Source organism: Phalacrocorax aristotelis, chromosome 1 (genome assembly GCF_949628215.1).
Source record: "Phalacrocorax aristotelis chromosome 1, bGulAri2.1, whole genome shotgun sequence".
NCBI lineage: Eukaryota > Metazoa > Chordata > Aves > Suliformes > Phalacrocoracidae > Phalacrocorax > Phalacrocorax aristotelis.
Window position 1 is genome coordinate 15,968,893 of NC_134276.1, and position 71,647 is coordinate 16,040,539.

The 71,647-nt window shown below is 41.0% G+C and overlaps 3 protein-coding genes and 1 pseudogene across 3 annotated transcripts; all 4 read right to left on the reverse strand.

Annotated features, from left to right (window-relative positions):
• Positions 1-5,476: 5,476 nt before the first annotated feature.
• Positions 5,477-13,397, reverse strand: LOC142052058 (matrix metalloproteinase-27-like). The gene is made up of 10 exons (XM_075081899.1): positions 13,221-13,397; positions 12,625-12,863; positions 11,868-12,016; positions 11,642-11,770; positions 9,460-9,621; positions 9,164-9,287; positions 8,306-8,436; positions 7,923-8,082; positions 6,076-6,179; positions 5,477-5,865 (listed from the first exon to the last, which is right to left on the reverse strand). The coding sequence occupies exons 1-10, from the start codon at positions 13,389-13,391 to the stop codon at positions 5,765-5,767; spliced, it is 1,470 nt and encodes a 489-aa protein (XP_074938000.1). The 5' UTR covers positions 13,392-13,397; the 3' UTR covers positions 5,477-5,764.
• A 7,350-nt stretch (positions 13,398-20,747) lies between these two features.
• LOC142052059 (interstitial collagenase-like) lies at positions 20,748-27,704 on the reverse strand. The gene is made up of 10 exons (XM_075081900.1): positions 27,560-27,704; positions 26,330-26,574; positions 25,909-26,057; positions 25,693-25,818; positions 24,818-24,979; positions 24,330-24,447; positions 23,526-23,659; positions 22,703-22,862; positions 21,251-21,351; positions 20,748-21,041 (listed from the first exon to the last, which is right to left on the reverse strand). The coding sequence occupies exons 1-10, from the start codon at positions 27,662-27,664 to the stop codon at positions 20,941-20,943; spliced, it is 1,401 nt and encodes a 466-aa protein (XP_074938001.1). The 5' UTR covers positions 27,665-27,704; the 3' UTR covers positions 20,748-20,940.
• An 11,265-nt stretch (positions 27,705-38,969) lies between these two features.
• LOC142052019 (stromelysin-1-like) lies at positions 38,970-44,299 on the reverse strand (annotated as a pseudogene).
• Positions 44,300-51,228: 6,929 nt separating this feature from the next.
• On the reverse strand, positions 51,229-58,149 carry LOC142052060 (interstitial collagenase-like). The gene is made up of 10 exons (XM_075081901.1): positions 57,987-58,149; positions 57,594-57,838; positions 56,970-57,118; positions 56,743-56,874; positions 55,728-55,889; positions 54,919-55,138; positions 53,692-53,825; positions 52,999-53,158; positions 51,769-51,872; positions 51,229-51,566 (listed from the first exon to the last, which is right to left on the reverse strand). The coding sequence occupies exons 1-10, from the start codon at positions 58,089-58,091 to the stop codon at positions 51,466-51,468; spliced, it is 1,512 nt and encodes a 503-aa protein (XP_074938002.1). The 5' UTR covers positions 58,092-58,149; the 3' UTR covers positions 51,229-51,465.
• Between the last annotated feature and the right edge of the window lie 13,498 nt (positions 58,150-71,647).

Genomic DNA, 71,647 nt, shown 5'->3' on the forward strand with positions numbered 1-71,647 from the left:
AAAATTATTTTAGCTTGACATGTGGGATCCTGTTTTCTGTATATCTGTGTGTCCATCTGGTCCTACAGTAACTGAAGGTATTGGCCAACTACAGCCAAGCCGAATGGAGACCCTGTAGTTCCTACAGGTTTTGCAGAAGATAGGAGCTGGCTAGAGGAGAAAAAAACCTATTAATGGGAAGGCAGATAATTCACCCCTTGGCTGGGCTGTGGGGCCAGCAACTGGTCAGCCTGCAGGTAGATCCACAGCATTACTCAGCTGGTAACCTAAATGTAGTATGGGGACACACATTATGAGGAGCTAAAGGCAGCATAAGAGAGTGCTGGGGAGGTGCTGCTGGGAGCTCTTCAGCACTGTAAGAGGATATGGTGAGGTGCAAGACATAATCCCATGTTAGCCAGGCCTCTGACAGAGATGGAGGGAAAGGACCACCACTAAGCCCTCACCACTTACTGGATTTCTGCTGTGACACCCCTATTCTGATTCCTATTCCTCCAAAGAAATGACAAGTGAAGAGGGAAAACTGAGTGACCCAGCTGTTATCACTAATCAAAAGTCAAGTCTTTTCATGCTGGGAGTTTTTCAGGCCTTCATCGCAAATAAAGTAAAAAGCATTACTCATTGCTTTATTTATTTTTACAGGTGACATGTGAACATGCACCCCATGCTTGTTTAACAGAACGCCAAAGTTGCCCATCAGGAAACTTCATTGACAGCATTTCGCTGTTAAAGATTAACTTTCCTTATGACAAGGGATTTATATAAATTGTGAAACAATGTTTCGCCTGAGAAAAGCAGGGACACAGAGTAGCTACAATGTTTGTTTACATACCTGAAGACAGAGGAACTTGCCCATGTATTACAAAGAACTGAATAATCTTCTTGATGACTCAATGATTACACTTATCTTGCAGTTAAAATTATAATTGTATTACACATTGTGCAGCCTGTGTGTGAAAGAGGACTCTTGCCTCTGAATATAAACACTTGGGTGTAACTTGGCACCTTCTGTGACTGTGCTGTTAAACTGTGCTTTCTATACAGTCATTAACTGAGTTGAATGCTGGAGAAGAGTTTAAGGATCCTGGAAGTACAGAAATAGGTAAGGAACCATATCCATCCTGCCTGCCTCCAGCATGTTCTGCTCTTGTCTCATGGGATATCATTGCCACTTCACAGGCAGTGACAGTCCAAGGAGGTGCCTTCAGACAATTTTATTACTGGCTTACGGAGATATAAAAAGCTGCTGGTATATTTTGCCCAAAAAGTGAATATCAGAGAGGGTAAAAGTAGGATGTCATTCTATTTTGAATTACATAAAAGCTGAAAGATAGCCAGCAAAGACAGTATAAAATTCACCAAACTTTAGCTGCCTGAAGGTTAGCTGCTCTAAGCTAGTAGCCTAGCCTTCCTCTGCAAAGACATGTTTTTTTCCAGGGGCTGAAGATACTTGTTTGCCCTGACACAGTCTTTGGATGAGATAAGTAACACTGTGGAGGACTCCTCCCTCGTCTTTCACTACTGAGATCTTCCCTAACATGTAGTGTAGATACATAGGTAGACAGAAAGCTAAAGTTAAGTCAGATGAATCACACACAAATGTCTACCATTTCACCCCACTTTAAGTTTAAATTTTTTTAGGGATCTAGGGTGTGATGGTGTTCACCATGATTAGTTTTGTAGATTGGTGAAACTGCATATCCGAGCCTCTTTTGATTTCCTGGTGGGAACCAAGCCAGTGGGGTTCTTACAGCAATAGCAGTAACATAGAATCATAGAATCATTAAGGTTGGAAAAGACCTCTAGGATCATCAAGTCCAGCCCAATACCCCCATGTCTCCTAAACTATACCCTGAAGTGCCAGGTCTACACATTTTTTTGAACACCTCCGGGCATGGTGACTCCACCACCTCTCTGGGCAGCCTGTTCCAATGCCTGACCACTCTTTCACTGAATAAATTTTTCCTAATATCCAATCCAAACCTCCCCTGATGCAGCTTGAAGCCGTTTCCTCTTGTTCTATTGTTAGTGACCTGGGAGAAGAGACCAACCCCCACCTCGCTACAACCTCCGTTCAGGCACTTGTAGAGAGCAATAAGGTCTCCCCTCAGCCTCCTCTTCTCCAGACTAAACAATCCCAGCTCCCTCAGCCACTCCTCATAAGACCTGCTCTCCAGACCCTTCACCAACTTTGTTGCCCTTCTCTGGACACGCTCCAGCACCTCAGTGTCCTTCTTGTAGGGAGGGGCCCAAAACTGAACACAGTACTCGAGATGTGGCCTCACCAGTGCTGAATACAGAGGCAACCTCCCTGCTCCTGCTGGCCACACTATTCCTGATACAAGCCAGGATGCTCTTGGCCTTCTTGGCCGCCTGAGCACACTGCTGGCTCATTTTCAGTTGCCTGTCAACCAACACTGTCAGGTCCTTCTCCACTGAGCAGCTCTCCAGCCACTCTTCCCCAAGCCTGTAGCGCTGCATGGGGTTGTTTTGACCCAAGTGCAGGACCCGGCGCTTGGCCTTGTTGAATCTCATAACGTTGGCTCCAGCCCAATGATCCAGCCTGTCCAGGTCCCTCTGTAGGGCCTTCCTGCCCTCCAGCAGATTGACAATTCCACCCAGCTTGGTGTCATCTGCAAACTTACTGAGGGTGCACTCAATCCCTTCATCCAGATCATTGATAAACATATTAAACAAGACTGGCCCCAAAACTGAGCCCTGGGGAACCCTGCTTGTGACCAGCCACCAACGGTATTCTTGCTGCTTACACTGAATCAGGTAGGTAAGGTTCAGGCTGGGTTCATTGCATTGTTGTACCTGATACTGTAAAAGCACATAGCAAAAAGAAAATTTTTACCTGAACATGCAGCAGGTGTGCAAAAAAGCCCAATATTTGAGAACTAGGGAGCAGGAAGACAAGCCAATTCTACTGAGACCATATTCTCAGATAAACCCAGCCATGCAAGCGGCAAGAGGAGGCATCTGGCAGTGTGTTCTGGGCCTGTTTCCAGAACTAAATGTAAAGGAAATACTTGGACAGGTTATAGCTGTGACTTTATAGATTTTGTCTGATTTCCTGAGGAGTTTGCTCCACGTGAGACAGCAGCATGTAATACGTCTCAGATACATGTGTACTTGAAGCATGTGCTTTGTGTTAGTGGAGCAACACTGGACCTGCTGTTTATGAACAGACAAGGCCTGGTGGGTGATGTGGTGGTCAGAGGCTGTATTGGGCTCAGTGACCATGACATGATAGAGTTTTCAATTCTTGGAGAAGTAAGGAAGGGGCGGGGTCAGCAAAACCGCTACCCTAACATTCAGAAAGGACAGACCTTGGATTGTTAAGGAGTCTGGTTAACAGAGTCCCTTGGGAGGCAGTCCTGAAGGGCAAAGGAGTCCAGGAAGGCTGGATGTTATTAAAGAAGGAAGTCTCAAAGGCGCAGGAGCAGGCTGTCCCCATGTGCCTGCCGTAAGTCGAGCAGGTGGGGGAGAAGACTGGCTTGGCTGAATAGGGAGCTTTGTCTGGAACTCAAGAGAAAAAGGAGAGCTTACCGCCTTTGGAAGAAGGGCAGGTGACTCAGGAGGACTACAAGGATGTTGTGAGGTTATGCAGGGGAAAGATTAGGAAGGCGAAGGCCCAGCTGGAACTTAAACTGGCTGCCACCGTTAAAGATAACAAAAAATGTTTTTACAAATACATCAGTGACAAAAGGAGGGCCAGGGAGAATCTCCCTCCTTTGTTGGATGTGGGATGTAACCTTGCCATGAAAGATGAGGAGAAGGCTGAGGTACTGAATGCTTTCTTTGCCTCAGTCTTAAATAGTCAGACTGGTCGTCCTCAGGGTTGTCAGGCCCCTGTGCTGGGAGATGGAGTTAGTATGCAGAATGAAGTCCCAGTTATTGAAGAGGTGGCAGTCACTGACATTGCTCCTTCACCTGGATGTTCACAAGTCCATGGGGCCAGATGGGATCCACCCGAGGATACTGAGGGAGCTGGCAGAGGAGCTCACCAAGCCACTCTCCATCATTTATCAGCAGTCCTGGTCAACTGGGGAGGTCCCAGATGTCTGGAAGCTAGCGAATGTGACGCCTCTCTACAAGAAGGGTCAGAAGGAGGATCCAGGGAACTACAGGCCTGTCAGCCTGACTTGGGTGCCAGGAAAGGTAATGGAGCAGATGCCATTATGCGGTACATGTGGGACAATGAGGGGACTGGGCTCAGCCAGCACGGGTTTATGAAAGGGAGGTCCTGCCTCACTAACCCGGTCTCCTTCTATGATAAGGTCACCTGCTTAGTGGATGAGGGGAAGGCTGTGCGCGTTGTCTACTTGGACTTTAGTAAGGCCTTTGACACTGTCTCCCACAGCATTCTCCTGGAGAAGCTGGCTGCTCACGGCTTGGACAAGTGCACTCTGTGCTGGGTTAAAAACTGGCTGGACGACCGAGCCCAGAGAGTGGTGGTGAAAAGAGTCAAATCCAGTTGGCAGCCGGTCACAAGTGCTGTTCCCCAGGGCTCAGTGCTGGGGCAGGTCCTGTTCAATATCTTCATTGATGATCTGGATGAGGGGATTGAGTGCACCCTCAGTAAGTTTGCAGAAGACACGAAGTTGGGTGGGAGTGTCAATCTGCTGGAGGGCAGGTCTTATGAGGAGTGGCTGAGGGAGCTGGGATTGTTTAGTCTGGAGAAGAGGAGGCTGAGGGGAGACCTTATTTCTCTCTACAACTACCTGAAAGGAGGTTGTAGCAAGGTGGGAGTTGGTCTCTTCTCCCTAGTAACAAGCGATAGGACGAGAGGAAATGGCCTCAAGCTGCACCAGGGGAAGTTTAGGTTGGACATTAGAAAAAACTTCTTCACCGAAAGGTTTGTCAAACATTGGAACAGGCTGCCCAGGGAAGTGATTGAGTCTCCATCCTTAGGGGTATTTAAAAGAAGGGCAGATGTGGTGCTTGAGGATATGTTTTAGTGGTGGACTTGGCAGTGATAGGTTAGCGGTTGTACTTGATGATCTTAAGGGTCTTTTGCAATCTTAACGATTCTATGATTCTATGATTCTATGAAAGGTTGTGCTCTGTGACATTGTAATTGAATTTATTTCTTGAGTAGGACAGGGCTGATTTGTGAAGGATGTCATTCATAGATTAATAAAAAATAGCCACTGATGAAATGCTACACTATATTGTTATGCTATAAAGATGGATCAAGGTGAGTTAATATATTTAGACACTGGGGCTGGAGGGTGATTTTGGTGGCAAAATACTGATATGATCTGAAAGGGGCAAGGCTCCAATAGTCAAAGAAGAGCAAGAGAGAGGACAGAAAAACAAGTGATTAATGAAAACCTGGCTCTTGAAGATGTTTGGAGAGAAAAGAAGCAAAATACAAACATTGTTATGTTGGAAGAATATTAGCACATTAGCCTGAAGTCTTTCACACCTCAGAAATACAGAACGCCTTCAAAAGATGAAGCAGAAAATAGTTGACATCAGCCTAAAACCATTTATTGACAAAATATTTGAAAACACATCAAGAGTTTAAAATAATAAATTATGGTGGACGCTTTGCACTTAATCAGGGAAAAAAATGCAGTTTTGTTCTAGCTTTTGGAGATACAATTAGAGCTGACATGCTGATTTATTAGAATAGGAGACATATGAAAACTAGACCTGTTGCCTCTTCTGTATAGGAGCGTATATATGAACAACCTTTGAGAAATCTAGAATGATTTTTACTCTCATTTGCTGGGTGTAAGAAAGTTTAATGATATTAACAGTTAAACCAGCTGTTACTCTTTATTTCACGGATAACTTTTTTAGCAGCAGGGTCGAACTCCCACTGCTTCGATCCATGGAAGAAGTAGAATAATCCTGGAAAAAAAAAAAGGTAAAGCATTGTGCTATGGATACAAGAAATAGCTTCATTCTGACCAAGCTAGGAACATCATCTTTGTACATACAGGAGAGTATCTCTTCGGTTCTCTTTTTTGCAGGATACAGCAATAATGACATTCATCATAATTTCAGAACATATGTTATTTACAGGTAAACCGATTTAACTTAAAAGCTCATTTCATTTACCTTTCTGTTGGAAAACAGCGTCAACCTTCTGGCTAATTCCTGGAAAGTCAGCAACTGTCTGTCTAGGATAACCCTTCTCCATGGACTGGCTGTTTTCATCAAACCTAAATCATATGGAGACATGTAATTTTACCAAGTTTAGGCATTGATTCTGTAAAGTATTATGCAGCTGCTGAAAGGTGTCCACCATTTTACTGGGGTTACAGAGAGTAAAGTTATCTACTCGCACAAATGTCTGCAGGATGCTGGCAATCATGTTTTCCATGAGGTGGCTCATGGAAATAGTGATAAAGGCAGGAACAGCTTCAAAGAAGCATCTGGAGTGAGACAAATTGAAGGAAGACCTTCATTTGAGAAACACGAGGAAGAGCACAGGAAGGCCTGAGTCTGTGGATGGATCCCGCAAAACAAGGGGTAACAGTGGCAGAGAGCAGTGACCCCTGTCACATGCAGAGTGCGACACTTGGCTTTGAGTTTCCTGCAACAGTAGCATGTCCTGCAGTGTGCCCAAAAGCACTCACAATACATACCTTCAAAAAAACAGAGACCAAGGAGAAGATTACCAAGAAAGGCACCATCAGTTTGTCAAGACATTTTTGACAGCAGGGATTGGATTTACCTCCTCTAACAATAGCAGAGTGACAGGCAGCGCATGAAAACTGGCTGTGTTGATTCCTGCTACAGTGACTGCACATATTTATTGCATGAACTTTAAACTCCTCTTGGGCTTTGATATGATATTGTACATAGTCCTCTACTAGCTGACAGATTTAGATGGAGGAAAGGAAGCTGACTTATTTCTAATACAGTCAAGTTGTTCCTAACTGAGCCAGGATAATGTTTATGAGATGGGGCTGAATTTGGGGGCTGAAATGAGGACCTAAATTGTTCTTCAAGATTTGAGGAACCCTCTCAGGAAAAAACGAAGCAAACAAAGAAGCCTTTGTTTTAGTTCTCCTTGGATACAAGATATACTTTTCACAGGGACATGAGACTGAGAGAATGAGTTACTAGGTAAGAAATCTGTGCTGTGGTTTTCTTGCATGCTTTTGTCTTGTGACCGAGGCAGTAAAATAGCAATGCAAGATACTGTAAATACTCTTTCCAAAACTATCAAAAACAAAGGGCAGGAAATGACATGCAGCTCAAGATCCAGCTGACACTGTATGTATGAGGTACCCCACCATTAATCCCAATAAAGTCTCTTTGACACACGCGTGCTCCCGGTTGCCAGCAGAGGGCCTTTGCAGCAGTTGTCCTTGCACACAGGAGGAATCCATCAGCTTCCCAGAGCTGACCTTTTGCTTCTGTTTGCCTGGTGTTTGGGTATCATGCCAGCTTGGGAACAGGATTTAGAAGAAACATGTTGCAAATCCAATGCTAACCAGCCAAAGAAAGGAAAAGGAACTATCACTTCTATCACTCTAAAAGAGATAAAATAATTCAGGGCTTTTCAGAAATCAGAGAAATCCTGCACAGCCATCCCAGCCAACCTTCTGCTGAAGTATCTTTCAGATCTTTACTTTCAGACATACTTTGGCTATTGTATTTGTAAAAATTCTCAACATGCTGGAATTCTTTCAGCTTCCAGGCATAATGCATCAAAATAGGTCCATATCTTGAATGCCCATTTCAGGACACCCTTAAGCTCTTAAAAGTCAAAGCTATATTCTTCTCCCCATCCAGGAGTCAAAGAAACATTTCTATGAAAAGTAGGATTACTATACTTACCTAGTTACATATAGTTATCTAAAGGCCTACTTTCTGTTTTATCACATGGAAAATTTTATTTGTATTCAGCTTATATTGGAGTCAATCATAAGAAAACGTTTGTCATTTTTTCTTACCTCCAGTACTTGTTACCCACGAAAAAGTCTGTCTTCCCTGTATTTTTATTACAAACAGCTGCATCAATTTTCTTGACACCTTTAGGGAAACCCAGTATGTTGATATTCTTTGGGTAACCAAGCAACACCTGATACCCACTGATAACCCAGTATTTATTGCCTGTTTAAAAAAAAAAAAATTAGTGTCACCAGTGATTTTCAGACACTAAAAGAAAACATACAGTCCCTTAATGTAGGTTATAGGAAAACCAGATGAAATGTCCCGAGGTTTTTTTTTATTTATTTGAAAAGTGAATTTTATGCATGTATAGCTACCTTTCCTTCCTTCCATCTTCCCACAGAACTAAAGTTAAGAAAAATGTAAAGAAAATCCCATACTTCACCTTTGAAAAATAGGATCTGATCTTTCATGTTCTCATACACAGCTTCAATACCAGGTGGCAGAGTTGGCCAGAAGGCAGAAATTAATTCACGTTCAGCTTCTGAATTATCAGGATAGACTCGCCATAAGTGCCTGATTTAAATATGAAACAGTTTTTGTAGTAAATAATAAACCACAGACATTTCTATATATGCATAACAACGTGAGCAATGTTGTCACTTACAAGTTCTTTCTTGTCAGTGCAGCTACCTGGGTTGATGTGTCGGAAAGGAAAACATTCCCCTCAGTGGGAAGTGAGGTGTTTTTTTTTTTAATTCTGGCTTCTTTCTCGAATTACCCTTCTCATTGGTACTGGTTGATTAATAGGATCAGCTACAAGCAGCTGAAAAGTTCAGGTTGTACCTGTACCATATAGTAAGAGAGTTATAGGGTACCAGATGAGCCTGACTGTAAGCTGTTCCCTGGCTGACTTGCCTGGATGGCTTTGGGCTTGCATAGGTGACTGGATGAGAGATTGACCCAACTATATGGTAGAACATACCATATATTACCACATATTGGTTGCAGCATTTAGTCACATCACTACTTGGTGTAACCATATTTATATTTGGGAAAAAAGCTTTATTGGGACTGAGATGTTTCTGGAAAAAAGAATGAAGCATGTTTTTTTCAGGGGATCCTGTAAAAATATTAATATAACTCATATCTGCTAAAAGTTTTACTTCCATGAACTGCAATCTATCCATTTATCTAATTATAAATCCTATAATCATAATCATGTGAACCACCAAAGTATTCAGTCTTTTCAAAAGCAAGAAAAAATAAACCTCACAGAGACAAATGCCATATCAATATTTACCTGCCCTTTAGAAAAATGACTTCTCGTTGGAGTGTAGTTATAGCATCAAAAGACATCTGGGAGCCACAGGTTTTAGGTGAGGTAGGGGTGGCTGGACTTTTATCTGGGGCATTTGATGGATATCCTAAGGGAGGTATTTTAGAAAGAATACATCAAATTTGAAGAAATATTAAGGTTTTCACATGTAAATGCATTTTTGATATTATGAGAATACAATTATTTTTACAGTGAAACTTTGTGAAAGAGATTATTTCTCTCCTGCTTGCTTCTTTTTTTAAGCCATGGATTTTACTCACCATATATGGACTGAATGCCACTTATATCATCTGGAGAGAGGGGAAATTCGCTGGGGCTGATGTAGGCGTAATTGGGGAACATCAAAGCCCTCTGGTCATTAGAATGGGAGAGACCCAGGGCATGGCCAAACTCATGAGCAGCAACAAGGAACAAATTGAACCCTTAAAAAATGGATAGAGATAAGAGCTTAGTCTAATGTTGGTCTGCAAATGGCTGATACGAGCACAGCAGGGCTATTGCTCGGTGACAGTTTTCATACAATATATTGACATTCACTAGGGTATGCATATACGTAAGCATATTTTTTATATAGGATAAGGTTGTGTTCTTCCCCCACTAGAAGGGAGTGACTTTTGGCCCTCCTTCCTGCTGTTCTTTCTGTTTGCTACTGAAAGTATGTGTGTGGCATGAGTAGATGTCTGGGGGTGAGTATGGGTGCAGCTCTGAGGAATGTCCTGGCAGGGTTTCCTGGCTGAGCTAAAACAGATTAAATAGTGAGTCAGATCAAACTAACAGCTCTCCAGGGCAAGGACAGGACAATGCACTCCATGCTCACTTGAGGTACCAAAGTGCCACTCTGTGTGTCACCATCCCTCCTACAGAAAGAAAGATGAGATCATGAATAGACATGGAAAAATATAACTTTAGCAGAATGATTTACCTTTTTATCATTAGGACTTTAAAGTGTGTCATTTATTTATAGGCTTGTCAAATAAAATACCTTTTAAAAATATGCTTGTGCATGCTTATTCCCAGTGAAATATATTAACACAGTAAATTTCATTCAACATGTATCCCTCCAATTAACATGCCTTTCTGAATTAGGGAAGAATGATCATCTGCCCTGCAGACCAAGAGCCAGCAATGTCAACAGACTTAGTGAAGATCACAAATCTGTGGCAGAGCAGAGGACTGCTCATCGATTGCCCAAGAAAGGCTGGATGTAGCCAAGATATCCATTTCTCAAAAAAACAAGCAAAGCCTCAATTTTTCCACATGTATTTCCAGTCCTCCCTCTCACGAGTCCTCCGAGCTCTCCAATGAGTTCTGCAATGCCTGGCTGTGCTGTTGAGGAACAGCAGCAAAACTGGGGTTGACCCCTTCAGGCCCAGTGTGGAGAAAACATTGCATTTTATCAGCACGATATGTCCACCCCTCATCCTTCATTTTTTCCCCAACACAATAAACCCACACCTCTCCTCCCTGTGCAGTGCTCTGACAGCACCTCCTTGTTTGTTAGCTCCTTGCTTTTCCTGCAGCATGACCTCAATTATCCTGTTGCAGTTATCCTCTGCAGGTTTCCATCTCAAAAACTGGATGAGAAGAGGGTCTAAAGTACAACAAGGTGCCTGTATACTGACGGATCTGTCAAAGGCAGTATGTGCTGTATGGCCAGCCTGGAGGTTGAGGGGAGGGGGCTGAGGGAAGCAGATGGATCCCAGCCAGACGGCTGAGCACTCGGCGTTCCCCTCTCTTCTGGCCTGGTGGCACACATCTATAGTCAGCTCTACACACTGTATCTCAGCCCATGGGTGAGCTACAGCACGGTCAGACTTCCAGTTGCTGACAGGCAGCTGAAATTGCTTGAAGAACACTTTCGTGTATAAGCCCGTCCTAGCTTGAATGCAGAGTAAAGCTATAACAGCCTATAGTTGGACCTATCTTGGTATTATTAGTGAAGACTCTTCATTATCACTGGTGGCTGTAAATGTTTTTTAGGTGGTGGGGATCTCCTCTGAGGGCTGCTGCAAGGCACAGTGCGTGGCAGTGCCTCTGCAGTGTGTGGTAGTGCCTCTGCAGTGTGTGGTAGTGCCAGGCTTTGTGCCAGTGTGTGCACCAGGAGAGGAAAAAGTCAGAAAACTTCTACCAAGGCTTGTGAAACTCTGATGGGCATGGCCCCTACCAACCCCAAGGTAAGAGTAGCCCATGTCTGTAGAATGTGTATCTGAAAAGAGTTGTCCTGCTGGTATCTTTACCAGTGTTAAATAAGAACTACAGCAGATCAGGGTGATTTTACGTCAGCATCATTTCAAGTATTCCAGTTGGAGAATGTCCTGTAATATCCTCAAACTGCTCTTATGGTTAATGGTGCATTTAATCTCATTCTATTCCTTCACTTAAATAAAATCAGAAAGGAATTTACCCATCTGCATAACACTTCAGAAACCCTTTTTTACCTACCAGCTGAGCCTGTGGTCCAGTGTTCATCCTCGTCAAAGTGCACATCACCACCAAAACCAATGCCAGGTGGAAAGGCATGAGCAAGGACACCAAGGGGGCCATCAAAATATCGAGGGCAATGTCCATGAGCTAAATAATATGATGTTGAAACAACATTGAGTTTATGTTATGACTATTGGAAAATCTTTAAATTAATCTTATCATTGGTTTGCAGTCAGCATATTACCTTTGGTGCCAAAAGCAATCATTATATCTGCTATTCCCTCATGAATACGAGTGAAAATCAGCGGGGTGACAGTGCTCCACACTTTAAATGCCTTCTGGATTGCTTTATCCACATCCTCTTTGCTCATATCTGGTGTGTAGTTCACAATTCTACAGTTATGAGGGTTCAAGTAATAATGCTTAGTATTTGCAGAAAGAACATCTAATATTATTAAGATGATGAACAGAGATGTATAAGAAGTAATTTAACCTGTAATCCAATAGCTCCCAAGATTCATCCAGGACTGAATGAGTTTGAGGAATGTGAAAACTGTCCAACATGCCTTTTTCATAATAATAATTGTGTACATGGTGTCAGTTTTTCTCAAAATGGCCCTTAGCCAGGAGTTCGGCTCTTGAGCATGAAGAAAGTAATCTCCTCAGGTTTCTGTGACTATTAAACTGTTGATTTTAGCAAATTTTGAAGATAATGGGGCTTGTACAGGGTACAATCGATGTTTCTGTTTGGCTCACAGAATATTTGTCAGAAGTGATACATGACAGGCAAAATACTGTGGTTGACTCAGAAAATGTAAAATACCCAGCGTGACTCTCAGAAATTTGTCTCAGGAATATGTATAGCTAACAGCTGGGGAAAGAGAAACATTTTCATATTCCCAACAGGAAACAATTGCTATAGAAGTTATATTTAAATACAACAAACGTGGATACCCAGAAAACCAAAATTTAAACTCAAAAAGTAACTATTGAAATACTACCTGTATGTCAGGTTAGTTTTTTTCCATCCTGGCAGAGTAACACCATAGAGACCCACATCAGGAACTCCACACCTGGGTTTCTTCATTACTTCCAATGTCTCAGTATCTGGTTTTCCAGTCACTTTCAAACCAAAAAATTGTTGCATTTTCTGAAGTTTTTCACCTGTGGATTCAGCATTTATTTTCCATCCAAGTTGAGTTGGATCTGGCTCAACAGCATAGAATTTATTTAAATAGTCCTAGTAAAAAGATAAAGCAAACACATTTACATTTTGATCTGTTTCTTAAACAAATACCTTAGGACTGATATTGTTTGAGTACTTTTCTGGCAAAGTCATCTGCCTGTGATTTTGGAGAACAACAAATGCTTTTCTGAGGATCGTAGCTAAACGGAAACAGACACCATTGTCCCTGACTCTTATTCACTTGACATTTCCAGTACAGATTTATTCTGCTTTAGTGAAGTAGATTATTACAACAGAGTTCTGTGTAATAACATCATCTCAGAAAGACAGCTGACTGCTGTGTTGCTGGAACACACAGATTATATCTAAAAAGAGGGCTCAATAGATCTCAGGTATGGACAATGGAGTTACCTGTACAAGCTTTGCATCTTCTTCTTTGTTGTCTTTCTCTGGGTGGACAGGAAGAGTGTTAGAAGCAGCTGCACACATTAAAAGCAAAAGTAAAAGATCCTTCATTATTACTCTCAACTCTGTCCTGGTAGGAGAGGAGTCTTTCTGTTCTCTGTGCATTCTCTCTCGCATCCCAGTTCGTATGGTTATGGGGTGCTTTGTAGAGTCAGCTGTAGACTGACTCAGAGTTTATCATGCTCTCATTACCTCCACACATCCTATAACACTGTGCTGGCCGGCACAAGAAAACTTAATTAAACCCATCCGACTTCACAGACATCTGAAGTCAGTTAGTTAGTATTTGAATATTCCTAAGCTTTTTGGCTATCATTTCAAAACTGGCACTCAGTTTTAATTATTTTACACTGAATTTTAGTGAATCTGAGCAATTTCACACCACAGGAAATGGTGGACAAATACAAAACCTTTTAAGTTATCCCAACACAGCTGTGTGAAATGAGGCTACCAAATATCCAGGGACTCTTAACCATTCTCAGCCTAGAAAATGGGAGTCATGCATCAGATATGAAACCCATACAAAAAAATTAAAACTTTGGTAAAAGTTACTGTAAGCAGAAAGTTTTCTTTTTAAATTGATCCATAAAGTGAGACTGGGTGTTTTGGAAAATGGATGAAAACCCCAAATCACTCCCCACCTCTTCCCTGCAACTCTTTGAAGAGGTGTGTTTCCTTCAAATTATACTGGTGAAATCCAAGATATACATGAACAAAAAAGATTTTACCCTATAAATCCAGCCTAAAGGCTGCAAATGATCTTTTATCTCTGTCTGCATTTACCGTATGTATGCATCTATCTATCTATCTGTCTATCTCTCTCTCTCTCTCTCTCTCTATCTCTCTCTCTCTATCATCTATTTGCCATTTCATCACAAAAGGTTTCTTCAGTTTAACCACATTAGCCACAGGGGATATGATTATTTCCTGTCTTAAGTAATTCAGAATGAAGGAAGTTTCAAGAGTCACACAAGCTGTGACAAATGATGGGATTCCACCCTATGCTGGCCAAGCACCTTCCTCTTCCACTGGCAGCTATGGGAGCTGAAGGTATTTGGCACCCCAGAGGAGCTCTGACAGCACACACTCAACATTTAGAAAACACTTGTAAGAAATACCCTGATGTTGGACTGTGGCTTTTTCAGGAAATCCTTGCTTCCATGTTTTTTGTTTTTTTTGCTGTCACTTGCAGCCAACTTTTCTCCAGCTGGAGATGTTAGTGATGAATTTTCTAGCCTGAATTTCACAATGTAGCCTTCTTAGTTAAACTTGTTTGTTAATGGCATTTCTCAGCTACCATAAAAACCAAACCAAAACAACAAACCCTTCCCCTAATTTGGTTCTATTAACATTGTATTGTAAGGTAAGAGACCCCTGAGGCCTAGATCCCATTCAGTTCTGTAACTGAGGTACCAGCTGTGACAATGAATTTTATGAGATGGAGAGCTCAACTGAACTGAGACTGGAAATTACATGTGTGTTCATCCAGAAGCACAGACTTCCTTTTTTGAGATGTCTCTTATGTTTATAAATGGATATATTTGTTTGTCTCAAAGGTTTTAAAGCTAGAAGGAATGACCATGGTGCTATCATCTGACTATATACATGGTGTAGGTCACAAAAGACAAACATCTGTCAGTGGCTTTTGCACCAAGCCTATTTTACAATGTCACTAGAACACATTTTTGGAAAACATGTTTTGGCTGATATGAATTTAATTTTGTAAAAAAATCAAGGCAGCATTATGAACAGATTTGGTATGAACTGGGAGAAGTGGTTTTTTTTTTCCACTGTGGTTGGCCATCAGATCCCCACAGCTGTCTGCTCTTTAGCAGTGGAAGGATAGACACAATGAGAGCAGATAAGTTAAGATTAGTTGCACGTGGCTTTATGCATTAAGCATTCTTCTGTAGAAAATGGAGGAATACATATCTCTGGAGAGTGATTCAACCAGCTATCTTAGAACAGAAACAACTGGCTTCTGTAGGTGCTCTCTGACTTTATTGAACGTAGAGAAGCTTAAACAACTAATTTAGACTACATTTCGAGTTTCAGCTAACAGCTCAAGCTACATTAGTGCTTGCTCAGAAGACATTTGAATGACAGATGATGCAGGCTGATGTCACTCAAAGCACTTTCAGTTTTGCAACTTGACCACCTGCACAACATAGCAGCCAATTCCCACTGACTGTAGGAAAAAGGCTTGCACAGGTTTTTTAGCAAGCAATGTTTCGCAAATACACTTATAGCTGCCTTTGAGCTCTAGCAAAAGAAGAAGTTGCATCAGCAGCTGCTGGTTATGGTTTCCTAATGCTTATCTTTGACACTGGTTAGAGTTGGTGGATGTTGATCTACCTTGTGACTTCTTTTCTCAACCTAGAATTGGTTTTATCCAGACTGCAGCAGTGAGACCCATGTTTTAATGCAGAAAAGTTGCTGCCTATCCTCATCACATCAGTAGTACCAAGTGATGCTATACAGAGCATCACAGGAATCATCAATGCTGCAGCATCATGGTGATCTTAACACAATACCAGCAGGGATGTGGGTGTCTGCATGTGAGTTTAAGCTTGCATTATATCAACATAAATCTAATCACAGAATCACAGGATCACAGAGTGGTAGGGGTTGGAAGGGACCTGTGGAGATCATCTTGTCCAAACCCCCCCTGCTTGAGCAGGCACACCCAGAGCAGGGGGCACCGGAACTCGTCCAGGTGGGGTTTGAATGTCTCCAGGGAAGGAGACTCCACAGCCTCCCTGGGCAGCCTGTGCCCCTGCTCTGGCACCCTCACAGGAAAGGAGTTTTTTTCTCCTATTGAGGTGGAACTTCCTGTGTTCCAACTTGTGCCCATTGCCCCTTGTCCTGTCCTTGGTCACTAATGAAAAGAGCCTGGTCCCATCATCCTGACACTCACCCTTTAGATATTTATAGGTATTTATGAAATTTCCCCCTCAGTCTTCTCTTCTCCAGGCTAAACAAACCCAAGTCTCTCGAGCCTTTCCTCATATGGGTGATGCTCCCATCCCCTGATCATCTTCACAGCTCTCTGCTGGACTTGCTCAAGCAGTTCCACATCCTTCTTGAACTGGGGGGCCCAAAACTGGACACAGTGCTCTAAATGTGGTCTCACTAGAGCAGAGTAGAGGGGGAGGATAACCTCACTTGATCTGATGGCCACACTCCTTTTAATACATCCCAGGGTACTGTTGGCCTTCTTGGCCACAAGGGCACAGTGCTGGCTCAGGGTCACCTTGCTGTCCACCAGCACTCCCAGAGTCCCTCTCAACTGAGCTGTTTTCCAGTAGTCCAGCCCCCAGCCTGTACTGGTGCCTGGGGTTGTTCGTCCCCTGGTTCAGGACCTTGCACTTGCTCTTGCTGCATTTCATGAGGTTCCCCTTGGCCCAGCTCTCCAGCCTGTCCAGGTCTCGCTGGATGGCAGCACAGCCTTGTGGTGTATCAGCCACTCCTCCCAGCTTGGGGTCATCAGCAAACTTGCTAAGCTTAGACTCAATCCCTTCACCCAGCACATTGATGAATATGTTGAAGAGGACTGGACCCAGCACAGACCCCTGGGGAACACCACTAGTGACAGGCCTCCATCCAGACTCTGCCCCATTGATCACAACCCTCTGAGTTCTGTTGTTGAGCCAGTTCTCTGTCCACCTCACCCTCCACTCATCCAACCCACAGTTCCTTAGCTTGCCTGTGAGGATGCTATGGGAGACAGTATCGAATGCTTTACTGAAGTCAAGATAGACAGCATCCACTGCTCTCCCTCTGTTGACCCAGCCAGTCATGCCATCGTAGAATGCTATCAGGTTGGTCAAGCATGATCTTCCCTTGGTGAATCCATGTTGATTGCTTCTGATAACCTTCTTGTCCTCTACATGCCTGGAGGTGACCTCCAGGATGAACTGCTCCATCACCTTTCTGGGGATGGAGGTGAGGCTGACTGGCCTATAGTTCCCCAGGTCCTCCTTCTTGCCCTTTTTGAAGATTGGAGTGACATTTGCTGTCCTCCAGTCCTCAGGCACCTCTCCTGTCCTCCACGACCTTTCAAAGATGATGGAGAGTGGCTCAGCAAGAACATCCGCATGCTCTCTCAGTACTCATGGGTGCATGCCATCGGGGCCCGTGGTCAAATGGTCAAATCAATATGGTCAAGTGGCATCTAGAGAACACTTAATCTGACCACATGTAGGAGGTAAACTTAGGATGATTTATGCAGCTCTCAGAAGCTCATGAAATGTTTTGGCCAACACCATTGACTATGATGAAAGCCTAAGCCTGAGATTACATGAAAACAGTTAAGCTGCCTAGACAGTGTTTTGTTGTGCTTTTGAGATAGCCTAGTGAACCTGAGACATTGACACAGGCCTGGTGGCTGTGACCCAGGACCTAGAAGGAACATGTGGCTTCTACACTGGTAGTTGAAGGCCAACTGGAAGCCTTCAGGCACTGAATGGCATTAGATACCTGTTCAGGCAGCTGAGTTGAGCCACTACTTTACAGGCTCAATCCTACCATAGAGTCATCAAAGCTGAATCATTTTTCAGCTTGCATGAAAAACATGAGACAATGGCAAATGATTCGAATAATTATTTAACCCTTGGCAAACCTTTAGCAAAGACTGTGGCCTGTAGGGGGAGGATTCAACCACCCGAACATTGGTGCCTAAAGACAGTGTAGGGTCTGTGGGGCTTTGTGAAGTGCTGGTCTCCCAGAAGTCCTGTTTCATACCTGCATGGGTGACTTGGATACCCTACAGCACCTCAGATGTACTAAATGCATGTTTAGGGATTTGGATTCCTGCCTGGGCAAATATGCCTCATTTAATAATGATGTGGGCCACAACTACACACAAAACCAGTAACCAGACACTAGGGAGTGGTACAGTGCTCTATGCTAGCACAGTAATTAGCAAATAGGACCATACACTTATTAAAAGGGAGTAAGAAAATGGCAGATGATTGTGTGAACTGAGCTGGAAACACCACCTAGATCCCAAATTATTGAAAGCAGTGCTTGCGCCTTCAGGCAGGTGAAAGCTGCTGGCAACAGATGTGCTCTCCTTCTAATGGTGTGGCTGGAATGGAGCAATTGCTATGCTTATGCAGGCAAAGGAAATATTCACTCACAAAAGCACAGTGAATATTTCTCATGAAGAAATCACTTCATTTTGAGCTCTGTGTCTTCCTGCTCAAGGGAAATCCACAGAACAAATTTCAGAAAATGTGGCTGTGTTGTGGTTCAGCCCCTGTCAGCAACTAAACACCACGCAGTCACCCGTTCACTCCTCCCACGCTGGTGTGATGGGGGAGAGAATTGGAAGAGCAAAAGCAAAAAAAAACCCCAAACTTGTGGGTTAAGATAAGAACAGTTTAATAAATAAAATATAGTAATAATGGTAATGATAATAACAATAATAAGGAAAAGGGAAAAAGGGAAAAAACAAAAACCACAAACGATACAACCGCTCACCACCTGCCGACTGACGCTGCCCATCCCCGAGCCACGATTGCTGCCTCCTTCCCCCGGCCAGCCCCTCCCAGTAACATACTGGGCATGACGTTACATGATATGGAATATCCCTTTGGTCAGTTTGGATCCGCTCTCTTAGCCATGCCCCCTCCCCTCTCAGCTTCTTGTGCATCCGGCAGAGCATGGGAAGCTAGAAAAGTCCTTGACTAGTACAAGCACTACTTAGCAACAACTAAAACATCAGTGTGTTACCAACATTATTTTCATACTAAATCCAAAGCACAGCACTGTGCCAGCTGCAGTGAAGAAAATTAACTCTATCCCAGCTGAAACCGTGATAGCCTGGCAACTAAAAATAGGAACTTACCAGTATACCAAAATGTATGGACTAAAAATAATGCCATTATAAACTTTATTCTCTCTTTAACTTCTTCATCTTCCATGGTTTGTAAATTACCCTTTATCTCTCTTTGTCCAAAACATAACCACCTTCTTACCCCTCGTCTCCCATTTAATGTTTTCTCTGCCCCATGAGTACCCGCTACTTTTTCCCTCTAGAGAGGGGCTAGTGTTCTGCTTTAAATCTGAGGAGCTGGTCTGGCATTGCTTGAGATCTTCTGCTCCTACTTCATATCTGAAGGGAACATGTGCTTCCAATTTTTATTTTTTAATATATAAGTGGTCTAATAAGAAATATTATCTTTCCCTGCATATCTTGTGTCATGTTTGTAGACCATGTCTCCTAAAAATAATTTTAGATTTATATACTTCTAAAATAATTTTTGTTTTAATTGTAATTGGTAGTTCAGTAGCACTGGCTTACACACAAAAACATGATTTAAATAGCATTGCTACTAAGGTTTCGAACTAAAGAACCGGTACCTAAAACACCTTGTGAGAAGAGGGTTCACATAAAGTAACTTCTTAATTAAAGCCATTGATTTACCCTAATTTAATTTTTATAATTTTATAATAATTTTTGGGCTTTATAAAGACTAGAATACATTCAAATTAAATTTCAGTTATACAGTTTCTTATCTTTGAATAGTATTTAGACTAATTTTTACTCCTGAATTTAATCACTGTAAGAACTACCAAGTCTGTTCCTTATTTACAAAGGAGACAGTTTAATAAGCTTCTAATACATACACCTAAGTAATGAAAAATTACATGGACATGTTTTTATAAGGTAACACATTCATTTCTCAGAATGCAATTCTGTTACAGTAACCTGAAACCTTCCTCTGAATTATGTTGAATAATACAGATGTTGTACCAGATAATACATTTTGTTATGATCATAAAGCTGCTAATGCTGTGAACTACAAAGGCTAAATAGAGAGTGGATAACCCTTTAAACACCATTTTAATTGCAGATATTTGAAAAAACTGCAATTAATCTGGAAGTCAAGCTGTCTTTTTCATGAACTTTTTGTATCAGAAATTTTTTTGGCCAAGAATTTTCATTTTTTAAGCAAATGTCTTCATCATTTAACCCACTGAAATTAGGAGGGATTTACTAACTACTGGAGTAGTAAGCACTTGAAAGAACCTTGAGTAAAGAGGTTTATTTGTCCATTATGTGATGTGGCTACCTATGACAGCAAGGGACTAGTTTCAGTGATCTAAGGGTCCTTTCTATTCTATATTTCCAGGCTTAAGCCCAGTTTCCAAACCCAAAAACATGAGGAAAAAAGTCCTGCGTACACCCTGGAGGAAAGACTAAGAGTGGAAGAGGGGGAAAGGTGAACAGAAATGTAGAAGTGTGATTTGTAGACTGGTGTTAATGAGACCCAACTAGCCAAATTACCCATACGATTTTCACCAGGGCTTTTAGAGGGTGATGGAATTCAGAGCCAGCTGGCTGCTGCTTCCTCTGGCTTTGGGAAAATGACCTGATGTTTCATGCCAGAATACATTTTTTAGTGTTTGGAAGAGAGGCTTGGCTCTTGAGTATTAGTGCAAATAAGACATCAAGGACACAATGATATGACAAACCTAATTTATTAGGAAACTGTAATGTAGCAGGTAAAATTGTAATAACTTATATAAATGTATTTGTTTTACAACAAGTAATTAAGAATATACTCCCACAGAACTTGGATAGAAATCCAATCTGACCTGCTAGTCATAAAATACTGAAAAATTCAGTACATAAAAACATATGGAAAAAACATTACAATTAGCAATTAAACCAGCTGATGCTCTTCATTTGTCCAACAATCCGTTTGGCACGAGGATCAAACTGGAACTGAGTTGTTTTATGGAAGAAGTAGATATAGCCTAGAAATAAAATTTAATCCAATTATATTTCAAAGGTGACTTCTTTTCAGTATTTTGGAAGAAAAACACCAACAAAAACAGTGCATGTATACTTGCTATTTTCCTTTCTATCTCATTAAGGTTAATAACAGTTTTTTGAAAACAAATGATTTTATCTACAGAAACACAAATATTCAAGTAAACCCAGATTAAAGGTGTGTTTTACTTACCATCTTTCTGGAAAGCAGCGTCAACTCTGCCAATTTTTCCAAAGTCGGAGACTATTTTCCTGGGATAACCATGATCCATCGATTTTTTGCTTTCATCATATCTTAAAACAAGAAACACCATTACAATTTGTGAGGAAGCAAGCAATATTTTGAAAGTCCAAAGCAAACTCATACACATAAGCAACTCTACTGTTACTAAGAAGTCTTATAAAGATTAGCTAAAGTCGGTTTTTGTTTTTTCCTATTATGTATTAAGGTTCTCACATTATGAGTGTCTTGAGAGTCAAAAATTCTGCCTTTGGTAAAGTTTGTAACAAGGGTCTCAAGAACCTTGGGAATGCAGTCCAGGAACTTAATAATATATTTCTGGACTGTCCAGAGCCTTGGCCATCACTTGCACATAAAATAAGTTTCTATTTTGAGGCACTGGATATCCAGTTCAGTACAAAAGCAAAACATAAAACTTGGAAGTAGAAGATGGTAACACAGTCCTGAAACATACTTGCATTGGTGTCAACTATGTACTTCTTAAACAAAATTACTCTTTGAAATTTGTCATGAGCTACACTTGAATTATAAATACCACCAACTGTCCAATTGGAGAATATTTATAGATTGTTCATAGAGAAATTAAATTGCAACACTTATTAGCAGTTAATTTTGTTTGAAATGTGAATGAAAAGTGAACACTATCACAACACTGAACAGAAAAGCAGCACTTTTGTGGAGAAAAGTGAATAATATATTAGAAAATCACACTTTCATTGGGCAGATTTTTCATTTGGTTGTAAGTAATTACATTCTGGAGAGTATGATCTGGAGAGCAGGTCTTATGAGAAGAGGTTGATGGAACTAGGGTTGTTTAGTCTGGAGAAGAGGAGGCTGAGGGGAGACCTTATTTCTCTCTACAACTACCTGAAAGGAGGTTGTAGCAAGGTGGGGGTTGGTCTCTTCTCCCAAGTTACTAGCAATAGAATGAGAAGAAACAGCTTCAGGCTGCATGAGGGGAGGTTTAGATTGGGTATTAGGAGAAATTTCTTTATTGAAAGTGTGGTCGGGCATTGGAACAGGCTGCCCAGAGAGGTGGTGGAGTCACCATGCCTGGAGGTGTTCAAAAAAATGTGTAGACCTGGCACTTCAGGCTATAGTTTAGGAGACATGGGGGTATTGCATGGATGGTTGGACTTGATGATCCTAGAGGTCTTTTCCAACCTTACGATTCTATGATTCTATGATTCCTGCTACAAGAATATAATGAATAGTAAAAAAATCCTATAGAAACTTTGACATTTCCAAGCAAATGCTTAAAATTTTTAAACTTCCAGAAAATCCTGTTTAAATTTCCAGAATATACATGGTTTAAACATAATTGTGCTTGAATTTTATAGTTATACATCAGTCCTCAGGGACAAGTGAAAATATGCCCTCTAGTAAGTGAACATTACATCTTACCTCCAGTATCTGTCAGCTATAAAGAAGTATGTTTTTCCTGTGGTTTCATCACTGTAAGCTGCATTAACTCTTTTAACAGTCTTCGGAAACCCCAAATGATAGATTGGTTTAGGATAGCCAGGTAAAATGTCAAATCCCCTGAGAACCCAATATTTATCCTCTGAAAAAATATAAACAAATTCCATTTGTTTTTGCAATAAACAGCATTTAATTGTGTTTTAGATGGGTACTAAACAACGTGTCTTAGATATCATTATAATTCCTGTCAGTTTATTACTTTAGAAAATTGTCTAATTCTTACACTGGGACTACATCATTAAGACAGTGGAAATGTCTTTTGTTTTTATGAATAAAACTCATAAAATCTCTTAAAATAAAAAAAATCGTAAGGTGTACAGATAGTAATTTCCCCAGACTTTTTTCAAATTAATATAAAGCATCAATCTGGGTAATAACTTGGGGAGAGCTGGAGGTTTATGAGTTAATCCACTGACATTGGATTGGGATATTGAGTTTGTTAAATTCCTGTCGTCTGCTATTTGAGTATAGAGCCATATAATATTTTGAAAATTAGACAATGTGCATTAAATTAAATTGTTAAGAAGGACATATGATTAATCAAAATATGTTGGTAATTTTAGATGCAATTAACATATTAATATATGGTAATATATCATGTACTGTAATATGTGCATAATGAAGTTATTTGAGACATTTAAAGAATATTTGACACCTTTAAAGAAGAGTGGTAGTGTGCTGACAGTTTGCAAAGAAGCAGGATGCAACTGGTCAGAAAAAAGTAGAGAATTTCAGATTCCGTTACCTTTAAAAAATAAAACTTCATCCCTCTCAACATTTTCATAAGCAGCTTGAATTCCTGATGATAACTTTGGCCAGAACGTTGAGATAAAATTGAGCTCTGTCTCTGTCCTCTCAGGATGTTTGCGCAGCATATACCTGGTTTAAACAAAATTTGTGTATTAAAATAGTTCAACTCCTATTATAAGTGAAAAATAATTATTATAGCTCCTGGAGTATAACGGGTGGAGATGGGTACCTGGGTGTGAATATTCCCCTTGACTGAGTGTAAAAGAAATCTAGAGTAATTGCACTCTTAACTTTAGAACCTCAGCCACATGCTAAAAATTAGGCAAGATGAACATAAGTCCTTCTATTTCTCTGTAGGACAAGCAGGCTGAGTTGGCTTCAGTAACCACCTAACAGACATCTTTCTACTTAACAATGCTTTCAGTTCTGTCCCTGCTCTTGTATTGAAGAGTAGCAGAAAAGTACAGTGTGGGACCCCTGGGCACATTGCTAAGGGATATAGGAATGCTTTTGCTTTGCTCTTGAATCAAGTTCAGAGACAACTTTGTTGCAACAGTGGCCACAGCAGCAGAATAGTTGGAAAACAACCTAGAAGCCTCCATCTCCTTCACTGCTCTTGTCAATTAGGGGTCTTGGGATTAATGATTTGAGAACTTCCACTTGTGTAAATACATGGTGGTTTTCTAGTGCTTCTTTTTGTAATACATTCCAAAAGGACAGTTTTCCCTCATGGATTACAATTTTTTTTTCAAACTACTGAATATTTTAAAGAGAGAATGTATGTGCTTATTGTTGTTACCTGTTCTTGAAGAATATTATTTCTCCACGAAAGGTAGTAATAGCATCAAATGTCAAATTTGGGTCACAAGCTTGTGGAGTTACGGGTCCTGTTGGCTGCACAGGAGCATTAGATTTTCCTATAGGAAGAACATTTTATCTTTTAGTATGAAGAAATATAAAGACAGTGTTCAGAAGGTCTCTGAGGACACCAAGAACCATCTTTACGGAGAATGAGAAGGCATATGGTTTTAAACTAAGGGTCTGTCACTAAACGCAGGCTATTAATGTTGGTAAAACCGTTTGTGGTCATCTTTTCCAAAATGAATTATTTTCAGAACTGGACTTCAGCTGAAGGTAGCTTCCAGGAATTTTCTCTCTTTTGTTATCAATTGTTCAGCAACAGTTAAACTTCTTATTTTGGTGGAATAAGCATATTTTAAGTATATTCTTATTACTGTTTACCAGCCTCCCAAGTAGAAATATTAAATAAAAATATTTTTTTCTTACCATAGATGGCTTGAATGCCATCAATATCGTCCTGAGGAAGACGGAATTCATTGGGGTCCGTGTAGGAGTAAGTTGGATACATTAGTGCTCCAGGATCATTTGAATGAGACAGACCCAGTGAGTGACCAAGTTCATGGGCCATAACAATGAATAAATTGTAGCCTGTAGGATAAAAATAATATGAAACAAGGTAAAATATGTTTCAGTATTCAGCACAATTGACTAAATGGGAAACACTTAAGCATCCTCCCAAAATACACTACCAGGTACAAGAGAGGCTGCAAGTAATGTTATCAACATTACAAACTCAAAAATATCATAATGGAAGAGCTGTATGAGTACTTGAAGAATGTCCAGACTTAACTCTGGTCTCATCGTCCTTTCTTTAGTGTCCATGTGTCTTAAACACAAATCCTGTTTCTCCTGCTATGACATAAACTGCTCAGATCAAGGAGCATGTGAACTATGAATGGTCCAACAGAAAAAAAAACCTTCAAAACAAAACACTGAGATGACAGTTTTGGTGGTACTCGAATACCCTAGTTAGCACCAAACTTTGAAGTGATAGATTAAGAAAGATAAAGGATTTGACTTGAGAAGTTTACCACCAGATCTTCCTGTATCCAAGTTTTAGGTTTCATCTGAACAAAAAAATGTATTTTTAAGTGCTGACATAGTCGCCATTATAAAGCACTATGACCTAAAAATCTTGATTCCTACAAATGGCAGAAAAAAGAGCAAAGCACTTTAAAAGGATGAGTTTTGCAACTTTTACTTTCTTTTTGCCTCTGTTCAGGCTCATGAACTAAGTATCACATGAACTAATATTGTACCAGGTAAAACTATATAAATGGATACAGTTACAAAGTCCTTACCCCTTCCACCTTTTGTCCAGGCTTCCTCTTCATCAAGATGCACATCTCCTCCAATACCTTCACCAGGCTGGAAGGCATGAGCTAGCTGCCCATTGGGACCATCAAAAGGAGAGTTGTCGCGGTGGTCTAAAATGAAGAGGGGAAAAGCCAGTTAGACTCATAAATTATTTCTATGATTGTAGCTGGCTATTTAATATGTAAATATATCAACGTTACCTCTATAAGCAAAAGAGATCATTATATCTGCTTCTTTGTCCTCAATCTTTTGGAATGTCAATTGTGTCACGTTGCTCCAGACACTGAGAGCTTTTCGGATTGCTTCATCTATATCAGCTTGTCTCATCTTCGGGGTGTAATTCAAAATCCTTCAAAGCAAACCCAAAACATTACAAATTGTTAAGAATAGAGCATTTTAGCTGAAAAATAATAACATGTGCAAAAGTCAGAAATCTTTGATGCATCTTTCATTAATGAAAATTAATAATGCCTTAATTTTAGGTACCACCTCCTGAAGTACCTGTCTTCTTCCAGAAATCAGTTCATCACTCTGGATGTTCGTATATGGCATAATGTTCAGACCCTCCCTAAATTTGGGATGCCAGATCTATACCTTTTTGAACCAGATTAAGAAAGTTACCTGTATGTCAGATTATTTCTTTTCCATTTTGGATTCCCTGGTGTTAACATGTATTGCCCTATATCAGGTATACCGCATCTGGGTTTTTTCATCATCTCCAAAGTGTCAAGATCAGGTTTCCCAGTCACTTGTAGTCCAAAGAATTCCTGCATTTCCTTGAGCTTTGCAACGAGGGGGTTTTCACTGTGTTTTCTTAAATGAGGCTGGTGATCCCTTTGAAGATTGTAGAAATTCTGTAGATAACTCTGAACCAGAGTTTAAAAAAAGGAGAGCATTGTGGCATATCAGTACTGTCTTCAGTCACACTGAAATTTTCTAAGTAATCTTGAACTATTCCCATACCCAAATGCCCTGTGTTTATCAGGAGCAAGAACAACTTATTTTCCCAGGAACTGGTGTGAAGAGTTAGATATAACTTTCAGTTTTCATATAGTTTTCTGAATTTTTTGTTTCACTCATAGAATATATGAAGACATGTCTTTAAATCTAATATTTACTATTAATGATTAATTCCACATTATTAATGATGCCCGATTAACAGCAAAACTTATGAGGAAGCTTATAACTGCTCTCTTTCAAGGAAATAGAGGTTGGCAGTGAGACTCCACACAGCCAGGACTTCCAATGAAGCAGGTGACTACTACTAGAGAGTCAGCACTTGGCAAATCATGGCCTTTATTTTTAGCTATGAAATATGATATTAGGTACTCCTACTAAATTTCAATAATTTTTCTCCAATAAATAATGTTTTATCTGTGTCAGTGTTGTATTTCTCATAGATGTCCCTTTTTTCAAAGTATTCCACAAAAGATCCATTCAGCAAAATGCTGAAATACATGCCTGCTTCAAGCCAGTTTCCTCCCCTATGTTACTGAGACCAGTCATATCACAAGTTTCAAAGCACACTCTGAAATGTAAATTGTTGATGAATTTGGCTCTTTCTGCACAGCCACAGAGCCTTGCTGCTAGAACTCGTGCGTTGGTAGTTTGTTATTACACTACTGACAACATCAAAAGTGAAGTTATGCAATATTCAGATGACTTTTGGGTAAATAAGTTCCACATGATTTTCACACATTTTCTAGATTGATAGGAAACATGTTCTCTTGAAACGTCTGCAAAATGGTACATCTTTAATTTCCAGCCTTATTCTGTGAAAAAAAATCACAATTACAGTTATCTCTCAGACTACCTTATGTCTCATTTAGAAATGCACTGAAAAATGTTTACCTCTACAAGCTGTAGGGTTTGTCCTTCATCTTCTGCTTCTGGAGCCACAGGAAAAGCAGAGGAGAAGGCTACAGATAGCAACAGGAGAAACGAAAGGGTCTTCATCCTCGTCTAAGGTTGTCTGCCTCGGTTTCACACTTGAGCTAGTGAACATGCTTCTCAGCTCTGTTTATATAGCTAATTTGTAAATCAGTGACATTCTGACTCATGTTGTATAACATCCTCTGATTAGTAAAAATGTTGCATAACAGTTTCATCATCAGGTAGTGATGCAATGTGTTTAACTATTGTTACGGTCCTTATTTTCCCTGCAACTTTTTGTTTTGGGCAATTTTGTAGCGTGTTTAAGGAATTGCTTTTCAGGTAAATTGTGGATTTACGTTCATGGGCTTTTTTGAATCCTGAATTGAGACTATGGCACAAGGTCTTGGCAAACTGGAGAAATTATAGGAAACATCATATAACAGCAACAAAAGAAAACGGATTATAATGAATAACATTATGCTATATACATGATACATATGTTATAATATGTAACAAAATATAGAATATTATGTCATAATATGTAATAATAAAACATAAAAGACAGTACAAAGAACCAATCTTATCAGGACTAATCAGCATTGTAACTCCAGGAAGGCTGTCATCAGCTGACTAAAAGTTGTATCTAAAACAACCTTGTGATGATAGCAAAACTGATTGCTAAAATGAGTCAACATTTTTTTGACTGATATTAACAAAAATCAATCATGTTACTGGAATGCATGAACTCGGTTCCCATACGGTTTACTTACCATATGGTAAATAAAATAATGTTTGTATACCTGCCAGCATGGAAGGTCTCAGCTGAAATAACATGTTTGCATCCAGGCAGAGAGATGACCTCTGGTCAGAAAGACTCCATGAAGCCCAACAGGAATATTTTTTTGAGTCTGGAAAAGGAAGGTTGAAGTAATCATTTTGTGACTCTGTGTCCATTGGTTCACAGAGGGAAGACTGAGGGGAGCCATGATAAATGCTGTTAAATATATGAAAGCTTTTTCCTAAAAGGGAAGCAGTGACTGTTCTCCAAGACTCTAAAATGGTCTTAAACAACAGTGGCTAAGTTTAGACCTGAAGTTTTGGATTTAGCTGCCTGAGCATGAGTGCTATTTGAGATACTCTAGGGAATCCCACCTGACCTTCAGCTACCCTAAAAGGATGTAGGTCTTCATAGCTCCTGTGTCATGCATGGTAGCCAGCACCGGGTGAGTGTCTCAAGTACATTCAAACGAGTAATGAGGTCAAATCAGATTTAAGTGTTTTGTTGTGTAGATATCCATAAGTTAGATGTCTAAGCTCCCATTTTGCATAATGGATTATAGAGAGTGATTCAACTGACCATATGACATGGAGTTTAATATGAGATTAACTGCTTTCTATACTTCATTGACTGTATTGGGTAGGTCACTGTCAACAATAACAGGAGTTTAAATACCCAGGACACATGTGGGAAACTACAGTGTAGACCTCTAAATTGAGGAGAACATTTCTAACCGCAAGGACAGCTAAGCACCAGAGTAGATGGCCTGAAGTGGCTGCATGTTTACTAACTCTGGAAGCTGCCAAGTACAGGCTGGACATCTTTCAGAATGGTTTTGGTGTTGCTGTCCTTGTTGGAGGTAAAGAGCCTCCTTGGAAACCTTAAAAGGGAAACAGTAAAAGTTAGTGTGAGAGGGAGAAACACAAATATGTACTGTTATAATTTTTTCCTTGTACATGAGCAAGTTTTGCTCCGAATGAGCTCAATACAGGATGAAAAATTTCATTGTGCTGGAAAGTACTTCACTTACTTTCCCAAACGTCAGGGAAAAATAATGTACTTAGTATATGATTCTACACTCACTGTAGTGTAGCACTCCCTAATTATGTCTAGGTTCAGCAGAGCAGAATCATTCCTGGGAAAAGCGAATTACTTTGTACCTTCCAATGTGAGTCACATTGCTTGTCTGGAGTGATAGACTAAAGCTAATACAGGACATTTCAAAAGCAGAAGCAACAGTCTGGTGCTGGTATTTGAAATGACTAGGACAACAGTTCTTCAAAGGATACAGCTTTTGTAGATGTAAAGAGATTCAGCCTCATGATTCATAGTCGAAAGAAACTCCATTGTTGATTATTCCTAATTCATCTTGATGTTTAGACCAGAACAAAAAGAACTCTGTGTGTCGGATACTTCTCTGAAGTCTGCTACAACTCACATGATCCTGGGATTTGTGAAATGCTGCTTAACTTATCTAGCTGTTTATAAACTAGTGTTATTTCCCTGTAAATTTCTCCTCTCGTGTTTCTATAGGCTGGTTTTTATAGTTCCTGACTCAATACCTCTGTTTCTTTCTTCTTATTTTTATTTCTAAGGAGTAGTTAACTCCTTGTTTCTTCTGTCCTTTTTTCTTTTATTTTCCAAAGGCATCATAGGCATGTTTAAACACATACAGGCAAAGAAGAGATGCAGATTAATCAGATGCATCCGGTGGCTGAGACGGGAATGTTAGGAAATCATGTGTTGCAGCTTGCACAGAGAAGGTCTGCTGCCTTGCACTTTTCTATAAACGGTCTATGGCCAAATTTTAATGTGACCAAGAAGATACTGAGTCAGGCAGAGGATAAGAGAGGACATCTGGTTGTTTTCCAGTAAACTTTAAAAAAGTTTAAATAAGTTACTTTCCAAGGCAGCCAGTGGCAGAACTAGAAAGTCCTGGACTCCAGCACTGGCTGTGGGAACTGTTTATGTATTTGAAGAGTCATCAAATGAAAAACCTTAAACAACTTCAGGAAGAGGAAGCAGAAGCAGTGGCTTCCCTCTGTCTTGGGAATTTCCACAGTGTTGGGCTACAAAGTCATGTCCAATTTCACCGTCTGCATTGGCTTCCTACTGCGTGTCCTTCAGCACATCTCCCTTGAATGAGGGGAGGAAAGGTTTCAGTCATCTGCTCTTCCCATGGTGTGGCAGCTAGCACATTGCCACCCTCTCCTTTCAAGAACTTACCTTCAGAAAAAAAACCTCAAAACCCAACATAAGGAGACATAAATATGCCAAAATGAAACTGAGACCCATCGAAATACATGAAAATTTTTACTGAGTGTCAACTGGTGTCTACACAGTGCCTCACTTTGCTTGCAGAACTGTTGTGTTGCACCTGCACCTGACCGCCACAGTCTGTCCTGGCCTCTCGCTAAATCCCATTTCTAGCCATTGTCCTGGGCCAGGACCTCTGTTCTGTGTGCAGGGGTGTGTGTTTGGGGTTTCAGTGATAGCCCCTAGGGTGGAACCAGGGGCTGGAGGTCCCTGTGTCTGTGGTGCTGTGAATGGAGACACTGGGTGCATGCATGTCAATTGGATGCATATGTCCTCCTGGGGGCCATCACAAGTCAATTGAAGCACGTGATTGGGAAAAGCCAACATGGCTTCACTAAAGGCAGATCATGCTTGACAGACCTGGTGGCTTCTATGACAAAGTGACTTGCCTGGTTGACATGGGGCGGGCAGTGGACATTGTCTACCTGGACTTCTCCAAGGCCTTTGATACGGTTCCCCGTAGTCTCCTCCCAGAGACATCAATGTGTTATGGCCTAGACAAGTGGTCTGTGCAGTGGGTGGGGAACTGGCTGACAGGCTGCACCCAAAGGATGGTGGTAAATAGCTCTTTCTCAAACTGGCAACCTGTCACTAGTGGAGTCCCCCAGGGATCGATATTGGGCCCAATGTTATTCAACATCTTCATAAGTGACCTGGACAATGGCATCAAGTGTAGCCTGATGAAGTTTGCTGATGACGCCAAGTTGAGTGGGGAAGTAGACACTCCAGAAGGGAGAGCTGCTCTGCAGGGAGATCTGGATAGGCTGGAAGAGTGGGCCAGCAAGAACCTTATGAAGTTCAACAAGGACAAGTGTAAGGTCTTGCACCTGGGAAAACATAACCCGGGAGTGCAGCACAGACTGGGATCCACCTGGCTGGAGAGCACCTCTGTGGAAAGGGACCTGGGGGTGCTGGTGGACAGGAAGCTCAACATGAGCAAACAGTGTGCTGCTGCAGCCAAGAAGGCCAACAGGATGCTGGGTTGCATCAAAAAGAGCATTACCAGCAGAGAGAAAGAAGTCATCATCCCACTCTACTTAGCGCTTGTCAGGCCACACCTGGAGTACTGTGTACAGTTCTGGTCCCCGCTCTACAAAAAGGATGTGGACAGGCTGGAAGGGGTCCAGAGAAGGGCCACCAAGATGATCAGAGGACTGGGAAGCCTGCCATATAAGAACAGGCTGGGAGAACTGGGTTTGTTCAGCCTTGAGAAAAGGAGGCTCAGAGGGGCTCTCATCACCACGTCCCAGTACTTAAGGGGTAGTTACAAAGAAGATAGAGACTCTCTATCTACAAGGAGTCACATGGAGAGGACAAGGGGGAATGGACACAAGTTGCTGTTGGGGAGATTCCGATTGGACACCAGAGGGAAATTTTTCACAGTGAGGACAGTCACCCATTGGAATAATCTCCCCAGGGAAGTGGTTGACTCGGCCACGTTGGACATCTTCAAGAGTTGTCTGGACAGGGTGCTGGGCCATCTTGTTTAGACTGTGCTCTTCCCAGAAAGGTTGGACTAGATGATCCCTGAGGTCCCTTCCAACCTAAGATTCTGTGATTCTGTGATTCTGTATGTGTGTGAGCACTAATGAAGATCCAACTAGACGAGCCAGTGAGTAGGGTCAGAGGCTGGAGCTGGGAGTCAAAGTGGCCATAAGCCAAGGCTGGATACTGGAGAGACCATGTTTCTGTGGGTTGGTTACTTGAGGGACAAGGGTCCCAAGTCAACAACTGGGGAGCCTGTGGGGGTCTGGGGTGGGCAGAGACTCCTATTTGTGTGTGTGTGCATAAGGCAGCAGGGATACCAGCACATCCCAGGGCAGATGCTGCATAGACAGGGTGTCTGAACCCACCTGCTGGGGGATCCATAGTGCCTCTCTGTGTGTGTACTTGTGTGCATGTGTTTGTTCGTGTCTGTGCATGTGCCTACTAGGAATACATGCTCAGCCTTGCTGCTGGCTGGACCTGGGGGCATGGAGCTGCAGCAGCTTCATGTCTATTAGGGTACCAGTTTTGGACATCTAACACATTGGCCCTGCCTGAAGTTTGCCTAAAATCTCCATGTAACCAATGGAGAGGGGTAAACTGCCCTTACCTACCCCCAAATGTCCTTCAGAGGCAGCTCTTGCCCCTGTACCTCACTCAGGTCACCCCAAATCACCTCGCCAGGTCTGGGACTCATCTGCTAAGTCACTGCTAAACCCAAATTGGGTGCCTAGGGCAGAGGGGGTTGATGCTGTTCTTAAGAAAGGGCCAGCATTTTCTAGGGTTTTTCTATTGTCCACCCAGGTAGTACAGGCTTGTGTCTCCCAGTATTAGCAATAATCCTGCTTCATTTGCACACTTCTTCCTCAGCAGAACTGCACCCTTTTTGTTCATGTTAAGGCAAGAGACCTTGAAGTGTCCCTTTTCTAGGTACTCTACTCACAGTTCCTTGTTCATTAAGTCTGCATAGGAATATAAGCACTGCCAGAGGTCTATCCAGAACATTTCCTCTTTCCAGCACTGACTGAAAAGGACATTTAGGCAGAAGCACAAGAGAAGACATTTCCACAGAAGACTTTCCCAGCCTCAAGAAATTTTCTGTCTCAGTGATTTCCATTTACTTTTTACCTCACTTACCTAGGGCTTACATTTGACTCTTCAGGCTATTTCCCTTTTCTTCTAGTTGTGTCTGATAATATTTTAAAATGTTCTAATGGTTTTCATACTTCTCTCCCTAAGAAGAAACTTCCACCCACACCCCTGACTAAATAATGAAAAGATAAATTCACAGTGTGAATCACAGTATGAATCACTACAGAATTACTGTAGAAAAGGGAACTTTGATCGGTAGTTCTGTAATTTTAATATTACGAAAATGAAAACTGGTAATTCATAATTCTAAGGCTTGTTTACTGCTATAATTTGTCACAGTGAGGTTTGCTATTGCTTTCTCAGTAGCAGGTGGCACTATGAAGTACAGTCATCATTTTTGCAGGCAGTGCTTTTATGCCCATTCTGCGCTCTTATCTTAATCTCTTTATGTGTTTCCAATCTATTTTGAAGGAACAAAATAAAAATCTTTCTGCAAACCCAGAATGCTATCCCGAAACAAGCTATTTTCCTTGGAGGATGTCACTTTTCATGCAAAGAATGAAATATCAAAGATATAAATCATGTCACTGTGCAGCAATATCCAATAGGTTGCTGGATATTTGCATGAAGTTAAAGAACACATTGGGAATTTTCTCTTAATGAGCCAAGTACATTTGAATACTGAGATGAAAAAAACAAAAGCAACCCTTCAAGTCAGAAGTCTTAAAGTTTGCACAAGCTTGTGACTTAATGTCACCCAGTGTTAAACGTTTCCTTTATAGAAATGCCGTTGATTCTGCTCCAAGAAAATGATCAGTCACTCCGTTTACAAACCAGGGTGCTGTGCTGAGCAGTGTTAGGAGCACAATGGTATAGTTCAAACCACATTGAAGTCCAAAGGCTGCTGCGATAGCGCTCAGGATGTCAGGTGCTGAATCAGTCCTAATTATTCTATTGTAGAAAGGCAATTCAATGTGACAAGTCACCAACTGGGGCAGTGCCTGAGTTACACCTCAGTGACTTGCACAGTCTCAGACATGGCATCATCAACGATTTCAGTAAAAGGAGGAGGGAAGGAGTGCCACTTTCCATGCCAAGCACCTGTTTCCTGAACACACAGGAAAATTAAATCACATTCTTCATGCCTGCAGCTGAGTTGTTGCCTGGGATGGGAACCTGCTCTGTTGTGTCCTGGGCATGACTTCCCTGATGGCAGACAGACCCTGGGATGCCTTGCAGAGGCAGCCTTACCAGCTTGAACTCCTTTGCTTCTAAACATGGCGGTTGTCACACAAGTTGTGCAGATGTAAAACTTGCCCTGAAAGAGGCAGCAAGAAGAGGTCAATGTCTCCACACTGATCTCCAAAATAGATCTGCATATGTCCGGGGGATCTGGACCATTTGGGACACAGTAGAATCGCTACAGGCTCACAGACCCCCGGTTAGAGGCATGGCACCAACACCAAAATATCCCATGAGACAGCTACTGCTTAAGAACCTGCAAAGGCAGTTGTCTTGCTGGCAGGGAGAAAACATGAATGGGCTAACTGGAGACCAGTTAGATGGCAGTTCAGATGCTGTCAGGGAATCATCTGGAAACAAAGTCTGCACCTGGGCAGCTTTTACCTCTTTTCTCTAGAATGCCGATGGCAGCTGAGAGATGCATGTTTGCAGTTCTGAGGTGCCTTCAGCGCTTCTGTCACCAAGAAAGGGGGTACTTTTTTTCCCCATTTCCTTAAACCCAAGCCAACATTTCACTAGGAACAACTTCCTGCAAACAACAGTTAAACAGAATAATTTTAATTTTGTTCTTTTCTGCCAGGACGTATTAGTTACCTTCGTCTGTTTTACTTAGGTGGTAAACTCTCTAGGGTCTTTTAGTTCCGGGTGTCCAAATCATTACAAAATACCTTTTCAGTTCACTACCACAACCCTACCTATTGTGATAATACATATGTAATCAGGCCAAGAACAAGATAAAAGGGCATTTGTCCATTCCAGGCAGGGCGAATGTGTGAAACGAAGGAAACCAATAAATGGTAAGATAAAGAATATCCAAACCAAGCTGGCTTTTCCTGGGGTACATAGTGTTGGGCCTTCCCTGTTGAACTTCCTGCATTGTGTCTGATGGACGCATTATGGAGTCCTCGGCAAAAAAAAAGGCAGATACATTCAGATGTAGGTAAAACATCCTCCAAGACAAGATGGTGAAAACCACAACAAATTACACCATTATAGATAAAACATTGAAGAAAAAAAAAGTAATTTTTGTGATCTGAATTCTAGAGGAGAAAGTGTCACATGGTAAGCCTGTGCCTTGTGAAGGGACTTTTGCCTTCACCCAATTTTCCATGCAAACAGGCTAGAAATCTGCAGTAGTGTAGAGAAATCTGATGTGTTTAGAAGGCTGAGAAAACGAAAACTGGAATGCTTGGACTGAGTGTGCCACAGACAATGAATATATCAACTCAGAGTCCAGGTCTCAAACTGTATCTCAGAAGAGCACAGGATATTGAATACAGGCCAATGACCTTCAGTTCAAAAGCCTGCTTTCACCCAAATGATGAAGCTGACTTGTCAGTAGTACCAGAGATTTTCAAAATAAGAATTGTGAAGGAAAAAAGACACCAACATCCAACATTAAAATAGATAAATTATATTAAGATGCATAGTACTAGAGTCAGTTAAGCTCTACTTCCAAGATTTCATATTCAATAGTTAGTATGTGCGCAGTTTGTGAAATAAGGAAGGAAAGATTCCCAACTAATCAGAAGTCATCAAAAACAAGGAAGAACTAGTCAGATGAGTATTTGGGAGCCAGAAAACTACAAAACAATCATGAAAAGTCTAGGACAAACCAGGTTTGCTCTGAGAACTATAATTCCATCTAAAAGAGAGTATTTCCCAAAAAAGTTGGAAAGATCAGAGCTGGAAGAGATTATCCCATTAAAATAACATGGTCTAGTGCAGTTAACCACAGCTGTAGTGCTATGGAATGCACAGATAGAGGAAGATCAGCAGTAGGAACAACTGAAGAAAGCTACTCTAACCTGGGATGGATAGAAACTTCCTTAAGGAACTAAAAATCTATAAAGTGTGAGCCAAAATGTTCATGCATCTTTTGACTTCTACTGTTATAGCTGAGACTGTAGACTGATTAAGTCTTGCAGCTATGAGCCCACTCAAAACACTGTAACAAAAATGTGAAGGGAAACCAGAATTAGAAAACAAGAACAGCATGAGGCAAATAGTAAGGATGAAATAAACAGCGCTGCAGTATTTCCTACTAAATTCAATAAAAACATTCAAGTTAGAAGACTTGAACCTTCCCTGACCCTGGCAATGTCAGATACCAATTAGAGCTACTCATTTCCTTTTCTGGAGGTGCTGTAATTAAAACTTATCATATTGACTCTAATTCTGCTTGGTCAGCAAAGTCTTGTTTGTCACCTCCGCAGGAGGGTATGGCAGCAGTTGTTGTCTTGCAAGACTGAGAGTGCCATAATATGTTTTGGACTTTGATAGAAGTAAGATAAAATTTGCTCAGTGTCTAGATCCACCCTGGAGTGTCCCATTTGAGTAGTCCTGCTACTAGGTGTTTTGCAAATGCATCATAAAAAAGGTTCCATAAAGTTTGTTGAAATATCTCATGACATTCATACAATACAATTGTATATATAAATACAGTGCAGTTGCCTTGTCCTGACAGAACCAGAGGCAGTGGGCAGAAACTGAAACACAGAAAGTTCTCACTGAACATCAGGAAACACTTTTTTACCCTGAGGGCGACCAAGCACTGACACAGGTTGCCCAGTGAAGTGGTAGTCTCCCTCTTTGGATATGTGCAAAAGTAGCATCTCCAAAAGCCACATAGAGCCTCAGCAACCCACTCTACACGGCCCTGTTTGAGCAGTGGGGTTGGACAAGGTGCGATTTTGTGATTCATGGAGAAGAGGAATCAAACAGAACAACAGTCTTTTCTCTGTTTATTTCTCTTTTTAGAGAAGTTTTCTAATGAGGGGGAGACAGTGGGTACTGGGCAAGATTTTTTACAAGCATAAAAGAAAAGATACCTTCTCTAAGACCTTAGATCTTGCTAGCTGTCCATCTGAACACTTAAGGGCCCGTATGGAGCACTATCAAGTGATGCCTGACTTCAGCAGCAGGGAGATTATTGTCAGCAGTACTGAACTGGCAGCTGCTGCATTTCTGTCCCCCATGTCCAGAGAGAGATGAGGCTGGCCACAGAGATCATCACAGACAGAAAACATAGAGCACTTGGACAAATATGAAAAGGACTGGTGGCCCCATTCTTTTCTTCCCCTCTGGCTGATGAGGACTTCCATCCACTGCTGAAACATGGACATGGAAATACAAACAGTGTGGATGCCCTCAGCAGCCGCGCTCTGACACACAGTCCTCCCAGTAGCTGCCCCTGCACCTCCTGTATCCCCGGTAACATACAAGTCCCCACATCTTGTAGCCATGCACCAGCTGCTGGTACTCAGACCTCTTAACCTACTTGGCAGCCAGTCCAGCTTGAAGTTCACCCAAACATATGTAGAAAGAACTCACCCACACATGAGATATGATTTATTGAGAAGACAGGACCAAATGTGCAAGTCATGGCCAAAGAAGCCCACTGACCTGCGCCTGTTTGCACGTAACCAGCCCCCTTTATCCACTTATCTCTCTATTTTCCCAAACATCTTCCTCCCCAGTCTGCCTTGAACCTTCCATTTCCCTGCCTTTGGTCTTTCCCCTAATCAACCCGTAATGAATTTTGCACATTCTCACAGTCCCCTTCAAACATGACATAATAAGTTTTATAACATCCCCAAATGCTCTTCCCCTGCATACTGACCCCTGTCCCCCTGGTAGTTACCCCTCAGCTTGTGAGGTGATGGGGGTCCTCTTCTGTTGACACATGGTGACAGGTGGTGATGGGGGCTCCCCTGGGACAGCTAGAGGAGTGAAGGCAGGTCAGGGATAACTGGGACTCCACTAAATGCCAGTGTGTCCCTCTGCTCCTGTCCTGGCTGGGAGGGATTGCTCTCTGGAGCTCCTGTCTGTCTCTGTAATTATGAGCGGTAGCTTTGATTAGCCTGCTTGCTTAACTTCGAAATAACTAAAACTGGTTAAAAGCAATCCTAGCTCTAGGAACAGAAATGCTCTTCCTCATGGACTCCTGGCTGGTATGCTCTGTGTAGGGTGATGTGCAACATGAAGAGTGAAAAGAAGCAGCTGTGCCCTTTGGCAGTGTGGATGTACCCTTGAGTCTGTTCCAGCATCTCCCTGCCTACGTAACATTCTCCCTCAGGCAGGAGAAGCTAGTGCCGATTATTATTCTCAAAGCAGTGTGATTTTATGTCAGAGGGCCAGGCTGTGATAGCACTGCTCACAGCAGGTAGACCTTATGTTGTTAAGATGTCACTATCTTGAGTGGTGCTCTTCATGGTGTGAGGTGCATGTCAACATGGATGCAGATATATCAATCTGTCCCTTAGAGCTGTCCTTTCCAGCTGTGAAGCTGTCACAAATGTATATCATCACTATTTTTCAAGGGGATAAAATTAAGCATGGGAATGTTATGTGACTATTTCAGGATCTTGTTGGTCATCCTAAGGGCTATAAGCAGCATTTAGAAGTGTCTCCCTCTGTCCAAGCACTCTGAGCCCTATGACCCTGAGCATTTCATACAGATTTTAAGATCAGTTACTCACTTCCATGTTGAAAAACAACATCAACCTTCCCATTAATTCCTGGAGATGCATCTCTTATCAGTACGGGCTTCTGTTTATTATAACTGAGAGAACTGAACTCGTGTCAATGAAAACTGCTCATTACCTTCTACCCACCAACAGGTAACTGAGTTCACTGAAGACTATCGTATCATTTAGGTAACATTGAGACAGATACGATGTGCCATAAATATTTATTACTCTATTAGCTGCACTGGAAGAATTGCTTCTGTTTACATTAAGCTCAAGATATGTCTAAGAATACCTAATATTTGAACCATCATAATAAATCTGCTAAATATTTTTTCTAAGAGGTGGTACCCAAAGGAGAGGTAGATTACCTTATTTCAAACATAAGTTAGATTTGTAAGATTACAAAAAGATTGCTTTCATATTCTGCCCCTGTAAGAAATGTTTATCAGGAAAAATCCGATTTTTTCTTAAGTTATAAGTTAGTTTAAGTCATTTTACTTAAGTTACTTATAGCAAGCTGTTACATGTTTAGTGAAGTGCAGTGTATCTATCAGTGCTGGAATAAGAAGGCTTCTGAAAGCATTATCCTTCTGATACCTTTGCACAGTAAGAGATTGAATGGTCAGATGAACTGCTCAGCTGAAGTCCTTCAAGCTATGAGAGTTTGAACTAAAATATGGAAGCCTTATCTGCTTAAACTACAAATATGTAGCTGAATAATTACTCCAGGATGATCCCTGTATGAAAAATGACTTGGGCATTGTGGTGGCAGGAAGGAGAGAAGTTGTGTCATTCATGTGCAAAAATTCAGGTTATATATTGCTTCTGTTATAGGAGGACCTCCTTCAGTTGTTAGAAATATGTGTCCTGTAACTCAAATCTGAGCAGTAGGGATTGGATTGAAAAGAGGAAATAATAGCCATGCACAGCAGATAATTCTTTGCAGTACATGGCATTTATCAGCAACTTTGTGAAACTATCTGTTGGTAACTGGAAAAAGGCTGGGATACTCCTTACCCCACAGAAACGTTTTTGTTATTGTGAGGTTCTGACTGATTTCCTGAGCTGCCCTGTGGAGCTGTAGGATGGCTTTTTTTTCCCCAAGCTAATTAAATACAAACAAACAAACAAACAAAAAGAAAAATAATAGTTAAATAATTAAATAAATTAAAAGGAAAGCTCAAAGCACTCTTTTGCCTCCCTTTCAAATATTTTTCCATAACCAGTTGTGACACTGAAAGAGGTTGCCTAACTCTGTGACTAATGCGTCCTAAATCATGACAGGATACTGATCATGTGATTATGTTTGCTCCTATTTTGGAAAGTAACACAGGAAATATTATCTCCAAAATTTGTCCATTATGAAGTAATATGTTTTCCTCTCATTTCCATTATAAAAAGCAGCATCAATTTTGGTAACATCCTTTGAAAAGCCCAGGGAGCAGTCTTTTCAGGGGTATCTGGGAAGAATGGTATCTCCTCCTACAATCAGAATTCATTCACTTTCAAGAAAAGGTGATGAAAACATGGTTTCAGAGTCTTCATGTGGGAATGACACAGTCCTTTTCATGAAAGTTAATCTTTTAAAGAAAAAATGCAGAAAGAAAATACTGGTTACTTGAAAATTTTCTACATACTAGTTCTAGAGTCCAAAAAAAAAAAGTAAGAATAGTTCTTCACACCTTTTATGAAAGCTAAAATTTCAGTCTTCCTTCATACTTATACTAGTTTTCCACAAGCTAGAAGGAAGCATGTGTTATCATTTTTAAATTCAGTAGATGATTTTTCAGAAAATAAGGAAAATAGTTACATTTATTTTGGCAGGAAAAAAAAAGATACGTATTCCTTATCTTGGATAATATTTTTGTTATCCCTGTGATTGAAATGCACCAATTTATTGGACTAAATTAATGCTTGTGGAATCCTACAGAAAGAGCTTAAGTGTTTTTTAAGCCAGACACAAACTCTCAAGGCTACTTGGAAAGACAACATAGGAAAATGAAAGGACAATTTTTACCTTTAAAATTGATAGCTTCATCTTTTTCAGGAATTTCATATGCAGCATCAACACCAGATGGCAGCCATGGCCAGAATGAAGATATTAAATTAAAATCAGCTGTTCTGGCTGCAGGATGCTAGCGCCAAAATGCCTTACATAAATATAGAACAGGTTTTAAATAAAATCAGACATTCACACACATGAATGCATGAAACCACATCATGGCAACTAGGCCAGGATATATCTGACTAAACCCAGCCATGTACCCTAAGTTAGTCATCCTAAGCACCCTGTAATGCCAATGGAAAGAAAGTTATTTCCACGTTGGTATTCCTCTCATCTTGATGCAGACATCTAAAATAGGTCAGATGAACTAACTGTTTTGTCAAAACCGTTATTATTTTCCCTTACGCAGAAAGGCATCCTAGAGTGACCTGGCTCACATGGCTGGTATGGGGTAAGACTTTGGGAATGAAACCTCACTCTGGGGTTACTAACACCAGCTTAGAGAAACGGTGTGCATGAAGATCTTCTGCAAAATAACACTTTACTGGCCTCGTGGACTCCAAACCATGAGGTGAAAACTCACTTTAATGTTGATTTTGGGGAGGGTCTGAAGCAGGGGAAGCACATCCCTGACACATGAAAAGGAGGGGAATCAGCTCTTTTACCCCTTCTCCTCAACACTTTGGGCTGTCATGCCGTGGAGAGGGACAGTTTGCCTGAATTTACCACTGAATCTATTACTATTTCCTGTAATTATTATACTAAATCACCACTATGGGGGCTTTTCAAATGGGTATTATGTCAGAACTCGAAGCAAGGACAGCAATGGAAGTGCTGAGTGTCTCAGGGCTGTCTTTTGCCAAAGCTGAACTCTCCCAGATGCCAAAGACTTGGGACTTGCTTACAGCCTAAAGTGAAAACAGCCCATGTTTTCAGAGGAGCTATCTTTCCCCATCCTGTTCATAGCATGTTGTTTCAAAGTTGATCTTCCTCCTTATACTTATCTCTCTCAATTCCTCCACCACACTCTTTGTATTTGCCTCCCTCTTATCCTAATTCCCTGTCTTGACTTCCCGCCTACAATGACTGATATCCTGGGTAAAATTATTTTTAAATGCTGCAGGGCATGATTTAAAAATAATATCCAGCTATTTTACTTTCAGGAAGCTGACTTGATGGTCTTTAAAGAATATTATTTCTCCATGGAAAATGGTGACAGCATCAAAAGTTAAATCGGGGTTACACATGCTTGGCAGTGCAGAATCTTTTGACTCAGTTGGGTCTTTTATCTTGGTAGATTCCCTTTGGCTAATGGGTGTGTTAGAAGATGGTCCTAAAAGAAGCAGTTTATGGAAGAAATTAAAGTGAGAACTCATTCAGGTAAATCCAGTATACAAAAATGTCACTGAAAGGTATTCCAAAGTTTTTGAAATTATAAGCACTAGTTGATTAATAATTGTGAATTACCATAGAGGTACAGAATGCCATTAATATCATCCTGATGAAGAGGGAATTCTGAAGGGTCCAATTTCCTATAAACTGAGTACATCAGAGCATTGGGGTCTTTGGAATGGAAAAGTCCTAATGAATTGCCAAATGCATGGACAGCAACATAAAACAGGTTTGTACATGAAAACAATGAACAAAACACATAATAGCAGAGCTGTGTCTTTTAATTTGTCCTGAAAACATGAAGGACATAGGGTAGTTCAGCAGTTTTCAGAACTGCTTGTCTAAGCAAGTGAAGATGTTATGAGAAAATCAGTTGAAGATGAAATTCTGGTCAGAAAGAAAAATAATGAAATCATTACATTGAGCAGGAACTGTGTTTTTCTGGCTGCTTGTTTAACCCACCCCTTAACTTCGCACATACTATCTATGAGAAGAAATCATTAGCATTTCAGGTCAGCTGCTCCATACAGACAGCAACTTGGCAACAACTCACAATGGTTGTGTAGAGTTTTACCTCTGGCTGCAAAGGAGATCATTATGTTAGCATCACCTCTGTCCTTCCTGATGAATTGCAGTGTGGTCACACTGCTCCAAACAACGCTTTCTTGATCCCTGCATTGACATCTTCTGGACACAGGTCTGGTGTGTAGTTTAACATCCTTTAAAATGTAAGGTAGAAAACCAGCTGTGTTCTTTCAGCTTACACTGTGTAACACACTATCTTTAAATTAAGAATTCCATTGTAATTACCTGTATGTCAGAACTTGTTTTGCCCATTTTGGCTCCTCTGCAGAGGTGGAGAACCCAGCTGTGTCAGGGAATCCACAGCAACATTTCTGTACCAGGTCCAAAGTGCCAGAATCCAGTTTCCCTATCACCTCCAACCCACAGAATTCCTGCATTTCTTTTATTTTTGGTGTCATTGGACTATTACTTTTCCAGATGAAAGATTACCCATCTTTCTTAAATCCATAGTAATTTTCCAGGTATACTTCTAATAAAATAAAAAAAAAAAAAAAGCGATTTTAGGACAGTCAATGGTGTTTGTTTTTGAAGGTCTTAAAAATTTATACTAACACCACTTCAGACATGTACCTTTGCTCCTTTTCTCTCTGTTCTGTGGGAGCACAGTTAATAGAGTCTGTTAAAGCCTTTATGAATACTTTTCTCTTAATGATAGTGTTTTGCACTATATTAACACTAATAATGCATTGTGGTTTATGCAGAATACATTAAAAATTAGCATTTGTTTAATAAATAGATTATTTTCTGGTAATGTACCCTGCACTTACCCTGTGCTCTAGTGTTACCCTGAGTCCTTTAGAGCAGGCAGTGCAGAAGCTGTTAGAAATATATGATTGAATACAAAATTTCAGCAGTAATATCTCATTTTCCCACATTTTTTGACCATAATAATTCAAAATAATATCCGTATTTTATGAAGAGTTAACGTCTCATAATGCCAGAGTTCACATAACCACATTTCCACCTGAACTACAAATAAAATATAGACTGACTCAGGTGTTTAATTATATGTAGAATCAACACATAAGTGAATGCATCATCAGTTTTAATTTTTCTCTACAAAAAAATAAACCAAGGATGAGTCAGAGTTAAAGAAGTGTTTGTCATCATGGTATAGAATGCAGTCCCTCTATTTTGAGAAATAGTCAATCACTTTATTCACTCTACTGTAGTTTGCAGAACTAGCTCCTCGGCTATTATATACTAGTTCGGGGGACTGCAATGGATGCTCAACAGTTGCTAAAGATCTCCTCCCCAGAGGTCTACCTTCCTCACCTGGATAAGCTGCATGCCTTCTTCTGTCTTGTATCTGCAGGAAAAGCACAAGGAAGTGCTGCACATAATAACAGGAGAAATTCTCATTTTCACTAGCCTTTAGAAAAGTCTTCTTGGTAATGTGAAGCACACCTGCTTCACCTTTATATAGTATTTGTTTGCTTTATAAAGCTTTCCAATCTTTGACTCATTATTTCCCACAATTTCTAGTTAGCAACAAAACACATGCAAAGCAATTTTTTTACCATAAAAAAAAATGTTGGTGCTCTTTTAATCCAGTTCCACTCTTGTGTGGGTTTTGCAACATGGAAATATAATTAATGAGGCGATAATAAACCTGTAGATCTTTGTAATAAGCTCATTAACCTTTTAGTTATTAAAATGTAGTCTTACTCTCCAAAAACTTAAAGCACCTCTCGTTAATGTTTTCCTTTCGAAGTTCATGATTTCAAATTGGTTGTTGAGATATCTAAAGGGAAAAACGTTCACAGCATGAAAGGCAGTAACATTCAAGGTTACAGGACTGTAGTCTACAAGTACAGAATTGGTTTTCTAGGGTTTTTTGTAGTTGTTTATACAGGAACATGTACTTTTGGAGGCTATTATAGTGCCATCATCTTTCCATTTGTTAGAGTCTTTCAAAATTAAAAGGTCAGTGCTGTAACTCCCTGTTTGATGAAGTAATGGTTTGTTTATACAGTTTTCCTTTGGTACAGTTCTTACCTGGATGAAACTTACTTTTGGTGCAGGAAAATGTAGAAGGCCCACAAGAAAATGAAAACACTTTTCTCAGCATAGCTAAATGCATTATAAAAACTGAGCCAAGGTGTTTGCATGTCACTTTTATTCAGCAGTTTCCACTGCTCTCAGAGAATCACCTAATTACTTCATATTTCACAGTATCCTTCTTTATACTTACTATAAGGTTTTAAAAAGCCCTGAGGTTTTCGGGTCAAACTCTTTGATGGCTTTCCCAGTCAGAGGAGAGGGTCCTCTGTTCTCCATGTCTGCTGTTGGTGGTAAGAACTGCTGAGACTCAACATCAGGTCTACTCTTACACTGAGTCTACTTTTCCCCCATGTCCAATCACACCCTCCACACACTGCCACGAATAAGGACAATGCAGAGGTGATGGTGAAGGCCCTGGGAATCCTGAAGAGAGATGTCTACTGCCATTGAAAACAGCCTTCTGTATCTGAGACTTCGGGGGGGGCTGAAACAGGGTTTAGGGTACACCTGCAAAACTGCAGGGCAGGTGGGATGTCGCATGTGCAGAGAAATAAACCCACTTCCACAGAGCTGGCAGGACAATAGAGCTGCGAAAGGAGAGATTATAAATATTTTGTACCCCTGAGATATTTGCTGAAATTGTTTCCTGCTGAAGAGCGCTGTGTTGGTACCGGAACGATCCCTTGCGGCCATCCACAAAAGGAAATGGGGGATTGCTAAGTCTGGGCAGCTGAAACAGGGCCAGACCCTGGCAAGGCCTGTGGGACTCTGCAGGGGTTGTCTGGTCACTGAGGGTTGAATTCCTACCCTGAGAGCAGACACCTAACCAAGGCATTCATGTTAGGGCAGAGGCCCCCTCCCTGGTCCCGGAAGGAGATGGACAGGCTCAGGGAACAACACAGAACTGGGGCAGCTGAGCCAAGGGGAAGCGATCCTCTCAGGTAGCTTTTGATAATGACTCTACTCACATAGTTATGTTAGGTGCCCCTAACTGAGTGGATGAGATGAATCTAAAAATTGGGTGCAGAGTTCTCCTGTGCAGCTTACACACACACAACACCTCTCTGCAGAAATAGCTTCTGGTACTTACGGCCCCACTATAGCTTTCCAAATTTTTTTTTCTTCCCACACAGTGTCTCTATGTGTAGAGTGTATCTTTGGCTCTAGAGGAAAAAATTAACTTTCCAGCCTGTAAGACTTGATAATCTTTCCTCACTTATCTTTCTTTCTAATGAAAGGACCGTTAGAAGCCATCAAAACCACTAGGAAGGTTTTGATTAAATTTATGCAGTTTTCTGATCAGCAGCCTTCTCAAATGCTTCCTTTTGCTACTCTGTCAATCTCTTTCTAAGTTTTCTTGATAACATTCACCATTGCCCTCAAGCGATCAATCACTTTTTCAAGTATTTTTCAGTCATGTAGAATATGCTTCATGAAGAAAATGCCATAACCCCAGAGATCTTCTTTGATTTAATCCTTTGAGGTTACTTCATCCAAAAGTAGTACAACATATAATGACAATCTCTTGTTTTGACTTAAAGAAGTGAGTGTGAGAATTGCTATGTTCTCCATCTTTCAACCTTTAAAAGTGCCTGGATATTCTCTTAAGGTTGCCCTTATCAACATTCTGCCTTGGATGCATTCCCATAGCCCCAACATCTGCTAGCTGTACCAGAGAAATACATGTAACACTGACGAGAGGTGTTAAAATTTGCTCATTTTTTGGCAAGATTGTTGTTAATGTACAGTTTACATATTTAAAAACAAACGCATACTATAGTATAGAGAAAAGTAAAGTGAAAGAGCATCTCATAGAGCCTCAACAGGATGTAGTTAAGTTGATTTGTTCTGCAAAGGGCAAGGGCTTAATTACATGGAGCTTGAAACTGCCCCACTCTGCTGCTTTATGCACCCTCAGTGTCCTGGCCAGGCTGGACTCTGGTAGCAGTGTAGGACCCCTGGCCAAAACCTGGAAGAGCAAGCCTGTGTACAGGAAGCTTCTGAGCTGCAGAACTGCAGCTTCTGCCTGTGCTGCTGATGTGCAGTGCTTAACTGAGTGCCTTTGGCACCTCCTTGCTGGCTGTGCTGCAAACCCTCAGACCTGGCTACACAAACCTAGCCTCAAAAATATCATATTACTGATGAAGATGAGTGTGTGACCTACTTCTGGCTTTTATATAACAGTCATCTGTTTCCAGCACAGTAATGCTTATTCACTGACAGTGCCCCTATTGTCTCAGTCAGCTTGCACACAAGGTCACCCTTGCTCCCCAGTGCTGAGTATTCAGGGCCTCCTGGCAGCTTAATTCTTCATTTTCTCCTTGCTTGTGGCAGCGCTGTCTGTCCCTGTGAGTAGAGTCTTGCTGTGTATGCAAAATCTGCCCAGGAAGATCTTAAATCCCGGGCACAGAGAACAGCATTAGATATATATCTCCAAATTTCCACTGCAACCACAGCAACTGCCTTGAAAAATCAGGCCAGGAGGAGGAAATGCAGAAGATCCTTGTCACAACATTTCTGAAGACCTCTGTGTAACACACTCATTCTCCTTCCCAAAAAACAATATATGACTGCCGCTGCTAGTGGGACTAAACCAGTCTTCCAGCCGAGTAGCAAGTGCTCGTGACTGAACTTTAGGATATCCAGAACTGGAGCCCCTGGCTTTGCTGTAGCATTTAGAAGTGCCCAGTACATGTAACTGAAGTGCCAGGAGAGCAGGTGTTCTCCAGATTCTTTTTGTTTCTTGTGCTTCTGACATTTTTGTGATAGTATGTACTGTTACAAGACCGCACAGCTAATACTCCATAAGGGGCCTATTAAACTGCCAGTGAAGTCATTAAGACTTTTTGCCTCAGTTTTCATGTGCAAGAGATTAGGTCTGGGACAACTGTTGTGCAGTCAAGAATTTCAGACGTAACTGGGTTTTCTTTGTGTATCTGTATTTTTGCATGCCCAGTCTCAGACTCCAGGGAAAGTTCATATTCATAGAGGATGAGTACTTGAAATTTTGTTTATGAACAAATTTCCCCTGCTGGTATCCAAGAGGTCTTTAATTCCAGCAATCACTTATGAGTTATAACAAAATCATGGTTACAAGAAATCTTCTCTTGTCCACTAAGTGTAGACAGGCAGCTCCAGCACTCATGTTTCCAAACCCGTCTGGTTTTCGTATTATTATACCACTTGCCAGGAATTTCATTGCTTTTCCCAAACCAAGTGTTCTTTTGTTCCTAAAGTTTAAGACATTAATAAAGCAGAAGTACAAATGGAAAATCCATGTTTAACACATCTCACCAATCCCCTTGTCCAGGTGAAATACATGCTGTCTTCTATTTATGGTCCAGGTTAGACCAAAACACAGGACACTTTCTAGATTCTCCTTCACAGTCAAGCAAACATCATTCATTTTTCAGATACTGGTATTTTAAGCTAATTAATATCTGGAGGTGGGGCGAGTATTTTACTTTAGCTGTTTCCTTGAAATCATAACTAAAAAACAGTACCAGCCTTACGTACGAGAAATAAGCTAATATAATAGCCAAGGTGAGTCATCATAAACATCGTCAATGTTCTGCTTTGCCATTGCTGAAATGTTCATTTTGGTTCCTCTTTAATCATTTTCAGGTGTCAGCCAAAAACCAGAGTCTAAAGGCCTGATTTCTGAAGGTAGACTTCTGTGGTGGGTTGACCCTGGCTGGATGAGAGGTGCCCACCAAAGCTGCTCTATCACTCTCCCTCCTCAGCTGGACAGGGTAGAGAAAATATAATGAAAGGCTCATGAGTTGAGATAAGGGCAAAACAGACTTGACTTGGAGAAATTAGTTTAATTTATTAACAATCAAATCAGAGTAGGGTAATGAGAAATAAAACCAAATCTTAAAACATCTTTCCCTGATCCTTCTCTTCTTCCCAGACTTAACTTCACTCCCAATTTCCTCTACCTCCTCCCTCTCAGCACCGCAGGGGGACGGGGAATGAGGGTTGTGGTCAGTTCATCACATGTGTCTGCCGCTCCTTCCTCCTCAGGGGGGGGAGGACTTCTTACACTCTTCTCCTGCTCCAGTGTGGGGTCCCTCCCACAGGAGACAGTCCTACATTAATTTCTCCAGTGTGGGTCCTTCCCACGGGCTGTAGTTCTTCATGAACTGCTCCAGCGTGAGTCTCTTCCACAGGGTGCAGTCCTTCAGGAACAGGCTGCTCCAGAGCAGGTCCCCCATGGGGTCACAAGTTCTGCCAACAAACCTGCTCCAGCCTGGGCTCCTCTCTCCATGGGTCCACAGCTCCTGCCAGGAACCTGCTTCAGCATGGCCTTCTCATGGGGTCACAGCCTCCTTCAGGCATCCACCTGCTCTGGCGTGGGGTCCTCCATGGGCTGCAGGGGGACAGCCTGCCTCACCATGGTCTTCACGAGAGGCTGCAGGGGAATCTCTGCTCCGGCACCTGGAGCACCTCCTCCCCCTCCTTCTTCACTGGCCTTGGTGTCTGCAGAGTTGTTCCTCTCACATATTCTCACTCTTCTCTCTGGCTGCAGTTGCACCTGTTTTTTGTTTGGGTTCCCACCCCTGCCCACCCACTTCTTAAATCTCTTATCCCAGAGGTTCTACCACTAAGCTGATGGGCTCAGCCTTAGCCAGCAGAGGGTCCCTCTTGAAGCTGGCTGGCATTGGTCCTCTTGGATACAGGGGAATCTTATAAAAGCTTCTTACAGAAGCCACCCCTCTAGCCCCCCCACTACCAAAATCTTGCCACGCAAACAAAATACACTGTCATAATCAAGAAGGTATCTAGTTAGGATATCAAAGTGTGTAGGCACTTTTAAAATCAAAGGGAATTAACTCCATTACTTATGTACAAGCAGTACTCACAAGCACCCTGCCTAACCCTGGAGGCATCTAAAGTCCTTGCACTGAAGTTTATTCTGGACAGGCTGTTTACACAGCACAAGCTATTGAGAAAGATATTGGGAGATGTTGGGGCAACACCAGTTTTCCTGTGTCTCTGCCCTGCCCGGACTGCTGCCAGGTGAGCTCACCCACTTGTCAGTCCATGACGTCACCACGGAGTACCACTGCCCTTGAGGCAATGCTGAACTGTTCAGTCCCTACTTGAATTTTAAGTCCTGCTGAGATTCATGGCTTAATTTCTCACCTAGGTTGGTTTTAGGCCTTGCTTTAGTGGTGGTCAGTGCATATCTAGCATGGCACAAAGCATGCATGAACGAGCAGAAAATGGCAGATGAGGTTTTCCAAGATCAGACATGGCAGCCTCTCAGCTGCCTGTCCTTGTTCTTGCCTGCTAGCACAGTGGGTCTGTGTGTATACTGGGAGACACATGGCTTCCTCTGGCCCTGATGGATGGTGTGATAGGGGTTACTAGGTGTTTTGACCAGACGTCTGAGGGATCTGCCCTGTGCAGAAGACCAAGAGTAAATCTCACCTCTGCCTAATGGGGTTTGAGCTGTGGTAAATGGAAGACTGTCCTCATCAGCCATTCCTATCCCTTGCTGCCTTTGCCAATTCTGCTAGAGAAAGAGGAATAGCAATAAGGAGTCAACTTCCTTGTACAATCACATCATCACTCAAGGGATGTTTAGGTCACTGAGCTATTGCCCTATAAGGGGAACCCAAACAGGGTGGGTGGAGGAAGGGCACATGCTTTTATCAGTGTCTCTAACAAAAGAGACCACTCTTCCTCTGGAAGATTCACGTCTGGTAGCTACATGAAAATCCTGGGATTTTTTCTTTGTTTGGGTGGTTTGCTCTGGAAAGTGATTCTTGTCAGTGGTTTCTTGACCAGCATTGCAAATTGGACCATCAGGTCTGACTCCATTCCCATGGGACATGGTCCCAGCCCAGCAGGGGTAATCCACTGACTCCCTGGGACCCCATGACCATAACTCTATCACTTCCCACCCTTCCTGTGTACTGCCTCCATCCCTATACTGGACACCTGCTCTTCTCTCCAGTCTCTCATGTCCTGCTGTACCAACGACTCTGCCCGCAAAAAACACCCACACCCACCATTGTGTAGGATCTCCTCCTACCTCTTCCTTCTCCCCCCACATTGTTCCTGAGTATCTTTGTTTCCCTCCTCTGTCTCCCAGGTCCTATTGCCTGTCAAAACTGCCCACCAACTTCTACTTCTCTTTAACTTTCCCCATATGGACACTGAGCCCTGCTAAAAATGGCGGTGGGGTCCTGGTGCCATTCAGGCTTGTGTGTGGTTATATCAGATGCCTTGTCTCCAGTGGACCGAACCAGAACACAAAATGCTGCTGTACTCAAGGAAAATACTTTATTACTGAAAAACAAGTTTGTTAATAAATAGTTGGAAACAAAATAAATTAAAACTGTACATTAAGTTTTACATTTTAAGGCTTTAAATTAGAATTATCAAAGGCCATCATTTCAGACTCAGATGCACAGTAACAGCTGAATGATATTGTTTATAACCAAGAATATGAAGAAACATTTCTGGTACAAATACAGCCCTGCACCATTACTTAGTATTTCTAGCAATTAAACCAGCTGTTGCTCTTCATTTTACGGATGAGTTTCTTGTTCTTGATGTCAACCTCGTACTGGTTTGATCCATGGAAAAAGTAGAAATGTCCTGGAATTGGAAGGACAAAATATTGGCAAAATAATATTTCCCTTTTGTACAGCTATTGATATATACTTGTTATTTTCTTGGGAGATTTTTTACAAAATCAGAACAAACATTTCATATTTATATATGTATTTGAAACATACACTATTTTGACTTCAGTTTGTGGTCTTTTGTTTTGTTTTTATTTACATTTTAATTTATTTACCATTTTTCTGAAGGGCAGCATCAACCATGTGGCCAATTCCTTGGAAGTCAGCTGCTATTTTTCTTGGATATCCCCTTTCCATTGATTGGGTATTTTCATTGAAACTAAATAAAGAAATTGCATGAAAACAAGAAAAAAAGCATGTGATGTTCAGTGTTGAAACCAGGTGGAATTTTTACCAAATAAGCCTACTCTCAGCTGAAAATCCAGTAACTGCGAGCATCTGTGATCTCATAGAACTGCATAAATCCTGGCTGTGTGAATATTTACATCTTTAGTGGCCTATGCAAGGCTGTTTCAGATCATCAAACTAAATAATTCACTTCCATTCCCTGAGATTGATAATAAGGCTGGATGGGGTTTATACTGAGCAATAAACTTAAATAATTATTCAAACTGAATATTTTAATTTTACAGCATCCAATCTATGAAGTGACCATGTGAGTGCAATGTAGACTTCTGGTGTAATAATACCCTTTCAAGATAATATTACAGATTAATTGTTAGGGCTAATGTTGCTTAACTGAACTGTTTCTTAAAAAGTAAATATTTTAATCTCCTTCCATAACCTTCTTGATAGATTTGTCATTTTTACATTTCACTTCTTCCGCTTAATACCTACTGAATGGATACATGACATGATGACAGTCTACTCACATTATCTTTTTATACTAAGTTCATGGAATACTCTTTTATTAATAATAATATAATTTTATAATAGTATATTAATATTAATATTGTCAACTTTATATTATAAAATAATGAATATTAATAATATTGTTTATTAATATTATTATATCAATATACTAATCATAGAATCATTAAGGCTGGAAAAGACCCTTAAGATCGAGTCCAACCACCAACCTATCACTGCCAAGTCCACCACTAAACCATATCCTCAAGCACCACATCTACCCTTCTTTTAAATACCTCCAGGGGTGGAGACTCAACCACCTCCCTGGGCAGCCTGTTCCAATGTCTGACAACCCTTTCGGTGAATAAAAATAAACAAAGCTCATTTGTCTGTTAATCACAGACTGGTAAGAGTAAATGGAAGTTGTCTTTATCTCAGGTATTACAGATTTTGTTCTCTGAAAAGGCATGAGTAACTGACTCTGAGTTTCAGCTTAATACTGGCTGAGAAGGCTGATAATATTCAAATACTAATATAACTTGACATTTTAAAAGTTATTTTTATTATCTGTTGTACAAAAGAGGAATAAACCTTACCTCCAGTACTTGTTGCCTACAAAGAAATAGATTTTACTGGTAATTTGATCATGAACAGCTGCATCGATTTTCGTGACACTGGTGGGGAGGCCTAGGTTCTGAATAGGTTTGGGGAAGCCCGGCTCTATGCTGTAGCCACTGACAGCCCAGTACTGGTTGCCTGCAGGAAAATCAGAAAAAGTTATTAGGGATTCCTGAGGAGACTGAGCTCCTTTTCATCAAAGCCCCACAGCTTTCTATGTAGTAAATGCCACAAAATAGCACAAATCCCCAGCTGAGACTATGACCAGGAACACCTAAGTTTGAGTATTTCCTAATTTGAATATTTCAGTGCTGTTGAACTTTCCACTTTTTGTAGTCATTATAGTATTATATACTCAATAGTTAAAACTCAACATATTTTCTAGGTGTGCCTGACACCTTTAAAAATGTATTTAAATAATCTAATGTAGACAATTTTGTCTCAGCTATGACCTGCTTTCTCACCAACAAAAAAAGAGCAATATCATATTGTACAGGGCTTTTGTGAAGCAGCATTAGTTAATGACAGTAACAGCATTTTAAAAATGAAAATGGATTTAAATATTAAGAATATCTTCTATTAGTATTAGTATATTATTACTTCCATTTTTATTAACTAACATTAGCAGTACTACTATAACTGATGGACTGATGGAAATGTAAGAGAAATACCTTTAAAAAATATCACTCGATCCTTCTTGTCAACCTCATAAGCAGCATCAAAACCAGCTGCCAGTGACGGCCAGAACGAGGAGATGGTGTCATGCTCAATGCTTGAGAAGTATGGACTTTTGCGCCAGACATAGCTGATAGAAATGAAAACAGCAGTGTTTCATTGTCTGTATTTCACGTGGAGATCAGTAGCCCAGAAAAGTACTTTAAACCCTACTGTCTGTGTGCTGGAGCCAGTCTGCCCTATGAGGTAGAGATATCACCCCTTTTGGGATGTAGTGCTTCACATTGCCCTGCTCTCTCATAGACATTTAGCCTTTACTACTGGTTGCTCTGAGGTCATAGAATGGCTGAGGTTGGAAGGGACATCTGGAGAGCACCTTGTCCAACCCCTTGGCTCAAGCAGGGGCACCTAGAGCTGGTGGCCATGTAGACTTCTCCACTGGCACCCTGATAGCTAGCCCAAGACAACATGTGATGTCTGTGGTAGTGCTGACAGTTGAAGCTTTCTTTTCACCATGTCCTGTGCAGGTAGGCACAGCTGCGTTCTTAATTTCAGCTTGGTTACAATTTCAGCTTGGTTTTAAGCTACGATTCTTGATCATGTGTTTTAGAAAGGAAATCAGTCACATCATCAAAGGAAATTTGTCTAATCAAAACACAACTACCAACCCAAGCAGTGGGTGAAACCCTGGCCCTGACATGCTGTTCTCCCTCACCAAAGTGGATGTACCCAGCCAACAACCCGCTGCAGTGCCCAGTGTCAGAAAGTGCCCCAAAAGTGGACACCTGTAACAGCAGGGGCTCCCTACAGACAGTACTGGGCAGTGGTCCAGTGGAAACTCCTAGATCAGAGTGCTACTTAAAGTCACCAGTGACATTTTCTACAGCTTCCTGAACCCACACGTAGGATGGTGTGATAAGGATGGTGAAGTATGTGTAGCAGCTACAGGCTGAGGCGTGAAACTGTGATTATTCAGCCTTGCACAATTTTAACAGACGTGGGTGAGGATGTATGATGGCTTAAAACATTTTACTCACCTGTCAGTAAACCATGTTACTCACCCAGCATAGCTGGGCTAGTAAAATTTTGCAAAGTTGTCTTAATACTTTCAGAAAGAGATATCTTCCTTTGTAACCAAGGGAAGATAAATTCCTTGAACTGAACTTTATGGCTTGCCTTTATAAGTCCCACAAAAAAGTGTTGCTAGAAATGAAAGCACTTACCTGCCTTTGAAGAACAGTATTTCCCCACGGAGAGTGGTGATAGCATCAAAAGTTAAATGAGGGTCACAGTCTTCTGGTCTTGTGGGGGTTTGGGAGGGTGTCATTTCTGTTGATTCTTCCCGGGGTGACATTTCAGTTGGCGCTTCTGCAGGTGTGATTTCGGTTGGTTCTTGTGGGGGAGGAGCTTTCGTTGGAAGTGCAGGAGGTTCCCTGGGGGATCCTTTGGGAAATAGGTAAGTGTAGAATAAAGGTGAATTAGAGTGTTTCATGTTGTAGAGCCTCAGGATGCACCATGTGGAGCCAAATGCAGAGGTTTCTTAAGGTTAAAACTCAACTGGTAAATTAATGCCAGGGAAAGTTCCTGGGCAATTTAACTTGGCTGTCTGTGCTGCTAACTGCTAAAATGGTCTCTGGCATTGTTTTGCCTTGACAAGCTGTTTGTCTCTCAAACGGTATGTGCTTAGGAGTTAATGTATAGCAAACACCATTTCCAAAGGCAGTTGTGCATGTGACCACCATTTTGTGGAAGGCAGGAGTGTTTAATACTACAGATGTAGGCTGTTCCTCTGGTATCATTGGAGAAAGACTCTTAGACCTTTTGAATTACTGGCATGGATACAGCCCACATATTCCATTTTGGAGATGTAGACTCTTAGCCACAAATGAACCAAGAGATTTGCCCCAAGATAATACCAGGCAATGAAACCTCAGTATCCTTGCAGTAGACATTTCAGTACATTTTAGCTGTCGGGTAAAATTCATTATAAATGCTTATCCATCATCCACCAAAAATGATGCTTCTTGCTTACCATAGAGGGCCTGAATGCCATCAACATCATCTTGAGGAAGCCTGTAGTCCCTTGTATCCCTGGCCATATATATAGGATACATCAAAGCGCCAAAGACATTGGAATGACCGAGACCTAGTGAGTGGCCCAACTCATGAGCAGCAACAAGAAATAAGTTGTATCCTAAAAAAAAGTTCATCACAAAGAACAAACACTAAATAAATTTTCTTGCATGTCAGTGGGATACGGGTACTATCCTCTCATGCATGATAATATTTATAGTCTTAATAAAACAACAAAATCTAACTATGTCTGAAGTAAGAGGTTCTCTGGCATCTTGGAGAAGAAATGAGTTTCAAATTATAAACATTTCTTTCTTGCAGCATAACTAATCTGGGGACAGTTTTTGCTCAGGTTACAGAAATTTGCCTGCCAACAAAGAATCAAAGTTTCTCTAATGTTAGTTACAACTGAAAACTGGTGAGAACATTTTAGTCATGGTCAGCTTTTGGGAATCATAAATGACATTGAATTCACTTTGTAACTACCTCACAAAGACCAGTAACATGTAGCATCATCCCTGGACATGGCTAGAAACCAGAACACTTGACTGTTATATTTAACTGTATTTACCAACAAACTCAAGATTTTTTTTCCTTTGCAGAAGTTAAAGATTTGCAAAAAAAAAAAAAAAAAAAAAAAAGGGAGAGATCCATATATTACAGCTTTTAAGGTCATTACCTGAGGGTGAAAATTCCCTGCCTTACAATGTCATGATTACCCAATATTGCTGTTTCATGCTAATCTCATTTCCTTCACTGGAGCTGTAATAGCAGTCTGCACATTAACTTCAGGTGACTGTCATAACTTCAGCCCAGGTAAAAAATATGCAGAATCATTTTACTAAATTACACTGAGATTTTACATATCTGTAAGCACTAGAACTACTGCCGTGGGCTCTGTGACTTTACAGTGTCTTCAAGCAACACTGTCTAATAAAAAACAGGCAACACAATATATATTTAAGGTTACCTACCACTATTAGTTGTAAATTTGGTCCAGTTTTCATCTTCGTCAAAGTGGGCATCTCCTCCGAGCCCACTGCCAGGGGGGTAGGCATGAGCCAGAGTCCCTCCTGGACCATCAAAGGAATAGAAGTCACTATGAACTAAAAAGAAAAGGAAAAAAAAGTTATGCTTTTCTTCACCTCTGTAAGAAAAAGTGACAAATACTTATCATTCCTAGGCAAGGGAGTCCCCTTACATCCAGCTGCAAAGGAGATCATTATATCTGCTTGACCACTGTAGAGCCTGGTGAATCTCAAAGGGGTGACACTGCTCCAGAGCTGGAAGGCTTTTGCAATTGCTTCCTCTACATCAGCTTGTAGCATGTCTGGAGTGTAGTTCAAAATCCTGTGAAATAAGGAGAAAGGAATTAAAAGCAACCAGATCACATGTGGCTGGGGCACATAGTCTCAAGGACAAATATTTTAATTCGTGGTTATTATTATTTATGTATCTTGAGTTGTTTATTTTCAAATTATTTGCTTCCATAACAGAGGAAGTTTGCACAGTTTTATTTCACATCTTTCAGAAATCCTAACAAATATATACTCTCAGTTGTATCCCTTCTATCCACTGAGTATATTATTTAGTTGGCTGTTAACTAACTAATGTAAACTCCTATTTTGGTATTTTCATCACTGTTTGGAAGCCTAAAACAGAGGATATGAATAGTCCCCACATTGATCATCCTTTCATCCTGAGTGGGGCTTTTATATGGAAAAATACAGGAATGAATAGTAAAGAACCTGTTGGCATTATTTCTGCCTAGCATTCACAAAGCTTCCCAGTGGTGTACAGAGAATCATGCTTTAATATATGTTACCGATATGTCACATCTTCTTTCTTCCACCTAGGGCTCTGTGGGAAGGTGCTGTAAGAACGGACATCTGGTATTCCACATCTAGGCTGCTTCATCATGTCCAGTGTCTTACGATTCAGCTCCCCAGTCACCTCTAGTCCAAAGAACGACTGCATTTCTCGGATTTTGTCAGTCATGCGATTAAGGTTCTTTGATTTAAAGAGAGAATTTTTCTCTTCTTTAAAATCATAGAAGTTTTCCAGATATTTCTGATGGGGAAGAAAAAGCAACAGTTTAGAACATAAACATTTCTTTTCAAATGCAACGAGTTGTTAATAAAATATCCTAAATCACTACTGCACCACTACCTTCATTTTCTCAATAAATAATTTCTTAAGTTCTGTCTGTAGTCCTTACCTTAGCAAATTGCATGTCGCCTTTTTCATTTTCTGGAATCACTGGGAAAGCAGAGGAACATGCAACATATAGTAACACAAGGAAAAGAAGGATCTTTGTCTTCATCTTTGCCTCCCTGTCGTATCAGCCCTTGCTAGAAGACCTCTCAATCTCTTCTTCTTCTGTCTAAGGCTCACCGGTGTTTCTCTATTTATATCAGTTGTATGTTTGCTAAAGTCAATAACTGCATGACTCAGTTTATAACATCCTCTAATTTCCCACAGAAACACAGAAAACAAATTTGGTTTTAGAAGCAAGTTAACACATGACAGTTTACCTTGCCCAAAACCCCCTGATTTCACAATCATATTATTGGACAGTATTTTTTTTTTCTTCATTCATAAGCTGGACCAGTATTTTAAACTTACAAGCATCTAAATCTATAATTGTTCACCCAGATAAAAATCACCCCATTTTTCAGAGGTGCTAAAGGGACCTGGCTCTTTGTGAGGGATGGAAGTCTGTAAATCCTTGTGGTATGTGATAAGAGACCTCCAGAAACTGCCCCTCAGTTTTCTCAGTGTAGCACCCATGCAGGACCTCAGCATGTCAGGGATTAACCCCTTCCTTTAGTCCATCTTGTCCCAGATAATTTTAGTGACATAGCTGATTATACAAGTGACTCATCTCTTCTCTTGAACCTGATAACCCAGCATGGTTACAGAACCATCACCTGTGCTGCTACGTGGCCCATGTAATCACAGATTTATGTCTGCATCCCTTTGTTCTCCCATACTTGTCCCAGGCAACCCCCACAACAGAATGTAAAAGTCTCATCAGAGCACCCCAGATCATACATCCTGGTCTACATAGCCTATCAGCCAAGGGCATTTTCATAGCTAATGAGATGGCAGGAATTGCTCTAGAGTTCAACAGGCACCTTGGAGGTGTGGAGGTCTTCAGAGGAACACTTTAATACATGTCTCCAAAGTCAGATGGAAGATGATGAGGGTTTGAGCTGTAGATTCCAAGTTCCCCAATTTGCCAAAGTCCTACTTTCGGTTCCTATGTCCTTTTCTGAGTGTGGTGCATTGCATTTTACGCAGGAGTTGCAGAACCACTGTCACACAGTTCCTTCTTTCTTGCCTGTCACTTCTGAGACATCCATCTTTTGAAGCACAGTTCTCCTGTGTTGACTTAGTGCCCAGATGTGTTTGAAAGGAGAAATATGAGCTAAAAATAAACTACTTCTTTTTGAAGATGAGAAAAAGAAGTAAAAGAAACCACTTTTCCAGTGAGAGCAAACATATTGGAAACTTCAAAAAAAACAACCCTAGAGCCACAGCAGCTGAGCTTTGCAGTCTGCAAGGTGGCCTGGTGTAAAGGTATGGCCTCCTTCCAAAGGAAACTGGAGTTGAACTGGAGTAGGGTCACACTGCATGCATGACCCAGGTCAGAGCCCAGGTCCCTGAACCACTGAGTTAAGTGGCACAGATGTTTACGTCTAAGGCTGCAGTCCAATGAGGATGGCTTTGCCAATAGCTCACTGCTGCTGTAAGGGGGTGCTTCTGCTCCTCCCGTCCTGGCCAGCATGCCTGCTGTTTCCCTGTGCCCTTCTGATATTGTGTGCCCTCAGTGAACCACTTCAGGGGGCTGAAGCTATGGGAAAGCAGCCCAGAAAAATAACCCCAATGCTACCAATGACAGTTTTCTGCTTGGGTTAGCAACCGGGTCCCTAAGGGGTGAGAAGAGCACCTGAGCCAGCAGGAAGGAGGGGTGGGATATCACAGATGGGAACGGAGTTGCAGGGAGGCAGCCAGGCATGAGGCTGGGATGTTATGGCATCTCATTTTGGCAGCAGCAAGGTAAAAGATTAACTCTGCTGGTCATGGAACAGCACCCGAAACCACATTTGTAAAGTATGGTGCCTGCATTTCCCCAAAGAAATTCAGGCACAAAGCGGGACATTTTAAATACTGTGTTTGTATCTCTGCACCTAGCAGCAGCAGTTAGCACATGGCACTTACCCTCTTTGCTTTCAGCTAAATGTTTTGAAAACATGCTTGCTGTGTCCAGGCAATCTGGGGTGAAGAAGTCTGAGTGGCAAGATGCAGTACAAGCAGTTGGCAAACATTTTAGCAAGCCCTTTTTAATGTTTAGGAAGCTATTATTTCTCACTGATTTTTGCATGGCTGCCGATAGGCATGATAAAGCTGCTTCATAGCTGTTGGCTTCACTTTCCAGAGTCTGTTGCCTGCGTGTTCAAGCTGACATTTATGGAGTGGCTGGAGAGGCTGGGTGGGGAGAGTGGGGTCTTGCCGTGTGAATGTGTTTGGCAGCACAAGTGGGGAAAATTCACAGCTGAGGCAGCCTGCATGGCTCTGAATGGGTGAGCAAGTGTTCTTTTTCCTTGCATGTGGATCCAGGAGAGGACTTTTCTTCTTGTACTGACCCCAAAGCCATCAGCAATTTTTAGGGTTCAAACTAATACAGGTATTCAGACCTTGGTTTAGGCATTCCAGGATGCAAACAGGAACAGTGTTGTGGCTTTAATCAGAGGTTTAACATCCTTGAAAACTACCTTGTCAGTGGACATGGTGAAGAACTATTGGCAAAGACACAGCTCTGATCTAAATGGGATGAGCTGAACTGATGAGACGACCTCAAATGGCACTTTTGCCTTACCTATAGGTCTACTGGTTCATGAGTTTTGCTTCAAGGGTGCCCAGAAACACTTAATTCTTGATAAGGCTGAGCAAGTCAGGTGCCTGTTTCATGCCTTGGTCACATAGGTAACCCCAACAAGATGCTGATCTTCTCATCTGCCCCGGGAAGTTGCTCCCCTCCGTGTCCCAAGTCACTGTTGCCGTCCAGCTGAGTTGGAGACCCCACAGGCTGCAGTGGTGTCCCTTGCCTGCTTATACAGCAGTAAAGCAGCCAGGATGGATTCAGGAATATTGCTCATTTCTTCCCTCAGCTCATCGGCACTCAGACTCATACGTCCCATATCACCAGTGAGTGCCTTAATCACCACACTCAGGGACAAGAGCGGGTGCTTTCCCAGGAAGACCCCTGCAGCAGAACAGAGCATTTGACTGAAAGCCTGCCAACATCCAGTCTAATACTCCTCCACCACAGAACTGTTTGTCCTCTGACAGTGTAATTTGTACTATCCTGTTGGGTCTAGCCCAAGTGCCAGACTTTTTAGCAGATTTGTCAAAGTTCTAGCTGGGAATTTTGCCATTTTGTATTTTTACATGATTGAAATTCCATCCAGAAATGTCATATCAGTTCTGTTTGGCAGTTTGGACTTACAGAAAGAAGTGGAAGGATACTTAACATAGTAATATAAACAATTGTCTTTAACTATATAAACTGCAAATTAGGTCAAAGGAAGTTTGAACTAACTAAACATACACACACTATGATTTCACCTCCAAAATTTATAGAAGGATCTGTAGACTTTTTTCCCCACCTCCTCTTTGTTCATACTGTTTCTAAACTGTCCCCCTCTGACCTGCCTGTGCCAAAGAAGTAGGATGGATTTTGAAGGTCTTGGACATACCAGACACGGTGGAAGCTGGTGGTTTTTTCCACTTGAATGGGATTGGGAGCTAAATTCATACAAGCAGGTTCTGGGACCTGAGGAATAATAACTGAACAGAAAAAGACACAAGCCCTTTACATCATTATACAGGCCAGTCTTTGCTAGGTAACAGCTAGATAATAGCAAAGAAGTCGCTGGGTAGGTAGGCAAGTAGAAAATTTGCCACATGGAAAAAAAGTAGGTCTGCTATTAAAAGACTCAGGGAAAACCGGGAATATTTACTGAAATTTAAACACTTTCAATCTATGTCTGCAGGACAGTATTTTGAGAGTATTGAAACTGAGCCTGAAATAGGTATTGACTTGAATTCCAAAATTTTGCCTATACATGCATATACTTCCATTCATCAGTGGGATCTCTTTATCCTAATTTTATAATATAGACCTGCTGTTAATAATTATGTTAGTCACTTTTCTGCTTCATCTGAGTATTTTGTCCAGGTTCCATGGCATGTAGAGATAACCTCAATGGCTGATTTTAATTAAACTGGTATTCAGATCTTTTTTTTTCATGTCTGTATCCTCTCCTTGAGTATTATCAACAATAACAAAGCTGAAATAACTTCCACAGTTGTGTTTAGTGCATAAACAAGTTTCATAAGTTGCATATCATTTCCTTTCAGCCATGTCTGACGTAGTAGTTTCTTATGAAGGCATGGTCACAAAGCGATTGCAGTCCGTTGGTGTTTTATCATCCATCGGTGAACAAGAGATAAGCAAGAATCCAATGCCCAAGAATTTTGAGGTCTGCAGCAATGAGACTGGAATATAAAACTTTGAAATTTTGGCACTCTACAGATGTCCTCTTATTTCATAAGCGGCAATACATCGGGGCCATACTCTGAATTTAGACACAGCCCTGAGCAATGGGTGAGGCAGGAAGCACTGTGGTTGTGAGACACAATTAATTCACTGTTTCCTCTTTAGCATCCTGGCCCCTACTAGATTCAGACTATGCCACTGTCCCAGCATATCAAACCACTGAAGAAACTGAAATGTGGTCACGATCCCAACTCTCCTTCTGAAGGGGAATTCGGTCAGTAAAATATTGTGTCCCTCTCTCCTCCCATGCACAGACTTTAATGGCCAAGGACCTAAAGCTGTGTGATTTTTATTCTGTTATAAAGAGTATCAACAAACTTCCACATCTGTGGGTTGGTAGTTAAGGGGATGGTCGTTTTGCCTCAGGAAGATTTTCTGTAGTTTCTTGGTTTTGTAGGACAGAAAGCAAGTCCACAGAAAACGTTTTCCCATGTGTAGCTGGTCATCCCATCTCTTAACAACTGTTTAAGCATTTGACTTAGATGTTTCCATGAGCGATGTTGCTAATATAAGTTAATGTTATAGGAACTTGATTACATTGCTCTGGACTGAGTATTAGGAAGAGATAGGGAGATTTGCCATTTAAAGTCTCCAAACTTTTCTGGAATTCCTTTTAGTGTGGGTTGGAAAAAGCTTACAGCTTTGATAATTTGACATGGAAGCCCTGACTGAGATAATCAGTCAAGATGTTATAACTACATGAAACTCAAGATGCATCCTTAAGAAGCCTGCGTTCTTGGATTCTTTTGGACATGAGCAGGGAAGCACTCTAGGAAATCGTCTGTCATCCTGCTGTTATATGTAGTGGTTATAATTTGAAAATTTAGGCAATCAGCTACTGGCAGTCTTGGTCTTCAGTTCATGTTGTATATTTTAATGTTGGAATCTCATACAATATCTGCTGTCTTTCATGTGTGCTTCTTAAGCAGAAAGTCTGCTGGATACAAATGTCTTGTGATAGTTGCAACAGGTTTATTTATTTAGGTACAGAGACTAGAACAACCATTTAAAATTTTGAGTAATGAACTTGGCCAGCAATTGGTGCAGTCTTAAGCTCTGTGTGGCAGGCATCCATTTTTTGAAAGAGACCTGAATATTAATAAACTTGGAATTCTTTGACCTCTTCATATTTCCTTGACCCTTTTTTCATCTGGATATGATCACCACTTTTTATAGTGGTGTACAATGATCCTTAAATAGCTGCCAGTAGACCATGAGTACTGAAAATGAATTTTACCTTCATTACTTATCATCTTTAGCTGGAGATCTACATCATTTGTGCAATCAATGACTTCTTTTACTTTGAAGAATTTATGTTAGAAAGTATATAGTATTCTAACTCTCCCCCTGTAAAAACATATATGTGTGCCAACCAGATGGATTGGAGACTTTTGGGAGTTATTGGTATGCATGTAACAGCCACGCAGTTCTGTATCTTGCCCTCCCTGTTCACACCTCATGCATTGGCCCTGCCTTCTGAGATAGTCCTTTGCCAAAGAGAGCTGGAGGCACTAGGGAAACACACAAGACAGTGGAAGGCACCATGATTTGGTTCAAAATTTCTGGTGCTTCCACCAGAAATACATATTTTTCAAATGGTCCATACTTCTGAATGAAATGGCTTATTTCCTTTCAGATGGTGCAAAAATCACATAGAGAAAGTATTTCCTGTGGAGCTGCTCCCCTGCTCAGAAGTGCTGACAGCCATCTTAAAGCCCTGTCTGGTCCAAGCAGCCCTGCACTCACAAATGTTTCACTTAGCAGAAGGATGTCTTTGAACAAAGTGATGAAGAAGGAAATCTTTAGTTGTCTCCACAGGCAGCCAAGGGTATAATTTATCAGCTTTGTAATAATTTTGGCAATTAAATGGTTTTAGAGATCTACATGAAGCCACAGGCCGTAGGGTGATTGCCATACATAAACAGGGTAGCCAAAAGAACTGAATATTTGTTCTATGTCTAAAAGAAGGAAAATATTTATTTATTTTAAACTCTTGATTAAAAAAAAAAAAAGCTGGTCAATTTTTCAAATCACTTCTTTAAAGATGCTCACTGCATGTAGGTGATACCATTGCCCATTTGTGGCAATGCTAAGCTAAAAGGAAACAATCAGCTTTTCATATCTCTTTTAAACCTGAATACCAAAGAAAATACTTATTTTAAATACCAATTCAAATAATCAAACACCACAGTTAACACATCAAACTGCCTTGGAACACAATTCCAAAAATGTTTATTGACTAAACGAAAGGATGAATTTTAATAAATACTGCAAATATTGAATTCAGGATCTATTTAATTTATATAAAAATTGCTTTGAGCATATATTCTTGTAGTTAATAGAGAACCACCTGTGATCTCAGGAATGCAGACTCAGGCCAAAGCAAAGAGATGAAAAGACCTTATTAATATGCCACTTTCTGGCAGCGGCTTTCTCCAGCTCACCACTAGTTCCCTGCACAGACATTACTGTCCTCTCAGAATATCTTGCTGATATATTCAAATAAATTCATGTTACCTCACCCAAAAGAAGTTGGATTATTAAACCTTTGTAACTTTAATTGTTTAACCAAACTCAAGTGATCTGAGTGGAGCATGTCAGGGAGGCATCAGCTTTGCTGTGGAGCAGAGGGAGAGACTGGTGAGCAGCAATTTCTCCAGCTGGCACTGCTGATGAGGGTGCAAAAGCCAAGCTCGTATGTGCAGTCATGAGCAAGGACAGGGATTAGGTTTCAGATGTTAAATGAAATTATTTTTTCATGGTCACAAAGTTCTCAAGGAATAGGACTCATGTGACTTAGTTGGAAATTACTATCCAGTGGCCTCTAGCTAACTAAAAGAGCACAAGGCAGGCTCATCAGGATGTTGCTTCATTGTAGTTTTGTAAGACTTGATCGCAGCCTTTTCCCTCCAAAATCCCTTAGGCTAATGCTTCACATGCTAAAGACCCAGTAAACTGCTCCCAGAGCTATGAGAAGTAGTTGAGGTGAATATGAACAGAAGGAAGTGCTGTGGGTTGTCATGAAGTTTGAGGAATGATGTAATAGGCAGCTGCGTAATTCATAACTGATTTTTCCCTAGATCATGCGTTTACAAGCCACACAAAGCCTGTCAATGCATCTCCTCTGTCCTTACTATAAACACCTCATCATAAAACCATTATAATCTCTAGATCATGCATGAACTTCTTGCAGTGGAAGACACTTCATCCAGTGCACCATGTACTCTCTCGGTAGCTATGTAGGACAAACTAAGGGAGACTTACACAATGCCTTTCCAAGATGAGCTGGGAACTAAATCGCATGGCTGTGCTGTATATCAAAAACCACAGCATCAACACAGACAAAATTATGGCACATCATGATCTCCCTCCCAGTCACTAATCTATCTACTGTCCACAGGTCAAAATTTGGTTTTTCTTTTCCTTTCAGATATAACGAGGGAATATTTTATTTCCCCAGGGAAATTTTAGTTAGCCTTACCTGCCTTTTAGTAATAGCTTCTCAGCCCCACATATGTCAATTATCTTTTCCTACAGAGATGATTACTTGATACACCTGTAATTTGACTCTAAATAAATTATTTCATATTGTATTTGATTCTGAAGCCATCTGCTTCTCTTTCACACCCAAAGAAAAGCTTGTTGGCATGAAAATTTATCTAATATTATAGCTTCTTTTATCTATGCTATTTACCAAATGGATACCTACAACATAAAAAATAGAAATCAGATTCAGTTTAATTAGTATTAAAAATATTAAAAGGCCACAGGGAATAGGCTGTGATTTTTTAACATATTTTGCATATTTTTTTATATTTTAGTGTTTCTTGAAATGGTCATTGATCTTTGGTCTTGCACAATAGAATACAGGGTTACAATTGCCTCAGGTGACACAGGAATATCCTTTCCAACACTGATCTTCTCAAAGGAGTTACACTGTGTGGAATTTGTCTTTGCAGCATCCAAATGTTATTCTCTTAGATCCAAGATGCTGTGTAAAATGGATCATTAGTTCATTCTTCTAACATCCGTGCAATATATTCTCTCCTCGTACTATCTGAGAATGCAAATAATATTTGTGAAGCAATTAAAAATGCAACAAAATAGAGGTATTTTCATTCTATTCACACTATATGGAAGAAGAATAAAGTGAAAATTTTTGTTGTTGTCCAGGTATTATTGTTAGTTGAAGACATGCAGAGAGCAGGATCATTTAAACGCTTGATTTCTTTCTATTTTCCATCTGAAAAACTTCATCCTTTTGACATGCCAAAATCCTGCAAGAAACAGGTGTATCTTCCTTTATATTCTGGAAAAAATGTAAAGGTGAGGAAAAAATGATTCATTCAAAGAACAGTTCATCTCAATGCATCTGAAACCAACTTCTAATAAAACATCTAGCAATTCTTTTAATGGTTTATTTCTTCTGAAAACAGACATTTTGTATGTTTTTTCCTGAGTCCTGCAAAGAAAGGACTTCTTTTCTCCTTTGATGACTATTTGAGAAGATATTCACATGTTATCGCAGGGTAAAATTAAGAAAAGTTTAACTGACATGAAAAACTGTTCATTTTATGTGAAGTGACTGAGAATCTGGTCTGAATTCCCTTTAGTGTTAATAGGAATTTCACAGGTGGAAGAGTCAAAAAATTCCCCTGAGTTTTATTGTTGCAATAATGGCTCAAACATGATTCAATTTTAATAAAAATCATAGTTGGGCAGATAATGAAACAAATTGGTACCCACCTGAGAAATTCCATGTAATATGTATATATGTATGTATAATACATATATATGCAGTATATGTTAAAAGTAATCATAAAAGACTGTTAAATTGTTAAGAGAGAATTTTTTATTATTTCTCAAACATACTATACTTGGCAACTCTTTGTTTTTCTTTCCTCCACCAAGAATGTTTTTTTTGCCTTTAGAAAATATACTAGTCAAATACAGTCAAAATTTCCCGGATTATATTTTAGGTGTTCCAAGCTTCTACGCCACTTATTACCTCATATATTTAGGCTGCCCAAAGCTGACAAATAAAGGGAAAGAGCTTATTGCAACAAATTTTTAAACCACATTAAATACAGTGGTCATTGAGTCCCAAGAGCACTGAAAAGATTCAAGGTTACTTCTTCTCCTGAACTTGGCAAGTTTGGATTTCTGGTTTTACACATATTATTTCTTTTTTATGAAAACAACCTATAAGGCATGAAGTTCTATTATGTATATATTTTTTGTAAAACAGATTTTGCATTTAACAGGAAAAAATAATTTTTTTTCTTAAACACAGTATATAAAAGAGTACCTAATATTCAGGTAAGTGCACAGAAATGGAAAGACGTAGCTGTTAATCTTACAGTGGTGCCACAGATGGTACACTCATCCATTCACGCTGTTTGCCTATGAATCTACCTCATATATAGAGCAATGCAGTGACTATAAACACAGGCATTATGATGAAAAAATAAAATTCAAAGCTGAGATGCTTCTCTCTCACAGGCTGTCTTTCCTGCACATGGGATGGGGCAACCCCCAGTATCAATGAAGGGATTGAGAGCAGGAGAAGGACTTGGGGGTACTGGTGGATGAAAAGCCGGACATGAGCTGGCAATGTACACTCCCAACCCAGAAGACCAACCGTATCGGGGCTGCATCAAAAGAAGCATGGCCAGCAGGTCGAGGGAGGTGATTCTGCCCCTCTACTCCGCTCTGCTCAGACCCACCTGCAGTGCTGCGTCCAGCTCTGGAGCCCTCAACGGAAGAAGGACATGGACCTATTGGAGCGGGTCCAGAGGAGGGCGACAAAAATTACCCTAGGGCTGGAGCACCTCTGCTATGAGGACAGGCTGAGAGAGTTGGGGTTGTTCAGCCTGGAGAAGAGAAGGCTCTGGGGACACCTTATTGAGGCCTTTCAGTACTTAAAGGGGCTTATAAAAAGATGGAGAACAAATTTTTAACAGGGTCTGTTGTGACAGGACAAGGGGTAATGGTTTTAAATTAAGAGAGGGTAGATTTAAACTGGATATAAGGAAGAATTTTTCTACAATGAGGGTGGTGAAGCACTGGAACAAGTTGCCCAGAGTTGTGGTAGATGTGCCATCCCTGGGAAGGTTCAAGGTTAGGTTGCATGGGGCTCTGAGCAACCTGATCAAGTTGAAGATGCCCCTGCTCACTGCAGGGGGGGTTGAACTAGATGACTTTTAAAAGTCCTTTCCAACCCAAACTATTCTATGGTTCTATGATTAGTCAGAGCTTCTCAGATTGTGGGAGAGGACAGTCGCAGAAGATGCTCGCTGTATGACCCTCTTTTTGTACTGCTTTCCATCAGAATCTATGGGACACTGGAGTTGGAGCATGAGGAGAGACAGGTCTTGCTCTCATTAAGTGTGGCAGCTTTTATTCTCCTACCAAGAATCTTCCTTCCTCCCTCTTTACTCATTAACTTTTGAAGTTCTTGCCTTTTCATACTATTCTTACCTCCAGATCTCTATTTTGTGAGGAGGTTAAATATGCTTTCCTTTGGACTATTCAGACTCACTCAGAGAAGGTCTCTGGAGAACTACGTGATACATTGCCTTACTGGTACATCATCCTGGTATCAAGGGATCATAACACAGATGAATAACCACTCACACACACAAAAAGATTGAAACACAGTTCTAACTAAAACAAAATAAAAGCAGCCATCTTTGACAAAAACTACTTTGTAACTTCCAGACTGAAATAATCACATCCATCAGAGCAGGGGGAGGCCAACACTCAAAGCAATACTTGTGATTTCATCTTTCACAGCTGATGAGGAAACATCTGTGTGAGGAACACAATCTGTATGCCCAAAGGCAGAGAGAGAGCATGGAGAGCTGGACAACTACAGCAGTTGCTTATATACCTTGACTTGTCCTGTCTGCCCTAAACCTTTCTTAAATATTAATAAGATTACTGAAGGCACAGTTGGCCTTGGAGAGGACATAATTTATAGGTAAAGGGATTAGAGGAAGGAGATTCCTCCACTGCACTAGCAGATCCTGAAGGAAGGAGGACATGAATGGAGGTCTTTGTACATGCAAATTGCTTTAGAGGACTGGAAAAAATCATAACATCCATGCCCTTCGTTAGTTCTGAAACCCCAGCATATTAAGGATGGGGTTCACTTAAACTACTTCTGTCTGTGTAAAGTCAGGGGTCCAGTTTGTTACTAGTGTAGCTCCCATTAGTTTCAAGGTTGTGTAAGAGGCATCTGTGGAACATAATTCACTCAAACTGCCTGAAATAACTCCCATAGGATAGGCTGAAACAACTTTTAGAAAGTTTCCTCTGTTTCTCCATTGACCATAAAATGAGTTTTATAACAGTGAGATAAATCCTTCCACAAGACATACATTCAACATTTTGGTGCAGCTGTACAAATAATACTGTATTTTTCCTTTTAGTAAAAAAAGATAGTGCCAAAAACAGCTGGCTGTCATGTTAACTACTGAACCATTAGCACAGAGAATGGCAAACATGGACAATAATATCTTCTGCTCACAAGCAATTTATAGGAGACTCAATCTGGTCGATTAAAGACAACAGTGTTTGTTATCAGTACAAGAAGGATAATGAAAAGAAAAGGCAAAACCATCATGTTTGCTGTTAAATAAAGAATAATGGGAAAGTGCAACAGGATTCTCATCATCCTATAGCATCTTTTCCCAGTGGCAATAAAACAAAAATATTTAGTTAATTTCTCTGGAGAGTTTTCTAGAAAAAAATCTCAAGTGCAACCATTTTTACCATACTCCAGTTGTGGAATTAAGCAGAATGTGCCAATATATTTCAATTCCTCCCAACAGGCGTTTCAGGAAAGGAACGTTTAACCTAGATTTTATTGCTTGAAAATTATTTTGACTCAGTAATCCATATCAGTCTTCTTGAAGCTAATTCCTTCTTAAAAGCATTAAAATGATGCATGACTCAGGTGCTTAAAATTTATTTAGTGGAGTGAGTCCATTATTAGTATCTGCTTGAGGCTCTGTTCTTGAGTAAAGACTACTGGAAATTATTTGCATTTTGCTGCAACAGTCACGTACCCACTTCCACACCTGGCAGAACTATTCTGATGGAGACTGAAAAAATGCCCAGAAGACACAGGTCTACGGGAATGAGGAAACACAAGTAGGACGGGAATATTCTGAAAATCTTGTGTGCTTTAAGGAAGGCCTAGGCACTGATTCTTCCCAAACAGTAGCTAAGGCCAATACTTGTTTGAAGAATTTCCTTGAGAGAATACATCCAATGACAGAGTTGAATGTATTGCCTTGAGTCTGAGGCATGTCTACATCTAAATAATGACATTGTTACCAATGCAGGTGAGGCAGCACAGGCCTTACTACAGAAATCTACACTGTGTGTCGTGTAGGTAAACTATGCACCCACAGGGAGAGGGTGATGTCAGCCTCCTGGTGTTACCTACCCAAGTAAATAAAAAGGATCACGTACTGGTACTGAAAAGCATGGTGCACCCCATGCCCTCCCACAGCCAAGGTTTCTTGCCCTCCCTGCTCCAAAACGGGCACCTTTGATCGATACTCTCAAGTGGGGTAGCTAGAAGTGCACAGAGGCATTGCCTGCAGGGTGCTAACTGGCACTGGGAATGGGCTGAAAGTTGAATAGCACAGTCAGTCACCCACCACTGCTGAAGCCCTGTCCCTATCAGCTTAGCAGTATAGGTGTAGTCTCTACTGTCACAGGTAGTATTTCCCCTGCAAGCCATAGTAGCTGCCAGAGCTGGGAGCCCAATGAAGTCAGAAGAAGGTTTCTTCCGTCCTTTCCCCAGTGCCATGCTGGAGGCCATGCAGCTTGGTCCCCATGCCAGAAGGAGAACCTGGCCACCCAGTGGCTGCCACCCATATGTGGTCTCACTGCACTTGGCAGAGACACCACCATCCTCCTCTTCTCCCCAAGCCCTGCCAGAACACAGGAGATAGACCTAGAAGCTGGGTTTGAGTTTGCTGATGTCTCACTTTGGAATATTTTAGTGGAGGATTTGGGTACCTTTTTATTTACCTGACACCTCTGCAGAAGAAATATCAATCCTAAAGACAACTGATGTAACAAACACAGGTAAAAGCTGCCATTTACCTATTCGTAAATATGAATTTATTACTTGTGCAATATTGATTATTCTGGGCTGTTTCATTGCTTTGTAATAACAAAAGCCTTGTGAGAAAAGACAGAAAACTGAATCCAGTAATCCCTCACCAGAAATCTGC

Coding starts and splice junctions, on each gene's coding strand:
- LOC142052058 (XM_075081899.1), bottom strand. CDS start 13,391: ATGCGAGAGAGAATGCACAGAGAACAGAAAGACTCCTCTCCTACCAGG. Junction 12,017..12,624: donor AAAACTAACCTGACATACAG/GTAGTATTTCAA, acceptor TCATAACTGTAG/AATTGTGAACTACACACCAG. Junction 9,288..9,459: donor TGGCATTCAGTCCATATATG/GTGAGTAAAATC, acceptor TACCTCCCTTAG/GATATCCATCAAATGCCCCA.
- LOC142052060 (XM_075081901.1), bottom strand. CDS start 58,091: ATGAAGACAAAGATCCTTCTTTTCCTTGTGTTACTATATGTTGCATGT. Junction 55,890..56,742: donor CAAATTTACAACTAATAGTG/GTAGGTAACCTT, acceptor ACTTTTTTTTAG/GATACAACTTATTTCTTGTT. Junction 55,139..55,727: donor TGGCATTCAGGCCCTCTATG/GTAAGCAAGAAG, acceptor TATTTCCCAAAG/GATCCCCCAGGGAACCTCCT.
- LOC142052059 (XM_075081900.1), bottom strand. CDS start 27,664: ATGAAGACCCTTTCGTTTCTCCTGTTGCTATCTGTAGCCTTCTCCTCT. Junction 23,660..24,329: donor ATAATATTCTTCAAGAACAG/GTAACAACAATA, acceptor TGTTTAAACCAG/GTATATGCTGCGCAAACATC. Junction 21,352..22,702: donor ATAGCTGACAGATACTGGAG/GTAAGATGTAAT, acceptor TCTTGTTTTAAG/ATATGATGAAAGCAAAAAAT.